Here is a 72,089-nt window from a genome sequence, read left to right as displayed (position 1 = left end):
TCACATATGCAGAAGTTTCTGAATTGCTCATGATAAGACAGCGTGCAAAGAGCGTGAATCACGAAAAAGATCTAACAGTTTCTAAGAACAAAGCTCTTGAAATGTCCTTCATTGCTAAAAAATGTGAAGTCACAGAAGACAAGAAGATAGCTACTAAGGAAGCAAGAACTTGGTACCAAAATGTTACCCATGCATTAGGGTGGTGATCTGATCGTGAACAGTTTATTTTTTTGAGGAATATTTTGTACTGAGATATTCATGAGCATTTGTGTACATACTGTAAGACTTGTGCACAAAGAAATGGTGAAAAATAGATGATGTGATTTCCCAAGATTTACTCAGAGCTAAAATCACATATCTTGGTAGGACAAAAGCTTCTGTGTGTTGCCAACACCAAATGCTACCAATCATGTAGCTTTTTTCAAATAATATAAAAATTAAAGCTTTGATAAAAAGAACAGATTTTACTATGCGGCCAGTGACACCTCTGCCATTGTAATATCAATATGTTTCAAATAGCTGTTGCTCACTAAACAAATGAGAGGGGAATAATCTCTTGTCTGCTAGACTGCTTTCACCAAGGCACTGAGACTGCATTAAAATATTCCATACAAGCAAAAAATGTGCTAGAATCACACAGGTCCTTGGCTCAGTATCACTGTTTGCACTGATAATGCTTATGATAACCCTCTGAGATACCTCTCTGACCTATAAAGTAACAAAAAAGGAAAAATATTATTTACTTCCAGAGAACCAGTGAGCTTATGTACCACATAATACAGTAACATATAGTTCAGATAAGTTCACATTTGGTCTGGAAAATTGTGAAACACGGTATTTCAACACTATTCCTCTCCTGCCAAGGGAGCTTCAGAATCACAGAAGACAGTTTATTTTGAACATATGGAAAAGATGAGGAATGTCCTCCCAGAGATAACCATCTCTATAACCTGTAGTTGAAAGGATCTTCAGACCTTTTCCAACTATTAGACATTACTTTTGTATATTAGGTGAGCATTTCCCACTTGCACTTTTTTATGTTTGGGGGGAATGGAGGGACGTTTAAGTGACTGAATACTTCTTCCACGTCTCCTGCAAAACACACTTAATGTTTTTATGACAGGCTTAAAACTGGAACAATCTAATTTTGGACATACTATAGTTTATGGCACAAATCTAAAGGGTAAGTTGCAACAATCGATGGCAAATCATATTGTTCATAAATATAACTCTTTTCTGGTATCATAGCAAAGGAGGAAAAATGGGAAAGAATTTCATTCACAGTAGTGCTTCAGCTCTAAAATACCTGACTTTACACTCCACATTCACAAAATTGTTCTATCTTGATTTAGACTTGATTCTTTGGAAACAGTGCTGCTTTTTCAGGAAACTGCAGGCATTGATACAGGGGTAATATTTGACAAGAGGCTGGGTACAGATTATTTTTATGAGAAATACTTTGTATTGACACATTCAGGAGTATGTGTGTACATACTCTAAGAGCTGTGCATAAAGAAATGGTGCAATGTTGTATTTTCACTTACTATTTCTGTCAGTTTCTTAAAACTGGCACAGTTTATTACGCCCATTCCCACCTCAAATTCAGCAGTGGCAAGAATTTTTTTCCCTGTTAACAGACTAGGAGAGACTGCAGAAGCCTGTTGAATGCCTGCTTTTAACCTGAACTTCAGGTTAAAACTAATTATATTATTTAAAGATTTTTTTAAATAGAGTTAGTTGTTTAACTGATAACTAAGCTATATGGTAATGTTTAAAAATATGTAGCAACGTTCTAAATAACATATTGCAGCTTTATGATAACCACATTGAATCACTGGTGTGGTGAACCACCCTGGTGCTTATTTGCCTCAGCTACAAATATGGGTAGAGCTGCCTGGAGTTCTGTGGGGATTGTAAAAACCAACCTGCAAAGGCGAATAAGGGCAGATTTTCCACCTGGAGGCCAATGACGCTGTAACCTGACTGCTAGCAATGCCCAAATGAGGTGTCATAAAACTTGGCTGGCGACATTTGTGTGACCTGGTGCCAGAAATACACCCAGCACCAAGGTGCTCTGAAAGGTCTCCCCAGGGGCCATGCCCAGGTAGCACAATGGTACTGATGTCTTTCCAGTGAAACGTCCTGGTTAGACAGACCAGCTATGAGGAGCAGAGCACACGGCCACAAAGCACCCGGTGAAGTTAATATGCCCCTGTGTGCTCCATCGTGCCCGGTCTGGGTGTCTGTAAGATCCGGTCCTTGGCAGTGCATTGCCCCATGCCATGGTATTTCAGTTTCTTTTTGTTCACAAAAAGCTACAGATCCCTACACTGCTGTATAAATAATATGCATTTTAACTTGCCAAGGACAAATCAAGTGTTTTAATTTCGCACTCTAACTTAAGATAAGAAAATAAACATGAGCTGCTGGGGAGTTCAGTAAACTTGCTCGTGAACTGGAGGGGTGGAGTGGAGGAGGGGCAAGAGCACGTGAAAAACTTCCATTCAGTGGGAATTGGATAGAAAAACAAATAAAAAGTTACACTGCATATGAAAAATCTAGGAGACAATACTGAAAATATCCAGCTATCGCTGTACGAATGAGAAATACATCCTGACACACAAATTTGTATGTTCTATTACTAATCCAAAAAACTTATAGACTCTAACTGATTCAAACAAAAGAAGAAAACTTCCCTGCCTTTCGCTTCATCTTCTGCTTCTCTTAGTAGTTGTTTATATTAAGTCTGGTGCCGAGGAGAAATCTGGTTGACGATGCTGTGGCAGTGGTAGGTTTTTAGGAGGAACTGCAGATTGATACACTCTGACAGGGACTGTGATGCAAGAGCTCTGGCCAGGTCACCAAATATTAGAAAGACACTTATTGCATTGGCAACATTTTCTCTCTTTTTTTTGGCAATTAATGAGCACTTTAGAACTCTTCAAGAGAAAACTTTTTCTTTTCAATCTTGATTCTTCTCAATATTTCAAGGACACAGGAGTCATCTGGGGAGCTCTTCGGCAGCCATACCTCTACCACCCACTTCTGTGTCCCACAGGGCCATGGACTGCATCACCAACAAGTGAGCAAGCCAGACCTGAGGAAGCAGGATACTTAGAAACACGGAATCACAAAATGGTTTGGGTTGGGAGGGAACTTCAGAGATCGATCTAGTCCAACCCCTCTGTCATGGGCAGGGACATCTTTCACTAGATCAGGTTGCTCAGAGCCGCATCCAACTTGACTTTGAACACATCCAATGATGTGGTATCCACAACTTCTCTGGGCAATGTCTTCCAGTGTCTCACCACCCTCACTGTAAAAAATTTCTTCCTTATATCCAGTCTAAAGCTACTGTCTTTCAGTTTAAAACTGTTGCCCCTTGTCCTGTCACTACAGCCCCTGGTAAAGTGTTTCTCGATGTTTCTTCTAAGCCCCCTTTAAGTAACTCCATGTAATTCAGTGGACCCTGGGGACCAGGACATCAGCGGAGCAGGAGGATCAGCCACATTGACTTCCATCATGTCACTTCCGAAATGCATTGGGATCTCAGAGGTAGACCTGGTGTCCTGACATCTAGTACAGGTAAAATTTGACTGAACAACAAGCCTGTCTCACTGTGAGCAGGCCAAAACCAACGGATGGTTTGGATTGGATCTCTTTAGGACTGCCGTGTTCATTAACTGAGCAGGCATGCAGAGCCTCTGTTTTCCTATATATTTCAGGAACATGATCTCATGACCAAAAGACCGAGATTTCCAGAAGCAATGGCTAGAAGTGATGATCTGTTAACTAATAAATTCTGAGGGCAGTTAAAAGCATGAGGATGTAAATTCCTCTGGAAATGCCTTTTCATGACACTGCAGTATTGTCTGGTACAATCTGTGGGTCTCTGCAGTAGGAGTGCTGTTCAGGAAGCGGGAACCATTTTTAAAAGCATCCTCTGAACATTCCTGTTGTATAAGGTCCAGAAGAAAACTAGGGCATGAACTTTTAGGCTTTGTTTTCTTGGAGTAACCATCATGAGAAAAGCAACAGTTTTATTCATTAGGGCTGTGTTTGATTGTGTTATTGTGTCAAGATTCATTAGCTCTGATTCCAGGGGATGATGCATAACACACTAAGTTTTTACAACTGGAGCAGATCGGCTTGCAATTTGGGAAACAGATGCTCCAAAATATTTTCTCTAACCACACAAAAAAGGGCAAAAGTGGAAAGGAGTTCATCGCCTGTCTTGCTTTACAGATTTTCCAAGTATCTGTTAGCCGTCTCCAGATAAATTAATGCATTTAGAGGATGCAGAAGTGTCTCATTACAAAAAGAAGTAATCGCACGGCTACCTGCCTTGGCCCTTAGGTGTAAATCATACCTGGTAACTGGAGAAAGTGTTTTTCTCCCCATCTATGAAGCGACAGAGCAGAAGTGGTTCCCCAGTTTTTTATAGAACGGCACACACCCATTCTGCCTAACACTAATCCTAGTTTTGACATTGCATTCACCTGATATGAGCCCTCACCTAAGAGTATCACAGAAGCTGACTGATTTAAGTCACTTGAAAACATCCATAAGAGGTAGCTATGGACTATATAGCACAGGAGCACCCTCCTCCCAAAAAAACTTTGTCCCCCCTTTTTAAAATGCTTGGCGACACCATAGAGCAGCTAAAGACAAGAAGGTATGGCTAACATAACCAAGCAAAGCTGTAAAAGATAAACATGGCTGGCTGCATTTACTGCTCAGCAAGTTTCTTAGGAATAGACTGGTTTTGCCTGAGAAAATGCGGTCAGGACGTCCGATTTAAGGCTCACGCGAAAGGCAGCACCAGAGCACCATAGTCCCTCCTAATGATGTGCCGGACCAGTTACTTGTTCAGCACTGACTCAAAAAAAAAGTTAAAACCACCTCCTGAGTCATCAACCCCACATCCTGAAGCATTTAAGTGTATAAATCCTCTGAGGTTTCCCAGGAGCATTTTTTGCTCACTTTTCAGATATGAGGAGAAGGTGTTCTTACCTGAGGAACGGTGTGTCTGAGCCCAGTGGCAGGCAGCCAGCTGGCAAGGGGATGAAGATCAGCAGGAGCACAAGGACGTGGACCCATCCTGCAGCAGCATCCGCAGGGTATGACAGGCTCTGCCATGCGCCCAGCCTGGGCAGCAAACCTTCTTGCCTCAGTGGGAGCCCAGCGATGGATCAGCAGAGGCAGGTAGAGCAACTGAAAGCTCCTGGCCTACAGATGGGACTGCAGATCCTCGAAGGAGAACGTAAAGTTTCTTCACACTTCATTAAGTCCTATCAGAGCTGAAGGCAGCTGGCATGCTCTGAATTTGGGATATTTTGGAAGAGATGAAACCCAGCATGACCCTAGGGGAAAGGAGATCTGAGGACAGACATTTTGCTACGATGATGGCATGGATGTTGGCATCTTCTTCTCAGGTGGATTTGCTTTCCTTGTCCTTCCTCCCTGCTTCCTGCCTCTCTGGTCATCTCATCGCTGTTAGGATACCTGATGGCCAGAAAAGACCAAACACCTTTCCATTCACCTTGAAAAATAAATGTCTTTCTTTTTGTTTGGGTTTTTTTAGATTAAAAGGGTAGATGTCAGTGTCACATTTGCATCAAACCACCTCTCCCACTAAGGGAAAGTGTAGTAAATGGGAGTTTCATACAATGAATGTGACTTCATTTTTATCTTTCAGAAAGAGCTGGTGTTTTTTAGGTTTATATGGAAAATTTCTAATCAAATGGGAAAAAAGTTAAATAATTAAAGAAACATGCTCTGAACGCTCTCTAGCCCGGACCAGCAGTAAGAACTAAAGACCTGACATAAATGAAAACAAGCTCAGTTGTATAGGGGAGAGGAGAAAACTTGAAATGATCTCTCTAAAAACTTGAGCTACACATTCAACAAAGACCACTTGTTATATGGTCTGTAAAGTGTTTTTGGAAGATCTTTTATCTCCCAAGGGTCTCTACGGTTTCTGTAGTCAGAATCAAGTGCTATTTTAAGAAATAACTAACTATGAGGCAACTGTAAAACTGATGTAGTTCCCTGTTTAGTACACACACACAATTTTATTGAATTCTTAAAATATAAGATGAATCTATTTTCCCATGGGCCTCTTAGATGGTACCATATTATTATTATTATTATTATTATTATTATTATTATTATTATTATTATTATTATTATTATTATATGTATTTATAAAGGACTAGTTCCTAAGACCGAAACCCCTGCTATACCACCTCTGCTGCTGTACTAATCCTCTGTGTGCTTTACAGATGAGAGGATGAACCGGTTATGGGACAAACACTAAGGTAGCACGAAGGAGCCAGGAGGATACCCAAGAAATGTTGCAGTTTGTCTGTATCGTCTGTACATTTTGCCATCGTTTCTCCCACTGCAGAGCAATACCCTCACTGGCAATCAGAGACATTACTCAGGAGAGTTAGAGACTGAGAGTACATGAGCAGTTCCCTCTCTCTCAGCGATGCTACTTTGACAGCTCTCCCTCCCGTTCCAGTCTCGCTGCCAGAATTGTTTCTATGAGAAAACACTAATTCGGCCGACTGCATCCGTTCCACCGACACCTCCAGGAGAACCCACAGTGGGCGGCCAGCCCCACTGGCACGCAGCCTGCCTGCCTCTGTGCAGTCCCAGCACCAGCTCCTTGGCTGCACAGGGCTTTTAAACTTCCATTCCTCTGACAATTTTGCATTATTGAGCTAAAATTGAAAAAGCTCTGCACCATGTGGAAATAGAAAATTTTCAACAGGACAAAGGAATCTCTTTCCCTTGCACTTCTCTGCAAGTTTAACTTTAACTGCTGCATTTGGGGTATTTAGTTATTTAGAAGACTAAGACCTGAACTGGACAACAAGTATCAGGATGCCTAGCTACTTGGCAAACAACAGGAATTTCAACATTGTCACAGCAATAAACCAGCGATAATTCTCTAAATCACCAGTTGACTATTATGTGAAAACCACCATATCATAGATACACCACAAGCTGTGCATTAAAAAAAGGCATGCTGGTTATTCTAAAAGAAATTTGAGAATATTTCATCCATCTTCTGGTGTGTAGATGATTCCTTTGTGAATCTGTTTCCAAATTAGACTTACTAAATTGAAAATCGAGTTCCTTCCCCACTTACGCTCTGCGGATTCTTTTATATTTCTTAACCTCTTTGGCGGTTAGGTTTTAGTCTGAAACAGATCTCCCAACTGCCTCACTGAGACTAACTGAATTTATTATATAATCTCATCTCCCGTTCCAAAAAATTCAAGATCAATCTCAAAGAGCAGTCCTCTGAACTTGGCAGACGCTTGTGTGGGAAAGTCTTTAAACAAAAACAAATTTGTTTATGTACTGGGAGAAGGAGCTCCAAAAGAAGATAACGTGCGCCATGAGCCAACACTGCCCTCAGCAGCAGAGCTGGGGCGGCTCTCACAGTGCCGGCGTCGCTGTAGAGCTGCGGCCGCTCCACCAGCTGCCCCCGCCAGTGCCGTCGCCCCAGCTCCCGTCGGGAATCGGGGACCGCAGGGTGGTTCTTGCACTGGGGAAGATGCAGTCTGAGCATGAAATGGGCAGACAAGAACACCTGCATGGGGAAATGGGTTCACACAAAGTCACTTTGAATTTGTGGACTTTGGGGACATTTATTTAGGACCTTTTTTTTTTTTCTTTTTGATTCATTTAAGTACGTAGCACCATTGGCTTCCCGTGAAAGTTAACCACAAACCTTGGGAATTTTTTTAGTTGCAATGTAATCCCAGATCTGACAGGCTACACAGTCAAATTTTCTGGATGGAAAAAAAGCCGACACCTACTCAGGGTGCTGGCACAAGACGGATCCCCCAGTCAATTCCCACGTAAGCAGTGCTTAAGAACTTTCAAAATATGTCTGTATGATCCACTACACTGAATTAGATAGCCCTAGGAATTTAGGTTATAGGTATTTTCCCAAATATGTTCACTGTTACCTTTTTCGGAGAGATTAAAAAAGTATGCCCTTGCTCTAAGAGTGGAGTCAGCAGGCCTTGTTTCAGAGACTGAGCTGAAGCTGTGTGGGAAGCCAGCAACGGGAACGAAGGACAAGGACGATGCATTTGTACGTTGGTGGCATGCCTGGGGAAAGATGAGCGTGTCCTGTGCTAGCAGGTGAACCGTACGTGCTGAAGCCATAATCGCTGGGTGCCCACTGCTGAGTTGCAGCCCAGACCATCAACCATGCAGATCCCTAGTCAGTGAGGTAAAGAGTAGAGCTGCCCAAGGTAGTTTTGCTTACTTGGATCAGGGGAGCAGTGTAAGTAGGTAGTGAGGGGTTTGCTAGCCACGTAAGGGCTACTTTTGCTTCTTACGTGCAGGTGCCAAAATGCACTGCAGCTTCAGGGCTACGTAGCTCTCTCAGGTAGACACATGCCACAGCAGTCACTGTGATTGCGTTGTAGAGATATCCTCTGGCCAACAGGTTACGTTTCCTAGCTGACCAGCAACAGTAGAGGCATCCTTTCTGAATGATGCGAAGGTGAAAGCTTAGCACAAGTAAGAATTTTAAGAATCTAAACAAAAAAGGTCAAAACAGTAAAAATTTTTATCTCAGGAGACCACAGCTGAATATTTTCTAAAAAGCCATATCTTCTTTGATTACATTTGTCTCCAATCTTGATTGGTCTTTAGTCATGAGAGAAGCTGATCTCCTCAAAGTGCTGCACCATCTTGAAGCACGGGTTTGCCTGGCAAAAGACCTGTATGTGGCTGGCCCTTTGAGACACTGTCACTTGATGAGCCCATGTACATTTTGGTGAGAAAACATGGAAATTTAATGTGAGCAAAATATAGGTGGTCCCCCAATCTAGCTATCCATTAGCACAGAGGCCCTGGAACTTCAGAAGGAATTCAGTCCAACTGCAAAGACAGTTCCCTAAATATGAATCCATCAGAGACCAAAGTGGAGCCGATGAGCAGTGGAAGGTATGAAAGAAGAGGAAGCTCCACCACCATCTCCTTGCTTGGAAGAAAGCAGTGTCCAAGAAACTCCATTTTATCTGTTGTCCAGACAACCATAGCTAAGTTCAGGTGCTCTGAACATGATGTGGAGGAATGACACAGCTGGGCTGCCTTGACAGAAGCTTTCAAATTACCCAGTTTTCCAAGCCTCTCACCATCACTAGTCACACAGACACTCTCCAGACTGCCCCTGCATGAATGCTCCAGAACCATAATCTCACAAGAAACCAACACATGCATGTGCTAGGATCCGTTGGACAACATCACCTGAGGGTGGTACCTCTGCAAGGAAGGAGGTAGCTTAATGAATAGATGAATAAAACTGATGTGTGAGACTGCCACAGAAGAAAGGCCCAGTAACACCTTGTGCAGTCAGTTGACCAATGTACAGAACTGGCACCATCATGTGGAAACTAAGGGAGCGCATGGAAATCACAGTGCACCTTGAAGTCATTGCTCAGGCTATGCGTTTTGTGGGGAGCTGTGCCGGGGGATGTGGCAGGATGGAACCCTTACCCCAACATGCTGCCTTCCACCATGAAGGTTTGTGCTCCAGGCAGAATAAAATGGAGCCTAATTTCCCACTGAATACCAATGCTTACCTTCCCTTGGGTGCTAAACCCTCTGACCTGTGGGTTTCGGTGCGGTTCCACTCTCGGCAAACTTCATGGCTATGGGACCAGCATGGCTGGGGCCATGTTCAATGCCAAGTACAGAAGGAGAAAAAAAAGTTCCTTTCTTGCGGAGCGAGGGGAAACCCAGCAGAGGGATTATGAGGGTGTGAGTCACCATGTGCCTTCTGCATGACTTGGGACAGGGCGGCCTCTTGTTCCGGGGCTGGGGCAAAGTCACAGCTTTGCCTGTTATTATTGTTAGTCACAACCCCAGCTATACAAAGTCCAGCAGAAACCACACTTGCAAATGCCTCAACCTGAAATGTAAAATAAACACTGGGAAAATAGCTGCTACTTACTTTCTCTAAATATACCCTGAGGCCAGATCTGCTTCCACTGAAGTCAAGTCCAGTTTTGCAATCAGTGACAGGGGAAGTGAGATCCAGCCCTCTATTTGGAAAGATGTTAATAATCAAATTGCAGTTTTAATTTGTCACCAAGACAGGGGTGTGATAAGACATTTTGGTTGCTGCTATAAGTAGCTCTGAGGATTGTCAGAGGTTGTTGTAGGTGCTAAAGACTTTGTGACATCCTGGCACGGTGAGGAAGGGACTCTGCGACTCTGGCATATGTCCTTGCTGCAGGGAGGTGAAGAAATCCCTCTGGTCCCCCTCCGAACACTGAGGAGGGGCATAGCTGGGCCTGAGAAACTGCAAGAGGAGTGGGCATGGAAAAACAGGAAGGCTGGAAGCTATGGATCAGCCCCATATCAGTGATCTTATCAATATTTTAAGTGACTCATCTACGGCTTTTTCCCCTCTGAGGTTTTTAAGACATATTCACTTCCTTCATTACCATATAAAGATGGGGAATTTAAGCAGAAAAGGTGGAAAAGTGCTAAGTTAAGGCAGTTGGATAAACATGAATGTTTTTAGCTTTAGCAAACTACTGGGTCAAATCCTCCCACACTCATGAACTTCCCCAATGTCATGAACTTCATGGTGGTATATGCGAGATTGTGCTGGCAGAATGGATGATGCTTGCGCTAGATGGTCATTTCCAGAAAACTGTGTATGTGTAACAAGCACACTTCGAATGCACCATGTCATCCACTGTGTGTCTAGCATAGTTTTAATTGCTGTGGTGTCATGGGTAAAGGGACACTAGCATTTTGCGTTGTTGCTGGACCTCACCTAAGGACCAGGGCCATTCTGCACAGAGGAAGAGAAAAGTGGGAGAAAGGGACTGTTACATTTCCAGGTTTCGATTCAATAGGTGCTTGGGATAAACTCTGGGAGGCACCCAGAGCTGGAAGCATAGAGTCACTCCCAAGAACAGTTTAGACACAGCCTGTAATATCTTTTAGCACATTGCATATATTGAAAGTGAAGACTGGTCAGCTTTGTGATTGACTCCAGATAGAGTCAACTTAAGTTTAGCCAGACTTATTAGCTCTAACTCAGCCCTGGCTTTGCCAGATACAACCTGCCATTTGCACAATCTCTTAGGTATTTCTGCACTCTGCTCCAAGAGGGTGTATTAGCTAATGTGCAACCCAAGGTATGTTTGCAACACTGCAACCACAAGGATAAATTTTGCTGGAGCTGGGGCATACTTAGGTGTTGCCACACAGAGTTCTCTAAAGCTTTGTACTCAATCCTGGAACACTGTGCTTGAGCTCATGAGTGCAGATGGACCCCCCTGCACAGTGCCAGCAAAATGTCAGAGCCTCTGCAGCACAGTTAATCCACAACCTGGATAAACTGCTCATGGATAATTGAGAATTCACTGTACACCTATCTAGCACCTCTCTTTTATGGGAGGGTAAACATTTCTCTGTAAAAGTACTTGTAAACGTGGATTCTACCATTACAAACAGTCACTTTTTATATACATTTCCTTGTTGCTTGCTTGTTTTTTTTTTTAATTGTAACATGAATCATGCCTTTTACTGCATTCTACAGTACAAACTCCAAATGCTGTAGGAGCAGAAGCATTTAACCAGAAGAGCTGAGTTTGCAGTCCAGGGCTGGTCACACCCAGGCAAGTAAGCAGAGGGATACAAATCACAGCTCTTCAAAATTTAATCAAGGGAAAGCAACTCCAGTTAATTGAAGGCTTAATTTTCTGACATTGGGCACTGTCCTCCCAATTTCATGTGTCATTTAGCTGTCAGATATTCCTGTTGGGACCTGGACAGGTGTATGCGATGTCACATCCTGTGACTGTCCACTGAGAAACAATGGACTGTATATAGAAATATAAAATTAACAGCCTCAGAGCTAAAGGCTCTCCTCCTTTGTCTTTCCAGTAGCTTTGAACTAAACTCAGTGTTGGAACTGTTCCAGCATATCAGCGCTGGAAAAGAAAGCACACAAACCGTTTGAAACTTTCAGTGCTCGCCCGTAGAGCCAAAGGAGCCCCTGGGTTTCCATGGTCCAGCACTTCCAGAGTTGGTGATTTTGACTTCCCAGCAGTCTTCCCTTGTATCTACAGCAGCTGGGTTTTCTAATCACTGTCCATGGAAGGATCCAAAAGGGCCACTCAAACTACTTTCCAAGTTCAGAAAAGGTGAGGGGATTCAGCCCAGTATGGCTGGGTGACCAAACCTCTCACAAGACAAGGCACTAGGTCACAGCAACAGAGTTGTAGCCCCTCTTGCCCTCTCTCTTGCAGTTGTAGGACTCTAGCAATTTCTGTAAGGACCAGGAATTTCCAAGATGAGGTGACTTCTCTGATGAGCATTTTATGATATATTTTGTAGTCAGTAACAAGCTGGCTGAGGATTATTTGCCCATAGCCCAAGTATACACCCCTTATGACTGAAAAAGAGACACTATGGATCCTGGCTAATGGCTTGAACCGAGAACAAAGCACCAGTTACATGTCATAAAAGCAAAGTCAAAGGTAAAGTAAAATTTCAATAAAGTTCTGAAGACATCCATGATTGTATCCCTTGATATAGCTGTGAAAGGAGGCTAAAAACGGGAAGGGGGGGAGCAAGAGGTGATTTTATGCAATCAACAGCAATTAAGTGGTTATCCTCAATCTCCGCAATTTTATGCTTTTTTTTCCTGTAAAGATTTGCTAATATACCCCTTGCTTCTTGCAGTGAGGACAAGGTAAGGGGAGAGGACGTAAGCCAACCCTTCTTGAGTACAAATTGTTACAAAAAGCTCAGAAACCGATCGGCAGTGGTGACAGCCGAGGGCATGCCACCACCTGTTTGCAGCAAGACGGTGGTTTTAATTCCTTCTGTTTACTCTCACCGCTGTTCCCATCCCCATAGAAAAAATAAAATAAATGCCTTTGTTATTTACAGTCTGCACTGAGGGCAGTCATCAAGGTTGATTGTGGGTTTACGGTTGCCAGCCAGCCTCCCTGCTCCAGCAGGTGCCAGGCACCCTGAATTACTCCCATCATGTCCTGCTTGGTGGGGCAGTGAGCAAGCTGGAATTCTGCTTATTTCGTCTGGGAGGCAACTGCCTCCCCCTCTCCACAAGGAACATCCCACGTATAATAAAGGTTTATAGTCAACCAGAGCAAGACTTCAAACTCATTCCTTCCAGATTCATTCATGACAAGGGTGGGGATGCTAGACTGCTCAGCAATGTTTAACTCAACAAATACTAAAATCTCCAGAGCAATGGCCCTTAATCACCCCTTCTTTCTTTAGATACAGAATCAAAGAGCCAGCAAGCATGTTCTGTCAGCTTATGGTTACCAGAACTGAAACTGGATGCTAGGTATTGAGTAAAACCCGTGCTAAGAAATAAATGCTATATGTTTAAAATAAGTACTCTGGCCACCTAACAAACTTGGAACACTGAGCGGCAGGCCTATCACAACAAAGTTCAAATACTGCTCTGTGATATATAAAGAGGACTGTAGCCTAAAAGACATAGGAAGTGCTTGCCAGGAATAGTATGTTGAGTTTTGGGTGTTACACTTCAAGAAAAATATGGAACAATTCTGGAGAGTGCAGGAGCAAGAATGGTCAGAGATCCTGAAAACATGGATCGGTGAAGGAAAGCTGTGTGAACTGAGGGGGAAAAAGACCAGGGAGGAGAGAAGAATGGGCAACAATCTTCAAATACATACTTAAAAAAGAAGCTGCAAAGGGGAAGGGAATATTACATTATTATATACAAGTAATGGGTTTAAATTTTCATCAAGAAGATTCAAACCAGACATGAGGTAGGATAGTGACAATGCGAATAGACTACTGGGAGAGTCTGTAAGGTCTCAGCCGTTAAAGATCTCCAAAGTTAGACAAGATCTGTCAGTAAACTTCACAACTCTGCAAAAGAGCAGCAGTGTACCATCAACCAAGTTTTCAAGTGACAACCTTAGTTTTCAATCAAAATAAAATAGCACACGGTAGAGCTACTACAAGATCCTGGAGGAGGGGATGGCACAGACAGCAGGAAAGTAACAACTGGTAGCAGATTCTCTCAAGTGCTCCCACCTTAACAGAAAGCAAGGCAGCCTTTACCCAAAAAGTTGATTTTTAATTAGTTGTATACCATATAGTACTTCAACCGTGAGAATAGCCTCACATGTCGCACCCCACAAGGTGAGGAGTCATCCAGAGACATGTTAAGGACAATGTTGTTTTAATACATCAAATTCAAGCATGTATATCTTGCAGATCTGAACCATTAAGCCACACTAAGAGCCATTATTGCCTATTACTGGCTATGGGTAAAAAGGAATATTTTATTTCTTCAAACCAAACACCAGGTAAGACTATCTTATTGCATCTGAGCAAGATCACGGACTCTCCATTGCAGAGGACCATTTCCCATGTCCTTCAAAGAGGACTTGCATCCCTTAATGTCAGTGCAAATAGTCAGACAAACCTTTGTGCTATCCTAGATCACACAGCTGGCATCTGCGGTATAATTAATTTCTTCGAGTGTGACTTTGGAGATCACAAGCTGCAGCAGAACAGGTAAGAGAGAAGTGAAAAATCTGTGTTAATGTTGTCTAGATGGAAAAGGACCATACAAAAGTGAAACAAAACTTTTCATAAACATTTTCTGAATTTCCCACTTTTGACTACTCCCAGAAATAGTAGAGAGCAAGAAGTGGCACAGATCCCTCTGGTATGTACTCTCCAGGCTTTTGTAAGCTGGAAAGTCCCACCAGGCAAACAGGGATTCAAACAACCCACATTAAAGGAAATTGGGGGGAGGGGTATTGTCTTTTATTATTTTATACGTTTCTACTGGAAAACTGATTCAGAGCCTCTGAAAATAAATTTTCAGGGGAATTGTTGACAATTTTGGTTTTGTATCCCAGAAATAACTGCCCTCAGTGTTTTCCTCTTCCTGAAATGGACATTTCTTTTCTCCTGAAACATTTCTGTATATTTGATTAAAAAAATCATGAATAACATCATGGTTTGGGCTAGCACACTGCAAGGCCCCAGCATATTTTCCTTCTTGATACTAATTAATTATTGTCCTGCTTTTGGCTGGTATAGAGTTAATTTTCTTCCTAGTAGCTGGTATAGTGCTGTGTTTTGGATTTAGTATGAGAATAATGTTGATAACACACTGATGTTTTAGTTGTTGCTAAGTAGTGCTTATACTACAAGGACTGCTCAGCTTCTTATGCTCTACTGACCGAGAAAGCTGGAGATGCATAAGAAGTTGGGAGGAGGTACAGCCAGGACAGCTGACCCAGACTGGCCAAAGGGATATTCCATACCATATGACGTCATGCTCAGTATATAAACTGGGGGAAAGCTGTCCTGCGGGCCGTTGCGCAGGGACTGGCTGGGCATCAATCAGCGGGTGGTGAGCAGTTGCATCGTGTATCACTTGCTTTGTATATTATTTTACCACCATCATCACAATCAGTAGTAGTAGTAGTAGTAGTAGTAGTAGTAGTAGTAGTAGTAGTAGTAGTAGTAGTAGTAGTAGTAATATTTTGGGTTATTTTATTTCAGGTATTAAACTGTTCATAGCTCAACCCATGAGTTTTTTCACTTTTACTCTTCCAGTTCTCTCCCCCATCCCACTGGGGGACGGAGTGAGCGAGTGGCTGCGTGGTGGTCTGTTGCTGGCTGGGGTTAAACTACAACAATGATACACATTAGACATAACTGAAAAACACCAACTTAATTTTACTAATAATTCTGAAGTTTTAAAATTTGGGCTTCTGGCATGGAATACAAGGAGGGCCTTGAAGATGTGCCAAGAGACAGTCACCTATCCCAAAATTGCCAAGAGTCAAGGGAACTGGATTGGGATGTGAGAGAGACTCATATTCCAAAACCTCACCTGCACCAGGTTTCTTGAGGTCTTGAACCTGTTTCTCTCAACTCCTAGGAGAGGGCCCTAAGGAGGACTTGACAAAAAAGTGCTTGAAATGGACACGTCTCAAAATACTTTGGGCTGTCTCAATCAAGGCTTTTTTTCAGTGGGGAAGGACATCATTAGAAAATGAACTTCATTCCAGTGGGAATCTCTTCGCTACAAAAAAGCAAGCAAACCAAATTGTCATGGAGAATTCATGAAATGGGAAAACATCACTCAACACCTATTGGAAAACCACTGAAACCATTTCCTTAGCATAAGCTGGACTTGCATCAAGCTCTCCAGTGTGTTCATGAAGGGCCACATAAGAAGAGGTCAGGCAGGAATTAAAACTTTGCTGACAGAGTTGGGGAGCTTTGTACCAGGAGCAGTAGGGTGTGATACCAGGTCTCTAAATGACGAATGTGCTCAATGCCACACAGGCTTGCAAGATGAAAGACTGTCTTAGGTACTTTCTCATTTATAAGCTTTCAATTGCTTTTAGTTTTACATTGCATTTTAAAACTGCAGTTTACAACTAATGGAAAGGAAAAAAAGTTAATTTCTTCGGAAATTGGCAGCTGTGAAAGAAGAAGAAAGCATTGCCCACCCCACCTTGTGTTGCTTCGTACCTGGCTCTGGGAAGAGCCTGTCTCATTCCAAAGGAAAGAGTCAGCAAGCACAGAGTTACCCAGCAGAATTACTCAGGCTGAGCCTGGGAGAGCAGTGCTGCCTGGCATGGACCTCTAAAGTGAGAAATGCTGCTGCGTGTTATTTGTTTCAAGACAGCCCCGGATTTTGTTCATTTTCATTTGCAGAGCATCGGGAAGCATTTCTGCCAAACTAACCAGCAGCTATCACCCAATGTTGAGGGATACCTCTAGACTCCTTTGAATATGGCACCCTCCAGACTGGTTTGTCAGATCCCATAAATCTAAAAGAAATTTTAAAAAAAAAAGGGAAAATAAAATAATGCCCTGCTGAACTTTTCTGTTTTGCTGTTCTTGTAACATATATGAAACAGATCTGACAGGAGAGTTTCCTTCAGCTCATATCTCAGCAGTAAGTAGGGGTATGAGCTTTTTTCTTTCTTTTTTTCAACAACCTTTACTAAAAATAACTCCTTTAAGACTGTGGAAGGAGATTTCCAGCCGTGTAAGTTCAGATGTGCCTGCGTTCATTCAGAAGGTTGATCTGGATTTAATATGCGCAGCCCTGTCAATACCGTGTTAAGCCCTCTGGCACCAGAGGGTCTCTCTATATTGTATCCCAACCCCAAGCATCAAGAGGGACGTAATCCATCACATCAGCTCTTGAACCAAAACTGCTGCAATTATATGCTCTCAAAATGGGCCCATTAACCTATCAAAAAGCATTTGAGAAGGGGTGTAATGTTGTCAGTTATTGTTCACGGGGGAGGAGTGAAGATAATTCTTATCTTGCAAACAGATTCATGCAAAGCCAATCACAGTTTGTGTTGCTCTAATTGATTTAGCCCATTTGCTATTCTATGAAAATTCCAGGGTAGGGTGTTCACACACACACAAAGGGTAATGCCATTTCCCAAGAGTGGATTAGAGGGAGAGCCTGTGCCTGGCCCACCACAGGAGCTCAGAATCGAGTCAGCCACAATGAGCAAAACATGTTCTGAAGGAGGACAAGAAGCACCAAAGGAGATGGAAAAAGTGGCAAAGGCAGTGCTGTCTGTTATGAACAGCAACGGATGTGCTAATGTCAGTATTCACATCTCACTAAGGTGCTTCCATGCATCAACAGCTGGTTATAGGTACCTTGAGCTAAGTTGCTCCTGTGGCACATTTTGTTTCCGCTAAGCCAGGCTGGAGATTCCAATAGCCTCCAACAACCTAGTCATCCTCTTCACAAAAAGGATGACTCCCTGGCACTGAGAACAGCTCTCCATTGGGAAATAATTGCTACGAGACTAGTGGTTTCCTAAGCTTCACTGAAACAAAGGGCTCCAAATCAGATAACCCTGGTTTCAAAAAGTTCAGAAACTTTCCTGTGCTGTTTATAAAGTGGGAAGTACACCCTGTGAGCCCCCACTTTGGTGGAGATCTGGAAGAAGAGATAACTGTGATGGTGACACTCCTTATGCTCCCTGAGTAGTCAAGACAGGGAGCGTCCATATAACATAAATCCCCAAGATGATGAGATAGGGAACCTTAGGAGAAAAGCCCTCCTTAATCAGGGACAACAGTCCTCCTAAATTAGCCATCCAAATGAAGGGCCTGCAGTTAAGCAATGTGCATATCAGTCATCTGCAACTTCCCACGTAAGCCAGGGCTCTCTGAAGTTTTGCCGGTGCTGGCTCCGGGACAATCAGAGCATTGATGGACCTGGGTCACCCTTCCCCAGGAGGCACAGAAGAAGATCTGTCCTGCGCAACACCAAGGGATGGCGCAGTCATTTCCATGTTCCCTACACAGCAGAGAGACCCTGGGAGAGCTCTGCTCCTCACCAACACCACCCCTCAGCTGTACCCAGACCCTCATCAGCTCTGTGTCCCACAGAGAAAACCTGAGCTCCACTGGGTCATTTTGGACAGCCCAGAGGACCATCTTGGAAATGGAGATGACACATTCAAGTCTCTGTGGCTTTCTCTCCATTGGCACACCATTCTGCACAGCCTCTGCAAAACCAGGTGATAACCCAGCCTCTGCCATGACCAGCTACCAGAAGATAGTGCAGGACACAGCCTACACTCTCAAAAATAAGGTCCTGTCCCTTCTTATGAGTCCCCCCAAACCAAATCTCCTGGTGACTCATTTTTTTTCATTGCTGAAAATACTCACCACTGGATTCATTCTGTTCTGATGACTTACATACTTCAGAGAGGATGCTGCTCCAAAAATAATAGGACAGATTCCTCCTCTAATATTTGCAGTCTTGCAAACCATTTCATCAGTTTAAACAATGGAGCAAAAATGTGTTCATCTTGTACTTCCCCCCAAAGCAGCTTGTACTGATCACTGCTGGAGGCCTCCTGGGCTGCTGGAGGGCAGATCAGACCTACTGGGGCAAGACTTCTCTCCATCCCTGTATCAACACATCCTTCCTTGCCCACATTGCAGCCATGGAGGACTGCATTTTATTCTTTTTTTTTTTTTAATCCTAGAAAAAAAAAATAATGCCTTCCCTAAGACATTTCTATTTGCTGTGGAAAAGGGTTAGAAATATACACATTTGGAAGACGAAAGCTGGGAATCTCTTTAAATTCATAGTTCCCTCAGATGAGTGGGGCCGGTGGCTGCAGACTGCATGGAGCCTAAAGGCCAGCTCTGTACAAAAGGGCAGAGGCAGTTCCTGTAACGCGCTCCATAACAGCATGACACATCGCAGGGCTTTTGGACAAAGGGATGTATTTTTAATGTGAAATTGTTTCTTAGCTGTATATTTCTTTGTCCTCTGCCCATGGGAATAATGATATCAGGCCAAAAATGAGAGAGTCCTTTAAATTTCTCCATGCAAATACGTTTGCTGTTAGTATTTCTTCCTGACTAGACAGGCTGACAGGTTAAGGCAATACTAAAACCTTCACAGTAATGAAGAAAGGTACCTGAAATCCAAACGTTTTTAAAAACACACACAAATACACACTGTATTGAGAAACGTCCTTTCCAAAATGGGATGGGGCGGGGGGGAGTTGCAGGTAAAATATACTTCGGTAATTCCTCCCTGTCCTATAAACTGAATTGATAAGATTTAAGCTAACATTTCATCTTGACATTACTAATACATGTCTGTGAGCATTCAGTTTACACTTTCAATACGGTCTGTCAGATTAGATCTGTATACCTGCTGCCGAATAACAAGGGTACTATTGATTTTTCGTTATTTTCAAGTATTTGTTTTCTTCAGTTGAGCACATTCTATTTATTTTGGCACAGGTAACAGAGAAACCAAGGCAAGAGACTTAACCTCTTTTCAGAAAGATTTAAGCCTTGACAGGCATTAGAGCTTTGTCAAGCTGTTTGTTCCCATAGAGGTCTCTAACAGACTATTGTCCTGCTTATTATTCACTGTTAGGTCCCTTAATTTTATATCTAACTCTTCAGTGCAGAGTACCCGCAGAAGTGGTGTGCAGGGTATGCAGTGACAGTTTTCTTCCAGAAAGCCTTGCAAACTACCTGAAATGTGGATGGTGGTGTGACCCTGCGGCTCAGTTCTGAGGCTTGGTCAGGTACCCAACCAGGCATCCTCCATCCAAAGTGTCATCCTGCTTTCTACTGCAAAGGCACCTACAGTAAAGTGCAGAAGCAATTTATAAAATTATTTATATTCAGTAGTTTACCTGTGCCTGTTGCTGGGTGAATTAAAAAAAAAAATGATCCCAAACCTGTTTGCTGTTTTCTGATAAAACCCAGGATTTGACAATTAAATATTCTTCCAGCAGCAAGCGCCGGCAGGCGATGGGGTTGCTTTTCCGTCGGACGGGAGCAGGCAGGCTGTGTCCGTGCCAGGCTGTTTGGGGCTCGCAGCGCCTGGGGGCAGTGGGGACCACCCGAAGGCTACAGCAGCCTGGTGCCCTGCGTCCTGCTGCATGAAACAATTTAATAGTAATATTGCCCGTGGGTATGGCTTTAGACACGACTGGTGACCCCGTGCGTATTGTATATTGTATATTCAGAATTAGGTGGAGACTGAGAACATTACACACACACATATATATATATTGAAAAGTCTTAACCACGGTGCCTCTTTTCTCCCTCCTCGTGCATACGTGCAGTGACGTGCTCCTATACTGGCACCTAGTGGGGAGAGCACAGGAGATGGGCAGCTGGAGGGCAGGCTGCACCGACAGACATGCTCACACCACGAAATACACCTGGGACATTTATGGTTTTTTCCTGGCTCTTCGAAAGCCCTTCTGGATTAGCACGGTTTTAGCAGCTTCGTGCTTGCTGCTGCTCTCCCAGCCTTCTGCCTCTGTCGGGCAGGAGCTCCTTGCTGAGGCTCATATCGCTCCTGCCGGAAAGCTTTGGCCACGCCAAGCCCTCTGCTCCCTGCTCATGCACCCATCCTCTGGCACCGCAGCCACTGTACGAGCTGGGATCCCTACCTGTGATCCCCTCCTTCTGCGTTTTCCTGCTGGATCCCCCCGCAGCAACCCATCCGCGTTTCCTCCTCCGGGTCCCCCTGCCTTGACCTGGGCCTGACAGGTCTCTCAGGAAAAGCAGGCGACCACTGGTGTTGCTTCCTGCCTTGTAGCTCGTGTTCCCACTTTGGCCTCGGAGGAAAGAGCTGCCTCTTACCCGGCGAAGGACTTCCTCCACCAATTCCCATTGCCCTCAGGAATCTCATGTCCCACAATTGTCCTGTTTTAGCTGAAACAGCAAAAGGCTCAACCTACCACTTCTCCCAAGGTCCACCCTGTGTCATTGCAGCATCTGAAAGGAAACACTGAAAAGACGTGACGTTCTTGCCAAAAAGCATTTATCTTCTTCTTACCATCTATACAAAAAGGACAACTCTCCCAAGGAGCCTCCAAGGTTGGTCTGAAATACTGCAATCCAGATTAGACCTCCTGGGCATCCCAGTGATACCAGTATAATCTCACTGATCACAGTCAAATAAATTACTGCTTCAGTTTGTTTCTCTTGCTGTACTCCCCCAGCTTACACGGCAGCAGTTAAGGCAAGTATTTTCAAGCTCAGATCCTTCCAGCAAGGAACTGGATGATGTTGAGGTAAATTGCCAGTCCTACAGGAGAACTGGTCACTGGGCTGTTTTGCTACTTGTGCATGGCCTTGCACACTACAGTTTTGCTTCTACGTTCAACAAGGGACAACAGAAACACCTGCCAGATCCCTAGGGCTACTTCTTGCCCCACCAAGGCTTTCCTAAACTTCTCCCACTCAAACTACGAGTCTAGTGAGAGGATGTGGTTTTTCCTTCGGCTTAGCCATTCATTTTCCGTTGTGGATGAAGTCTTTGCTTCCATCTTGAAGCAAACTTATTGTTGGTGACGTTGTTAAATAGCCCTCCATACCATATGGCCTGTAACCATAATTTACAACCCATTTCTAGCTGCACCGTGATTCAGCTGACTTTTCTATTACGCAGTTGATGTGAACGCTAAACCTATTCAAGGCTAGCAGCATTTCTGTGATTCATTCAACTCGAGGAAACACTGGAAATTTATTAGGATGTTTTTACAGTCCCGGAAATTGCTATGGGACTCTGTCACCAACAACAGAAGAGAAATGGTTCACAGTTTTATTGCGCTTTTTCATATGCATTAGGTAATGTAGGCCTTTGTCATTTAGTCACTTTTTAAGTCAAACTCTGTCCTGGTCTGAGACTCTGTGAGACTTCCTGATCTTGCAATTTTATCACAAGCTTCATTAATATTTGGTGCTTTCCTTAAAGCTCCATATCTTGGAGTCACTTGAATTGGCTACCCAACTTCATGAAGAAACTAAAAAATAACTGTCACTTGCAGCTACAAAACATTAACTATAAAGCTGCTCACACGCCAGATGGCAAAAAAAAGGTAGATCTTGTGTTTAAGTTTCAGGATTTTTTTACGCCACTGGTTTTGGCTTATGATTTCTGAATCTCTGAGTGCTGTTGGAGATGGTTATCTGGAAGAAAGGGGAGGGGGACAAGAAGCCATTTACAGCTCTTTGTCCCTGTGTTTGCAATAGCCTGGAGCCAACTTAGCACACCGGCTGAAACCAAGTACTGGTCACCAAGTTTGGCCCGTTTTTTTTCCTCCAGCCTCAATCCTTGCCAGCCTACAGAGACGGGAGTCAGCAGAGCCCATTGCTCTGCCCTCACCGCAGTGCCTAACACAGGGCTCCTCTCCCCAGGCGGTTGCCAGAGCAGCCATAGCCAAGTGACAAGTCTTGGAATTAAGGTAGACATTTTTTTCGTAATTTGGAAGAGAAGTGCCTGAATGATTTATGCAGATGGCTGCACCCAAGCCACAGGGAGTACTGTGGCCCCAGGGCAGTACCTGGCACTCGACCATGCGGGCTTTCGCCCTTATCTCTGTTTCTGCCCGGACAGCACTGTGCTGGGTGTCAATCACACTGGCGCCAAAGACCCTCCGGCTCCTGACACCCAGGGACAGATGTCGGGAGCTGTGAGCAGTGGCCGCACTGCAGGTGACAAGGCACAGCAGGAGGGCTCATGCTTTGCCCTCGCTGAAGCCCCAGCTCTACTCCCCCAAATGTCCCAGTGAGGAGGATATCCTTGTACCTAGCCAGCAAAAGAGGAGGGGATCCCATCACCACCTTTCACTTCCTCACCCCCACCAGGAGCTGGCGCACACCAGGTACCTGTGCCAAGGGCACGCAGCGGGTAAGCAGGCTGCGCTTTCCTTGCACGTGCACGGTGAGCGCAGCATCCCACCGCACCATGAATTTGCTCTGTGTACAGTGGGGTTCACCACCTGCAAGCGGCTGGTGAGGAGAACACGAAGCAGCCTTAGCAGCACGGTGGGGAATTGCATCATTTGCAGTCAACCAGGTACTCAGGAGAAAGGTGCAAACCACACGTCGGTTCTGGGAAGGGCAACCCTTCTGGTGAACCCCTCTGCTTCGTTCTGAAATATTCATAGCAGTAATAGGAGCGCCAGTAGTGGTTCTGTTAAAGCAAAAAAATTCTTCTAGAGCAGTGCATAGCAGGACACAGCCTTGTCCCAAAGCACCTGCTGTAATTTAATGCAAGATAGAACAAATTGGTGTTACACGCAAAGGGAGGGAGCGGCAAAGATAACAGGATCACACTTTGGATAGTTATGTCTTGAGCTTCATGGCTGTGAATCCTTCAGGCTGGGATTTTCAAATGGCCTTAGGTAGTTGGACTTGCAAAAGGATGGACTAAAAAGAAAAGGTATTACCCTGTTTTTCCCTTACCATTTGTACAATATCCATAACCTTCTGAACCCTTTACTCACATCCATAAGTGCTTACTCCAACAGGGAATCATGTTATGTCCTGCAAAAAGAAGCCTGCTTGTTCTTAAGGCATGTGGTTTAGTTTCAAAATAGTATAAAATCTTCTTAGTTGCTGATAGAGAAGAGGCCACAGTCAAACAAAAAGACTGATGGTTTGGAGCTCAAAGAAAAAACTGGCCCTTAGGGATACCAAACATAACTGTTCACACAGCATTCAGTTATGAAGACTTTATTATGTACCAATTTAAGTTTATACATACCAAATGTTCTTGAGTCAGCAACACAAGCAGGACTGCCTTGTTCCAGTAGATCTTTTTTCCACCCCTATGATGGATTTTTTAAAGTAAAGAATCATCAATAACCTTGACAGGATTCCCTCAGTGGACGGACATCCCAGCACTCCATGAGTTGTCTCTCCCGAGAAGCATTTCCACCGGCTTGAGGGAAATCATAAACTGCTTAGGAGGAATGAGATTCACAAAGCTCTCCCGGCCGGCGGCATCACTGCTTGTGAGCAGATCCTGGAGAACAGCTAGCGATGCAAGAGCCCAGCAAGGAAAGTCATCAGCAGAGAACCTTGCCCAGCTGTGAACTGATGGGAAAGAGAGGAGGAATCAGGAGGTAAAGGGGAAGAGTGGGGAAGTTAAAACTCCTCATGCCCTCTAAACACTGGCTTTGGTACAGTACTAAGTACACCTCATGTAATTTACATTTCTTATGATATAACAATACTCGTATCCAAAGATTATGGAGGCAGTCACTGAAAAAGTTTAAGGAAATTTCAAAAAAAGGACCAACCTGCAGCCCCGAAAAGGTTTTGCTGGGGGGCTGTACCAGTTAAGGGCGGTTAATATCTCTTACCAATACTGCTACGCGGCGTTAGCGATTGTACCCCACCATCCACAGTGGCATACACCAAAGGTTGGCCAAGGGCTTGACAAAGGGGTACAACACAAGAACTGATCTAGACTGGGGCAGCCACAATTTTTAAGACCGCCTCTCTGATTTTGGAAGTAGAGAGGGTTCAGTTATATATATATATATATATATGTATACACATATATGTATAAATAGTCTAGAATTGTTTTGTGGCTGGGAAGACGATTGTGTTCATGCCAACGAGCCCTCAGCCAAGAGGAGTCCAGCAGAGAAAAGTCTCAAAAGAAGAGAGGAGCTGTGCCTCTGTGCAGACTAAAATTACAGTGGAAATGGGCAGCCCTGAACCACGAAGCCCGACCCGAAATGTATAACAGTCTTTTTAGTAGCAGTCCCTTCCAGCTGCCTCCACACTTTGCCCCTCAGAGGTCCCCACTGTTCCCTTTGGGTAAGTGTCCGTGCCCACCTCTCTCCACAGCTAATCCCTCCTCTCACATACACAGCATCAGCTCACTGATAAGATAATCTAACCAACGGTTTGTATTAGGAGGCAGCTTAGTCATCTTTTTTAAAGCAAACCACTGAGTTAGGCACATAACTAACATGCAAACAAGCAGCCTGCTTTTCAAGAACTACTAAGCACCACATATATGTCCTGTATATATCCTATATATATATATATATATATCCTATATATATATATATATATATATGCATACACCCCATACACCCCATCCTGTTTCATTTCAGGGGAGCTGTAGTTTGCTCCTCACTTTTGCAAATCAGGCCCTTGAGTACCTAACAATATGTTTGGGAAACTAACTTCAGGTGCTTTTTTGGGGGTTCTTTTGTTTTAATCTTGGCCGTAAATTCTATGACTTATGAGTCAAAACCCCATCTGCTCTAAATTTGCACTTGATTTCATGCACAAATAGGGTTCACACATATAAGTCCTGTCATTTGTGTGCTCCCAGAGGCAGTGCATAAATTACCTACGCACAAAACAAGAGGTCGGTCAGCTTTACCTTGTGCGCTGCCGAGTAAGTGCACATCAAAGGGCATGCTGTGTTCCTGGAATGAGAATGAGGAGTCCTGGTACGGGTCACCCCCTCCACGCAGAAATGCTGCTTTTCTTGGGCACAAAGAAAACCTCTAGCAACTTAAAAAAAAAAAATCTGCCAGAATTAATCAGCCAGTGGAAGGTTCAGAAGGAGTTGGGGTTTGGGCGAGCACTAACAACTAACACAGCAGATTTCACAAAGCTCTTTGAAACCTGGTTTTGATCTTAGAACAGACAGTAGTAGGTCTTCAATAGAAGTTACACCCATTTTATAACACGGTTGTGAGAAGTAGTATTAAATAACGTTGAAATAGTTCTATGTGATCAGTATAAATGGAGGTAAGACAGATTCAAAACCACTCAGAAAGAGACTATCAAACTCTGCAGAAATCACAGGGTTAACTCACATCAGCCAACATGAAGTTAAATACAGAGTGCTCCTGTAAAAGTGTTAGCTGCAAAAGCGTGTTCAGCAGCACAGTGTTTCATGTGACTCCTTTAGTCCCTCTTCTAGGCCAATTTTTGGTGGAAGACAAGTGCTTCAAAAAAGTAGGCATCTCTGACTGCTTTATACTCCAGTCGTAATCTGTACAAAAAGCAGGATCTTAGTGAGAAGCGAGGGAGGAAAGACACTGACTCTGAGTGGATCTTTCCCAGATAAATAAATTAAAAACATAGTAACACACAATGACTACCACAGCTTGTAAATTAAGGGAGTAACTGGTGCATAGTGAGGCACTGATGTATAGCCTGGAGGAGGAACAACTTCATCTGAACTACAAACAATTAATTTAAAAAAAAAAAGTACTTTGAAGAAAAAAATTGTCTCCAGACCAGCTTGTGAATAAAGCATACCAAAAAGCAACCCTGATACTCCATTAGCAACACAAAAATGGAACTGTCCCCCAAGTCTAGCGTAAAAATTAATTGCCTTTTCTTTAAAATATAGCAGCTTTGACATTGAGATGCTAGAGCGTTAACTGCTGTAGCGTGGCTTGGACAAGTGTGGCTCGGGACGGCACACTGCTCTGCACCAAAAAATAGAGTGCCCTGCACAGGCACCTGAAATTGCTGCAAACGCAGCTGAGGTCACGCCTGCTCCGAGCCCTCCTGGCCACCAGCTGGGGTCTCCGTGGGTTGTGTCTGCAAACTGAGACATCTCAGCTTTGCCAGAGCCACCTAGCTGTCCCTGAGCGGTGACAGCCTGTGAGGTACACGTGTGCACCGAGGTCCTGTCGTCTGAACACTTGGGCCATGGGAAGAGGGAAAGAATTTTCTTTGTCTTAATTTTGTCTGTCTTTCTGCTCCTGAGGCTGAAGCCGAACCCGTCACCATTAAGCCAGTCTAGCGGGAGCCCTCTGGTGACCCCATGGAAATGCGCGTCACGGCTTCAGCGAGCAACAGCTCACACTAAGAAAGTGTGGAGACAACAGAGCTACAGCTCAGTCAGAATAAAGGGGGGAAAATCAGTCCAACACCTCTTCCTCCAGACTGGCCACAGCAATTTGGGTTAAAGCAACGGTGAGGTTCCTGGAGTGGTCATGGGAGGCTAGGCACAACGCTGGAGGCCTCCAAGAAGATCTCGGTTTCTGGATGTCTTTTCTGGAAGTAATTTTTTATCTCCCCTACTTCACACGTGTTCCTTTCTTCCAAAATCTTGGGGTTTTTTGTTGCTTTTTTTTTTTCCCTTTTTCACAAGGACAACAAGCAGTTCCATTTGCAGTTTCCTGTTACATTTTATATTTGTTACTTCTAAAAGATAGGTCTAAACTGTACTTCAAGTCTTACTCAAGATCTGGATAAAGCTTCAACTGCTTTCAAAAAGTAGGGTTTGGCCTAAACTTACTCCACATTAAGAGTCTGTCTGGTGATTATTTAACCTTAAGACTCTTGTTTCCTTTTGGATGGGCAAGATTTTGTGAGAGCTGCTTTAACATCCAAGCAGGTACACACGTGAAAGCCCATTAAGGCAAACAAATTTTACAGGAGCAAGTTCTAAGAACGTGTGTCCAGGCAGGCTTATTAGATGGCCAAGAGATGCACACAAGTCCATACAAGCGCAGGATGCAGCTGGGTAGTAGAGCCACAACCTAAATCTCAGTCTTACACTCAAAAATCAGAGTATAATAGGCAGAACTTGGTGACATGTCTTCCGGAGTTCAGTTAAGAAAAACCTGTGACAAAGAATGCTTCAGTGAAGACATGCCTTAAGACTTTTTTTTCTCTGCTTTTTCAGTTGAAATACCAATAGCAAATAATTTTGTTAGTCACTTCCCTGACTTTATATATACACTGTTAACTTATGCTGTCTCTGTGCTGGGAGTTTCATGTACAAAACTGATTGACTCCTCAATAATTAAGAAAACATGCAGTACCAGCATTAGCTTGTAACTTCTAAAATCTTGGCAGAACTTGCATTCAACCTCTCAGCTTCCACTCAACTTTCTTGTCTTGTTTTTAAGTTTGTTTCTTTTAAGCACAACTAAAGGAATCCACTCTCCCTCCCTCCTCCCCTCCTCAAAACCAGACTTTTGCATCAATCAGTCTCACTGGCACCTTCACCACCAGGCTTCATATATTTCTGTGCTGTGACTGCAGACATGTTCTTTAAAACAAAAACTTTTTAAAAACCTAAATTTAACAGCATCTGAAGGTTAAATACTGTGCAAAGCGAGAGAAGAGAAGACAGTGACAGGAGAGCACTCAGTCACTGTAGTTTCTCATCCCAATGAAAGCATCCTTTGAGAGTGTGCCTAGGTGTTGTCTAGCTTATGTGATACAGTGCAGTGCCCATCAGCACTTCTGTTTGGAAGCTCACTTCTTAGAAATCACCAGCAGGCTCATTACTCATAAATCAGAAGGCGGCTTTCAACCAGGCCTGGGAATCTGGAGACGCTGCATGAAGAGGGAGTTCTGTCTGCTCTGTGGGTTTCAGACCGAAGGGGGGGTTGGCTTGGCTTCCAATCCTTGTGCATTCAATCAAGTGAATTGCACAACCATGCTGCTTTGCTCTATTTAATGTAATGTTTCCTGAAATGTCATTAGTGAGTAGTACAAGTTATGGTTGTTGGCGGGGGGTGGGGGGAGGTCCACATTCTAATAATGTAAAACAAGCTCTCTGAGGGAGAAGGGAAGACAGGAAGGTGTTCTCTCTACTGGATCAATTTAAAAATGCCTGTGTATTCAAAATGCACTTTTTGTCCTACAACACCAGGTGTGAGGTAGCTCCTTGCATGTAGATCAGGTCCCCACTCATTTTAGGAGTCTATTCCACGTAAAATATCTTCTCACTGCCACCTGATTTTGCAAATCTTGACCTTAGAATTTGCAGCTAGGTGTTATTCTTTAATGATATTTAGATAAGTCTCACCTAAACTGAAACACACCCAAGATAAGAAAACTTGCAGAGAGAAGTCTTGTCCTCAGAGGCTCTGGAGATGTCTCATCCTGACTGCTCTGGGAGGACACAGGTTGAACAAAAGAGATTGCTTGAGGTCCGTCTTTCAGTATGATTTCAAAATCGGGAATTTCTGCATGGAGAAGACATCATTAGTAAATCCCTTCACAGGATCAGGACTTTAGACTCTAAAGCTGCCTTTCCAAAGAGAAAGGTCAAGGTAAATATATATTGGTCCATTTTGGAAATGTATGTGTAGGCACAAAAGATATGGTCTTGAAGGCAATCAGTCCCCACGTCAGCTTAATGTGTGGCTTCTGTATTTCAGCCATCCAAAAAAAGTGCAACAGCCTGCTGAGGCCAATGGGAGTTTTCCGCTGACATCAGTGCACTTTAGTGCAGGGCATTCACCTAAGGACCCAGAGGTAAGAAGCTTTCTTGCCCTTCCCTTATCTGCTGAAGAAGGCAAGGCCAATTTCAGTGCTAGTGTGAACTGAGATCTATGTAGTTAAGCAGCATCAGTAATCATATAATTGACTCCCACCTGGGAGGACTATTATTTGAAATGCACCAGTGATGTCTCCAACCTCTCTCATTATGGAAATGCTGAATAAGCAGAAAGTAGTAAGTTGGGTAATAGCATATTCCAGAAAAAAAAAACACTATTATTCATTCAAATCCATTAACTGTGTTAAGAAAGGAGAAGGTGATTCATTCCAACCCTTGTCTACTTCAGTACAAAGCAGCTGGTTTTTAATCATCAGGGATGGTTCTGTCATTGAAATAGAGACTGCTAGCTGGATTATCATAAAAACCTGTCAATTAATTAACTGAGCTCCTTATAGCCAAAAATAATAGCACTTAAATGCAGCTTGTCCTATCTCTGTTGAGAACGGACAACTGTCTGCTCTTCTAACTATGAAGAACTAGAACCTCAAGGACAAAGAATGTAATATATTGACTGATATCTGTGCATTTTGGAAGGTTCGCTGGCTGTTCTTTATATTCTTCATGTATCCAGTTTCTCTGCCTTTCAGTCTGTACTTCTACCTCACCCAGACTTTGATTAGGTAAGCTGCATTATTAAGGCCACCTCCAGCGGCAGTTACTGTCAGCAAACAGCAGTTAAAGTAAACCCACTTCTACTTAAGAATAGCATAAAAGCCACTATAGTAAAATAATGTAAATTATTTACTAGTCAGTCAAAATGGAAAATAATTAGGTCCCACAATATTATTCTGAGTGTTCAAGTCATCTCCCAAAGATCCAAAATACTCTCCTTAGCAAAGTGTGTATCAATAGTTTATTTCATGTTATTTTTAATACAGAAATTATAGAAGAGGTACCTTGTGGCCAGCTCAGTTCTTTCTAATTATCAACCAGACATAGAGTTGTATAGTAGGTAGTGTGAATGTGCCTACATCTTCCTACCATTTGCCAGGTGAAGCTGGGTATTTGACAACTCAACAACTGCACCTCTAGGTTAATTTTAAGTCTATGTGGCCAGTAATCTACCATGTTTCAAAGCCACCTACCTACAAAAGCAGGGGTATTAGTAATTATTCTTCTGTAAATTCTACAGAATTGGAACTACAACTTCTTTCATATTTGTTTATTTAAAAATAAATGCTTTGACTCTGACTCAGTTTCTGAGAACTAATATTGATACTACAGGCAAAAGTCAAATGTTATTTTAGTTGGCAGTATTTCTAGAAGTCTGAAAAGAGTCAAAGATTTGTTTTCTTCCTTGGGTACCTTCTCTGTGTATCAGTTTTCCTTGGTAGGTCTTCATTTATTATTTCATGTGACTTCTTTGTTACTGAAATTTCCTCTGGATCTGTACCTGGGTGAGAATAAACATCACTCCCTACAGCAAATTTCATTCATGTGTACAAGACATATTCAAACAGTGAACTCAAAGGTTTTTGTCTCCATTACAGTTGCTGAGAGTTCTCAGACACATTACCTGGATCAAAAAGAGGTCTGTACTGGATTTTTTTATTTTTAGAGGCAAAAGGTTAAAACAATTTGGATGCCAGATGAAGGCAATGATTGCCGTCCAGGTTTTCTGGTTTGTCTGTACAAGAACTGTCTGCAACGTGTTAATGAAAGACAATGCCAGCGTAAGACAGAGTAAATCTTGCTTAGTCAGTGCCTTCCTCACCAGGGTATGTTTTCTAGCAAAATAGAGTGCATGCTGCCTTCAGCTTGCTTTAAAAGCATAGTCCTGGTCAAGTCTGGGCTGGAGATTTCTTCAATCACAGTGTGTTATTTGCAGCTAAGTGATGTTCTGCTTCAATTTCAGCCAGCTGATTAATATAACGTGTTTATACCCCTCCCCTCTTGTTTGTTGGGTCAAACAGACCTGCCGAAGAATATGGGAAAATGGTTTCTTCAGGGACTGAGTAATACTATAGAAACTAAAATGTGTATATGAGAGAGAGAGAGAGAGGGATAAAACATTCTCTTCTATTTCTTGTTGAGCTGGTGGTAGGACTGGAGGAGTTTCCTCCAGGGATTTTATTTAAACCGTGATACAAAAGGTATTCTGAAAAGACGTGGGGACCCTCTGACAGCATTCAGTTGTGTTATTGACTGCTGCCACAAATTTGCTCCTGGTTTGAACCCCCAGACCCAAGGGTAGCTTGAATGAAGAAGCTGAGCTTTGGGTCATGCTAGCAATTGGGGAAGGATTTGGGGTGAAGGGAGCTTCAGCTGACATGAAGTCTTCTCCAAAAGGAATAAGCAGGTTACTTCTGTGCTGCCCCGCGGTCAAGCCTGCAGCATCAGAAAACATTTTGCAGTATGGACACAGTGGAACCGAGCTCTCAGGCTGGGAAGAGGTTTGCAGGTACGTCCTTCATGTTGGACCTTGCACAGATCTTGAGGAGGGGCAGAAATACAGTTTTACCCCTAGCAGATGCAACAGAAATGCAAAACCAAAAGCAAGCTTAGTTGTGAGTTTGTGGATTGTCCTTCCACTGTAGGTGATGAGGCGAGGTTCATTGGATCTCCAGCACCATGAGGACTTAAGGCAATGTCTTTACTAGTCAGTAAAACAGGCCCACAACCATTGTTTGACACGGGCTTTCACTCAAAGTGTCTTTGCTCCTCAAGCTCACATCACATTTCAGGAAAGCGTGGCCTTGCCCATGCCACCTCTAATGGGAACAGTCTTGGCCTATGTCCCTGAAGGAGGCCTGCACGTTGTCTGCACAGTTGTCATGGCCAAAACTGCACAGGGACCATGGTACCGGCTGGATGCTGCAGGCTGGGATGTGCCAGTGCCACACTTCTGCCCAGACTCTGTTTGGTTTACTAATACAGACGTAACCTAACAGACACCACGCAGGATGACTGATGTACAAGATGCATGAGGAAAGTGGCCCAAAATAAGCAGTTTAGTCTCATTTCCAAGAGTTCACATGCTCTGTACATAGCATGTGTCCCTTCCACATAAATCTTGAATCTGTTGACCAGCAAGGCTAGAGATGACTAACACCTTCAGTTCACAGAAGCTTCGTGGCAAGGAGGAGAGCAAGGAGGGGCAATGCGAACAGCCAAATTAGGGCTCCCACTGAGACGAGACTGTGATCTCAGTCTTGTTAGAAGCCAGAGGTTCTGCCCAGTAAAAATGTGTTACACCTGTTCTACTGTTTCAGCTCAAACCCAGGCTTTCACCCAACCAGTGAAATCATCCCAGGATGAAACTGAGGAGAAACTATGCTTGCTTAAACCCAGTTCTTGTGCAAATATGTATTCGTCTCTCATGTGCACTCCAACTCAACCTTCAATTTGCAGCAAGACAACACAAAACCTCTCCGCTGTTGTGGAAGTGGACACCCCTTGAGGTGGTGAGTATCTGAAGGACTGTGATACGGAAGGTCTTGAGGTGCTTGTTTCCAAGATACAGGTTTCCCAATGAATTACCAAGGTTAAAAAAATGCAGTACAGCTTCACAGATGGGCAGGATTAAGTTTACAGGCAGGGGATGTGGAAAAGTCCCAAAATTGTATTTACTGCAGAAGATCAATTTCTATTGTGAAATGGATTTTTTTCTGAAAACAGTTTGGCTTGAAGAAATCAACCACAGGAAAGACTATATTGTAGCCATTTCTTTCCTTCAGACTTTAGAAGCTTGTGACTCTGCATGAAAAGCAGCAACAAACTGGATGTTTCCTGCATTTGGTTTTAGATGGGATTGTACTACCTATTGCAGCTGGTTGTTAAAGTTTATTATAGTGTTAGGTTGGCAAAGTATTAAAGTTACCATTAAAAATTTCCAGGTGCATACTGCATAACTTCTTTTCATGGTATTTAGGGTTGTCCTGCCCTCACAATCTGAGGAGCCAGTTATTTTGCCCTTGGTCCTTCCAACCACTTCGGAATTAGCTGCGAGATGAGGAAAATCCATACATTGGAGATGCTGTAATGAGTAAAAGACAATTGCATTTTGTGTGACATGGATGGGAGATTGTTCCTGACTGAGCACAGAGTTACGAATAGGTCAAGAGAGAAAACCTTGAAGGTCATGGTACTGTGGTGTTATGCTTTGGGACGATCAGTTTAGGAGTTGGGAAAGGACCAGAAGGAGAAGGATAATGGGCAAGTCCAGTAGGTTTTGCAGGATCATCTGACACAGGAGGTCAGGCTGAGGGTAAGGCAGACACCCCAGATGGAGAGAGGTTTTAACATGCTCAAATTCAGTGTTTTTTGAAAGCACCGAGGGAAAGAAGTTTTCTAAAGAAAATACTTGAGCTGTGGTAACTGAGAGGGGTTTGCCTAAGTCTGCATAAGTTTATATAAAGCTTAATTACATTGTCTGTTCCGAGCAAATGTCTTCAGTGGGTGGAAAACTGCACTAGCGAGGGCTCACGGGAATGTGGGAAACAGCTCGGTGTCCTTGAGATGCCACTTGGGGATCTCAGAGCAATGGAAAGTTTATTTTTGTTCAGCAGGCCGGACTATTTTCAGGCAGCAAGGTTTGTATACTATACACATACGTTATTGGCGTGCAAGACAGCACAACCTGTATCACTAGCAGATTTCTGTTCTTCTAACGGCATGGACAAAGAGCTGAGGAAAGAGGTTTTACAGGTACAGGTATTTATTAGCATTTTGACAACTATTTCATAGAGTTGCAGCACCCAGCAAAGTCAGCTGATGAAGTGCTAATGAAAACAAAGTAGAGTAACTGGAAGGTGTTTCTTTCTGTGTGATGCCAGGGGATTGCAGGACATTTTGTGGCATCATTTTTGAAAGAAAGACACAGAATTCATTTTCTAGAAGGATACTGGGCAGCTGCTCAGCAAGGACATACGGGGAACTCAATATAATAAGCTGAGAGTGGGTAACCCAGTCTCCCTGGTCCCCGCATAGTTTAAGTCCAATAAGTAAAGGAGAGCAACTTGTGTTTAGATTAGATATTAGGAAAAATTTCTTCACTGAGAGAGTGGTCAAGCATTGGAAGAGGCTGCCCAGGGAGGTGGTGGAGTTACCATTGACTGGAATTGTTCAAAAAATGTGTAGACGTGGCACTTGGGGACATGGGTTAGTGGGCACGGTGGTGTTGGGTTAACAGTTGGACTTGATGATCTTAGAGGTCTTTTCCGACCTTAATGATTCTGTGATTCTTAGCACTAACAGAAACTGAGATTATTCCTTGATGAGTAGTACAGTGACATTTCTGGACTCACCCAGGGTGAGTAAAGGGGTTTCAAACCTGTCACTAATTCCTCTCTTGTTCTCCCCATCCTTTCTGTGGCATTTTTATAATTTTTCAGTGATCCCTTACCTATGGCTCATTCAAATCATTATTTCACCAAGTCTTTTTAATCAGGGAGGAAGGAGGGTGGGATAAGAGAAACTTGAAGCGAGTTGTCCTTCTGAACACAGACTGCAAAACATTAGCCTCCATTTTCACCAAGAGACAAGAGGAAATACCAGGGAAAAGCAGCTAAAGGTCACAGAATGGCACATTTTTCGTGTAGTTTACCAGAAGTATGTGAAAACAGCTGTACAGAGAACAGATAAATTATGTTTTAACTTTGGATTGAGCTCAGAATTTTGAACAAAAAAATCTACCTACCCTATTTATAGCTAGTTCTGTCACAATATTGTATGTTATTGCAAATTTATTAGCTGGCAATGGTTTTTAACAAATCAGTGTGAAAGGCATCCTTGTAATAAAGAAGTTATAATGAGACACAAAACAGGATTTTCCCTTGAGTTCCTTGTCCTTTTTTCCTTGGGACTCTTTATCTCCTGTTCTATTAGGAAATGTCTAAGTTTATATGCCCATATGCTGAGAGAATGAAATACCAGTGTGCCAATGGAAAGTTTTTGTTCATGTGGACAATGTTACAGTGCTGGTGGCCTCTGCAGAAGATAGGGACATATTTTTTGACATACAATTACTCAGCCACCATCAGAGCATGAAACAATAAAGAATTATCATATATTATGTACAGCAAAGCAGCTTTTAGCCAGACATGGACTTAATCACATGAAAATTTAGCTTAGAAGCAGTTCTGCATTCATTCACATGCCAGTAATATTTGAGAAAAAACAAAATGCTACTAAAAAGCATTTTACTTGTAAAAACAGTGCATTTGGAATAAAAAGGACTTGCAAACTTATACACATGCAAATCTGGGTAGTCCCCTTTGTGACTAAGAATTTTCATTAATATGAAAAGATTTAATAAACATAATCATATGCAGAAAGAAATCACCTTGCCCTTCAGTGAAAATATTTAAAGAATGTAAGGCCATGAACAGGCTCACCAGTGAGTGATAACCCTTAATTCTAGTTATTTTGTGAAGTCTTAAAAATCCTACTCTGAGAATGGGCTCAGAAAAATGCTCATATTTGAATCCAAAGTCAAATTTAATTTCAAATATTTTCCCAGCTATGTGCTGCATTTCATTTCTAATAATACTACCTTCTTTTTTCTCCTTTTCTGAATACTATGAAAAATGAGTATTAAATTTGAACACGCTGCTGGTAAACAAGTGGCATGGATTGTCAGCAAAAATTCATGGTTCAAAAGCCATGCTTTCCTTTCTGGTTTTTGTGTCCCTTCTGCCAACGTAACTTACATAATTATCGACATTGATTGCATGCAGTTTCACTATCAAATATGGACCATTCATTTTTTGCAAATTACCTATTAAGCAGGCAATTTCATGAAGCAGTTCAACAAATAATTGATAGAAAATAATTGATAAAAAAAAATTACTCCACCTTTTCACAGAAATTTTCTAGTAGGGAGATGTCAATGTTAATAAATGAGTTTTCGCAAATGATTTGCTCAGATACATGGGGAGATTTCAGATTATTAAAACTGAGTACTATGATTCCCATATTTTAGGTTTCTTATTGCCTTTTTCTGCTTTGATTACCAAGATGACAGAGCTCTCAACTGCAAAAGATATAATGGCTGATGGAGCCCAACAGGACACAGTCTTTTTGTACAAGATGTAAAAGACACCAAGCCCCTCGCAGCAGAATCTTGACCGGTTCCCAGTCACTTCAGGGAAAAGGAACTGACTCCATCATAGCAATATCAGTACGTTTATTTTATTTCATTTCATCCATTACAGACTGGCAAGTCAACAAAGTCTCATCTGTGTATAGAATTGGATCCGTTTAACCAGAAAATTATTGCACGCATCAAAGAATGGCAAGTAACTGTAAAGTGCATTACATTTCAAAGTAATAATTATATACCTTAAACCCAGATCTCCACCAGTGCAGCTACACTGATGACAAGAGTTGCTTCAGATTTACAGCTGTGTGGGATCAGAACCAGACCTGGGCTGGTTTAATTCTGCAGTGCCATACAGTCCTGAGGTGGGTATGCGTGAGCAAGGGACGAGTTAGACATCTAAGGGGGCCAGGTCAGCTCCTTGGGAAGGTAAGGACCATGAACATTTTCAACTGCAGTGGTGAAAGGGTTAATGTTTCCATGCCCATGTACTATCAACAATTTTATTAACTTGTTTTCATTCCTTCTTTTTGTTTTCATTCCCTTCTAATGCTGTTGTTCATTTTCAGATTCCATTTTTAATATTTTTAATTCAGTTTTAATATCCTCCACAGGAATTTAAAAACAATCTACTCTTTAAAACTTAATTGTAGCATTCGTTATTCCATAAAAAACACATTTTACATTTTCAGATCCAATTCCGTGAAGTAATTGGATAATAAATGAATAATGAGAACAACAAGACCCTTATTAACTTTTTAGTCATTAAACTGACTTAACATTTGAGAAAGAACAATAACTTTTCCAATAACATTCCAGAACAGTGACCATAATTATAATGTATAAATGTATAAAATGATGCTGTCTTTCTCGGATGGTAGGATGGAAATTTGTAATTATTTACATTTTCCCCGAGCAGCATAAATTGCCAGCGTTTCTCTCCAAGAGGGGACTGTGCCCCCTCCCACTGTCGGGCACACAACCAACCCAAGCACCACTGAGGGTGATCACTCAGCAGCACTCGCCGCCAGTCAGTCCCCCGCACTGAACCTCCTTCTCCCGAGCAAGCACCACCCAGCGCTCTGGGTGCCCACTCGGGGTTCGGTCCCGGACACAGCTGCTAAATTCAAATCCCCCACCCATTTCCGCGCCTGGAGGAAGACCCCATGAAAGCTCAGGAGATGCCACCAGCTCAGCTGTCAGCGGCGCTCCAGCAGCATCCCCCGACCAAGCGCAAGGGCCAGCCTTTCCCCAGTTTCCCTGGTGTCAGCCCAGGGGAAGAGGAGATGCTGGACGTGCTGCAGGGAACCTGCCGCCTCCACCTCTCTCCTCCTGACGAAGATCCCCTGCGCAGGCGCTCAACCTGAGCCGGGGTGAGAGCCGCAGCATGGCGGGGCTCTCGGTGCCGAGGGGAGCCTGGGCGGACGATGCTGCGGGACACCCGCGCTCCTTCCCAAGCATAGATTTAAGCAGAACGACCCCGCACCCTTGTGACCTCCCACTCCGATTAATGCAGCTTATTATGACGGGCCTGGTCCTGGCCGGGGCCGGGAGAGCCTTGTCCGGAGCAGAACAGAGCAGGCCTGCCCGGGAGCGGCTGACGCCGCTTCACGTACCCACAGAACTGTCCACAGGTGAGACCTGGGAACATACTGGTGCGTGATTAAGTCCAGCCCTTAATATTGTCCAAAGTACCACTTTGGATGGCACCTCACATCGCTTTGCAACTTATTCAGGCTTGTCAATCCATCATCCCGACCACCTAATGCTCTCTCCTAACGTTCGAAAAATCCAGGTGAAACCTGGATCGGTTGCCCACGGGCTTTCCTATTCAACCTTAGGTGCAGCAGGTCGAAAACCAAGAGACAAAAAAAGGACAGGTGAGAACAATCTCGGGCCAGGACTATTGTGTTCTGCCCAGCTCGGCTGCCCCAGCCACAACACTTGGAGGAAGTGCCACACAAACAGAGGAAGCAGGATTCGGGCTGAGAAGGATTTAGTAACGGCATTACTACACTCTCAGCACTGATGCCTGCAAAAGATAAAACCTGGGAAAAGACCTCGGGTTCCTACTCTTTATTGTTGGTGCCTGGGATTTAACTTGTATGTCTGAACTATGTACATATTTCACTGATTTAGGTGGGGCACCATGCACGTATTTATACGGGCCGAGACAGTGACAGGACTGCTGATGTTTACAGTAACAGGTTAGAGAGACTTTGCCAAAGCATTCTTAGTTTTTAAAATGATTGGTCCGACCCAGCCCCCTTCCCCCTCTCCATTGTTATTTTGTCTGCTGGATTTACGGAAGAAGGAAATGGTAAATTACAAGAAAAAAATAGCATTTATCTTGCCAGGACGTGTTGCTTTGAACTTGGATGATATTAACATATCAATCAGATGCAGTGATATGTTAAACAAGGTTGCCCCTGGTTTATGGTTCACCAAAGCTGGGAGTTGAACCGTGGCTTTGTCTGCATGGTGGGCAGGGAACTTACTTCCATCAGTCTAAATCCTTCGTGTGGACACGTAGCACTGACTCTGAGCACAGGGTGCATTTATCTCATCTGAGTTACATTGACCTAAAATGAAGTCCAGTTTACAATCTAGATCAGACTGAAAATTTGCCCAGATGAAGCTATTTCAACACAGTGACGACGGCTGAAGATCCTTGAAGCAGGAAAGCGCGGAACAGGGAACATAATTACAGACCACAAACACTCTGTTTAGAGTAGTCTTGTAAGAGGAAATATTTTCGGATGACATTTCCAGTTCCCAATCAAAGCTTGGCCAATTAGATGGAAAATGAATTTAGAAAGGAAACATTAATGAGATTTTGATGCAGATGCTAATTCCAAAACTTCATGAGGCTTCAAAGATTTGCTTGCTCCACTCCGCCATTTCCTGATTATGGAATATTCATTATTTCACAATAACTCTTCAGGCTGGGGACAGCTTAAACTACATTGCTTCCTTTGGGGACCACTAGGAACATGTGATTTAAGTGTTAAATGACAGTACTGAACTGCATAGTAATTTGAACTGGACTGAACTGGATTTACCATACAAAGAAGCATGCCATGCACCAACCTACTGGCTACAAGGAAGTAAAAACAGAAGAAAGAAAAAGAGTAAAAAGAGTCATTCCCACAGGTAGTAGCTTGGAAAGAAGTCTTACCCTTTTCCTTTTTGCCTCTTTTAGTAAATAGCACAGGTATAAAAATGAAGAAATATATACAAAAAATATTTAATCATCTCACTTGTTTCTGTTTTCAAAATGATACTTTTCCTCCCATATGTAAGTAAACAGTGAAAACAGATCTCACTAAGTAAGTAATATAATAACCAAATAAATAATTTAGTAAAAAATAACAATGCCCCAAAAGTAAATTAATCCTCCGGGCTTTAAACAAATATAGACAATTTAACTCAAAAGTGTAATTTTTTTCTCAAGGAATTGAAAGCTGAAAGTTATAGTAAAATCTTGATGTAAACATAACCATAGCATCTACTATAAACAAGTTACAGACACATTATTGTTTGGAAAATTAAATCAGTCCTTGGAAAAGTACTTGTACTTACTATTTTTAAACATAGCGAAACTCTACAGTTAATCGGCAGGCAGACTTCACAAATACATTTTTTAATACTCAGACTTACTATCTACATTTTACACAATTAACTTTTACATCTACAGGTATTATATGGAAATAGAAAGGGAACTACAGTTAAAAAATAAATATGCTCCAAGTTCAAAGCCCAGGACCACAACACACTAATAATTCTCTGGAGGTGAAGAGAGAGGAAAACTCCAAACATTCTGATTTAAGAAAACAAGTAGCTACAGAAAATGAAGTCCAGTTTCCTGTGGCTTTGTGTCTTGTGGTCGAATTATCCTGTCTAATAAAATGCGAACTCTGATTGAAACTTTTCCTGTGGTTGAGGCATCTATCAGGTCCTTTTCTCTCCCATGCAGATTTTCTGATGTCCAGTAGTAATGTTCTGCTCATAATGAAGTCTTTCCCTCAGCAGAAAAATGTCAGGCCCCCAACTCTGCTTGGTTACTAATTTTCACTAAACACAGAAGAAATTAGCGTCAAATTTCCTTCATCAAATAGACTGAGATTAGTCAACAAATTCAAAAGTTATAGAGGACTGAAAGACAGGCACACAGGCAGCACGATGATCATATGCATTTCTGTATGAAAGCGGGTTAAGAGTGCAAGTATCTTGCGCGCGCACTTGGTTTTGTCTCAGACCAAGTTTCCCTTCATACGCCAGTTTGCGTATAGATGTATAGACAAGGTGCGTGTTCTTCTTGTGAGTAAGAAAACTGTAGCAATAGTGGGGGAAAGGGATCCAGCACAGGCAGGTTGAGTGTAGAGGAAGTAAAAGAGGAGAGTAAAAGATACGTGAAACTGCTACTCAGTGCAGGTAATCCTGGTAACGAGGGTAAGCAGACGTTTTTTATAAGATACGCTGATGTGCTTTACTGGAAGGAGGAAACTAATGCGCTGAGAGGAGTAGAGGAGTAGTGGGTTGTTGGTTTATGCACGATATGAAAAGCTTTTGTTTTCCCTATATGAACACTGAGGCCTATCTCTGAGCCAACCATCATTGCACCAAGTTTCTAGCCTCCTACCCACTGAATATCCTGGGATAATTTACATGATCTAGTTGAAGATGTCCCTGGTCATTGCAGAGGGGTTGGACTAGATGGCCTTTAAAGGTCCCTTCCAACCCAAAGATTCTATGAATCTATGATCAGATTCTATGATTCTATGATCAGCAAAAATAAGGGCTCGAATAAATAAATCTTCACACTCTTCAGGGGTTCTCCTGTGCTTTATGTGAACTCTCTTTAAGTGGAGAACAAGGTTTCTAGGGCAATGCCAAAAAGGATAAAGGAAGACAGATCTTCTGCTTCAGCCTTTACTTATGTCTATATTCTAGTAGGCAGTCATCACTTCAGCATTTTTGTCTTGGAAAAAAATCTTTTCTTGCTCAGCTTTTGCCTGAAATGTAGTTACATCCACTATCAAGAGCCTGCAAAAATAGAAATGGCTACATTTGCTTCTAAAAGTGCTTTAATAAAACATCTCTACAGCAGGAGTAAAGGCTGTACCTTGCCGGCAGCTCCTCTGCTGTTGCAGGGCAGCAGTGGCACTGCCCCTCCTCCGCTCCTCTCTGCCCGATCACCCCAAGGGTGAACATGAATTTACTGTTTAGTGTGGATGAGACCTCAAAGACCTTCCAGGACAAGACAAGGCAACACCAGGGTCTTATTTGCCTACTCAAACAATAATTTAGTGTATGCTTTAACAATTAATCTGATTAATTTAAAGATGTATTTCATCTTGTGAGACAAACTTTTACAATGGGGAAGGATTAGTAAACCTGTAAGAATATCTCTTTGCCACAAGAGTTTCCACAATTAACTGAGTCTAACAGATTTTGGCTATGTTCCCCAGAAAAAGCACTAGAGGTCATGAATATTGCAACTATGGTTTACCTCAGCCAGAAAAAACAATTATCCTTTACATCCCTCTCTGCATTGTTTCCTAGGAAGGCCATTTCTTCTTGGACTGTTGGCTCGTGGCATCTGGCTGGGAGATAGGGATATATTTAAAAGTCCTTAAGATGAATCATTGTCAGAATTAGCTTACACAGGGATGCAGAAGTAGCCCAGCAGAAACAAAAAGCTCCAGTCATCAGCTCAACTCTGCTGACAACAATTTTCCATTCAGATTTCTTTGAGAAGAAGGAATCGACAAGTTTGAAACCCACGGTCCCAAAGTTGGACTCTCTTCCTGAGTATGAGAAGCATTTACATTTAGGCATGCAAAACCTCTCTCCAAGGAATATCAGGTGGAACTTGGATCTCCATTAAGGAACCTCTAAAGAACGTCTGTTATGGCAGTTGGTCCTTTCTGAGATAACCACGTCTTCTGGCATCCCCAACAGGGAAGATGAAATGGGTTCTTTTAAATATCACCTACTTAAACCTACTTGGTTTTAAGTAGGTTTCACTGGCCCAGAAAGGTCATGAATAAAAATTAAACCTTTCATATAGTTCTTGTTGAGGTTTTGAAACCAGTTGTTGGAAATGAGCACCTGAAGGGCTCTGCTTTTCATGTGCTGTCTACAAAGAACCAGCAAGTACCAGTGCCAACCTCCACAGGCTTTGATGGCTCTCATCTGACTAGAAGCCCCTAACTCTTTTCCCCTGCTTGATCCACCAGGACTACCCAAACCATGAGAGGAATCAGTCAGCACAAATTTTCCATGTAATTTACTGGAGATTTTAATTACCAGCCAAATCAAACAGCAGAGGGCTCAGGCAACACACAATCCACTTGGGAATTCACCACCTGCCTGGCTCAAAAAGCATAAAGTGAAACCACACTGTTTTATAGGTTTCAAAAAGAGAAGGAAGATGAAAAACAGTAAGCATTTGATTGCTTTTGCTTCTAGCATATATTAATTTCTCTTGGAGCTATTTTTTAACAGAACTACTATAGCAAACTGCAATCTTTCAGTGGCTCAGACTGTAGCTTTGGGTCCATCCTCTGCATTTTCCCAGAGATCAGACTGACAGAAACTTGATTTGTTCCGAGAATACAGCCCATCCTATACATTTAAGGACCCTGTGAGAAAAAATCATGTAAATGTCATGGACACAGAAGGAAGAAACAAATTAATGTAACATAGACAACTTATTTCTGATATTTTGTTACTCTGCAAGCTAAATAATGTCGTTTTTACATGCAATTCCATTAAAGAAAAAAAATGAGGAAAAGAGTACTGGAAAACTTCATGAGTAGTCATCAGGTCCCAAAAACTTAGATCCACGGCACAGCCTACGATTGTCCTAGTCTGCCTGAGCCTTTGGTGACACAGTAGAAGACTATTGTCTATGCCCAGCCACAGGAGGGAGATGAGACAGATCTTTAGTGAGTACATTTCAAAGCTATTTGTTAGACAGCAAATGAAAGATGAAAGTTGGGAAAGCACAGTTCAATCACAGAAGAAAAATGTCTTTTCTTTTTAGAAAACTCCGCTGTTCTTGTTCTCCCTGGCTTCTCTCTCCATCCCCACATCTGTTCCCACTTACTCTTTCCCCATTTTCTCACTGGGAAGATTCAGACAATCTTTACTGCAGGCACAAGTATCCGTTCCAAGTGTCTTCGAGGGAATACATTCTTAGTCATCCTTGTACTCTACTGGGTGTCCTTGCCTTACTTGCAAGTCTGGGTCCACATCTGTCCCAGGCCTCGACTCAGCAAAATACTTAAGTGAAGACCTCACTGTATATAAGTGCTTAAACCCTCAAATCTCCAGCATGCATTTAATTTTGAGAACTCATTCCACTGAAGCTTGCAGAATTGCAGTGTTTGTCACTGTGTTCTCCTAAAATGGGGCCCAAGACCGGCATATGGCACTTACTTTTGACACCGACAGCCAAAAAGTGCATATTAATTTTACAGAAAATAGAATTTTTTTTTTTTTTTAAAATACAGTGGCAAGAAAGACTGTTATTTTCCCTGCACTTTTTCAAGGTGACCTAATTAGGAATTTTCATCATTTTGTTATACACTCAAAACTCAGAGCAAGATATTACTCAAGCTGGCTCGTGAGACTCCTGCTGGGTCTCTGTGTGTCCCTTGAACCAGTGAGAACCAGTGAGCCCCTGGGGCACTCATGTTGGACAGAAAAACCTCTTCCTCACTCCTTCACTGACCTTCCCCAGGGGAAGGCTCATTACCCTCAAACCTATAGGTGGCTCAGGTGTCCTTTACAGCCAAAGCACACCACAACCACTCCAATGGAGAGGAAAAAAATGCCCGAAAACACAATAACGCCTGCATTTGCCTATTGCTTGTGAGTAAATGATCGTGATCCATGGGAGGAAAAGAGAACTGGCATGGATGGGGGAAAAACATCATAAGACCAATAGGTTGCTATGCAAAATAATGACTTAATAGGCAATGCCTGTAAGCATTTGTTGTCTTAACTAATTGCAATTAACCTGTTTCAAATACTAGGAAGATCTTCATTCAGTTAGAAGTGGCAAGTGTTCAGTGTTCAATGAAGCAGCTAAATGTAGAAAATCATTGCTCAGAAAACCATAGCTCTGCAAGAGAAGAACATTGCTGTTAGCTCTCCTTTTTCAGGAGAAAAGGAGCTGACATAACAGGACAGGACATTTCCCACTCAGAAAACATGCATGCTCAGGCAAGCTGGAGGACTGTGTAAAGCAGGCAGCTGCGGAGAGATGAGTAAGTCCCATCCATTCAGAGATAAAACAACATTTTTTTTGTTTTGTTTTTTACATAGGATAGTCTAATGTGGAAACTGCCAATCCTTCTCCTCTCACTACTTCTTTGATGTTCATTTGCTTTAAATGTTTTTCCCTGTGATGAACAACAGAGATTGCCAGTAAGTATTTGCAAGCTCAGCAGCAAACAGAGGGAACGGAGGATTTGTTGCTTAAAATGAGCCCTTGAAAATGACTGTCTACAGCCATTCCCTTCTGTTTGCTTCACTGTTATGGGATAAAGGGACACAAACAAAGTATGATGGCAATAGCTATAATAATAACAACTCATTAATGTTTGCAAAGCTTCTATTGGAGGCTTGTAAGTGTGCAATGTATCACTCTGAAAGGGATACTGAAGAAGACATATTTATTTTCTCACAGCCGGCCTCTTTTTACTTATACTTTTTACTTGCAATTATTTTTTATAATAATTTTCAACACTGTCAAAATTACCACAAGAAGAGCCAAAAGTGCACCTAAACCTGTACCCTGCCCATGAGGGTGGGATGCTTTGGGAGGAGTGCGAGAACCGAGTCAGAATATTACAAGACAGTGTTATTTCCTCCCCATCTCAAACCACTGCATATGTTGCACATGATGAATACAGGCAGCATAACCTGCTCCTTCAGAAGTCAGCCATCCTGGGGGCCCTCCTTGAGTGAGATGTTCCTTGCCCAAAGGAAGAAGGCGGGTGGTGGCACTAGATGGCACTGGAAGCCCTGCGGTTTAGGCATTTTTACAGTTATTTTGTGCTGTAAGCGCCATCTGGTGGTATTATCGACTTTTTTCTTGAAAAGTCTGGTTACGTGACCCTGTCACTAGCAACCACACTTTCCACGTTTTTCAATAAGTAGATATCAAAACACAATGCCATCGAGTTTTTCTAAACTGAAGACTATTTCCCCTCCTTTCTCATTATACTTTTGGAAAGGAGTTAAATATGCAGTGTACTTGCCAATTCTGATTTTTGGCCAAAAACATTTAATCAGAGAAAGTTTGGCTTGCAGAAAGGTATGCATGTGCTGCCAAATGCAATCCCGCTGCTGGATGTAAGAGCATTTCAACGTCCTTTCCTCCATAGCTCTTTGGCTTCACCTCGTTTGTGATTCCCCCTGAAAACTCAATAAAATAGGCAAGACAAACCAGAGACTGTCATGGGAGGCGAAAGCACAAAGAAGCTCAAATGAACGAAATCACACATCCATATAGTCTTCCAACCCCAACCCTGCCCTCCCAAAAAAAGAGAAACAGCAAAGGGATGGTCCTTTGCAATATTCCCCAAAGTCAGGAAAGTATCTAATCATCCTCCAAGATGCTGCACGAGAATGCTGACCACCTAGCAAGGGTTTTCTTCCATGCAAGTTTGTTGCAAACCTACTCATCCCTGACTCCATTCTTAGCTTGCTTGGCCTGAAATGTTTTAGTAACAAATAACATGTTCTTTTACACCCGTAGAATATTCCCCCTAAGTAGAAAAGTGTATTATTTGTGTATGAAAAACCACAGATTCCACTTTGCCATTTCCTGGACAGCATTCATTGCTGGGTTGAAGCACCGCGTAACAGGTGTATGCTGAGCTTCCCAAAAGCAGGCATCTGCTTCATATTTTGAAAGACTTTTGCACTCCTGTGAAGGCTGGGGAGTGTCATTTCAGTCTTGTTCATGTTGAGGCTGACAGCAAAAGTTCCCTTTCACTTCTTTAGGAACATACGGCAGATTTTGTCTTTTGCTTCTACCTTGCAAACTGATGCTGAAATAAGAAATTGCCAAAGCGGGTGACAAGGAAGAACACCTCTGGCCCGGGGAGCTGGTGGGTGACTGGTGCTGGGGCAACAGCTGACTAAACCACTCAAGGCTGTGGCTACAGACAGGGCAGGGGACTCCACTGGTCCACCTTGAAGGGCAGAAGGGATAATTTGTCCTTCCTGGGATTACCAACAGTGGCACTCCAAAGCCAAAGCTCAACTACCCTTGTGTAACCTGCCAACAATTCATTTACACTGTTATCATCCTATATCCCATTGCCTGGGGGCAAGGATGGAGGCGGGTGGCAGGTATACACCAGGACATAGGGTGGGCAGTTCTGCAAACTGCCAGACCAAGTAGACTAGCCAGGGGAATTCAGAAAGGAGTGCAAAATGGTTGACCTATTGTCCTGGTTTTGGCTGGGATGGAGTTAGTTTTCTTCCTGCTACCTGGTCTAGTGCTGTGTTTTGGATTTAGGATGAGAATAATATTGATAACACACTGCTGTTTTAGTTGTTGCTGAGCAATGCTTACACTAAGTCAAGGACTCCTCAGCTTCTCATACTGCCCTGACAGTGAGGATGCTGGGGGTGCACGAGAGGCTGGGAAGAGGCGCAGCCAGGAGAGTTGACCCAAACTGGCAAAGGGATATTCCATACCATGTGATGTTATGCTGAACACTAAAACTGGGGAGAGTTGCTCGGGGGACAGTGGTCGCTGCTCAGGGACTGGCTGGGCATCGGTCAGCGAGTGGTGAGCAATTGCATTGTGCATCACTTGTTTTATATATTCTTTTATCATTATTATTATTTTCCCTTCCTTTTCTGTCCTATTAAATTGTCTTTATCTCAGCCCACGAGTTTTACCTTTTTTTCCAATTCTCTCCCCCATCCCATTGGGGGGGAGTGAGCAAAAGGCTGCGTGGTGTTTAGCTGCCTGCCAGGTTAAACCACAACACCTACCTAAAAATTAATCCTCTTGCACACAAAACGAAGACAGAATTTGCATTAGAAATCCATACAGCTGTTTGGAAAGCGGAATGTTGCCCTCAGGGACAAATCCACTCCCTAACACCCAGCCTTAGCGTCTCACTCATGCCTGGCCAAGATCCTCCCCCTCATGAGGAAGAATCCTCCCCCCGAGGCGCCTAAGCAACAGTGGAGCAATCCCAAGGAGGCTGCTTTATTAAATTAAATGTCCTCGTGGGAGGATGCAATTCAGGGGTTTTTTTTTCCCTTCCCCCCCCCCCAATGAACCTCCCTTCCCAGCAAATAGGAAGGACTGCTGCTTTTGTGTGGCAGAATTCGAACTGAGCTTTTTTCTATTTTAAAGTTGAGCATGCATAAAAAGGAACAGCTTTCCAAAATCAGGTTGTGTCTTCCTTCAGATCTGATTACTCACTCCAAGTTCATCATTAGGATAGTGTAATGTGGATCCATGTTTTAAGCAGGACTCCCCGGTGAAAACAATGAGGAGTGTCCTCCCTAAATTAATACCACAACATGTCCCATAGAAAATAAATAAAAGATAAATCAAGTGAAGTCAGTTTCATTTAGGCCAAATGTGGGAGATTTGCCTTAAAGTAAAAACATAGGAATTTGGTCTTGTTCTGTTCTAAAAGAAATGAATTTAAGAAATATATCCTAAATAATCAAGACAGGCAAATGTTTTTTATGTAAGTAACCAGGACTACATCCCTGAAATACAGATGAGGATTCTTCACAGCTTTAATACCACTTTTTCTATACAAAACACTCAGCAGAAATTCTCAAATCTAATATTCTTCTTTACTTTTTATAGTCAGCATTTTTTTATTTTAGTCAGTGTAAGCCCCTTAACAACACACTCCTTTTGCCCGTACTATTATTTGTATGTTGATAATAGGACCACAAATATAAAGCATCTTCGTAGAAGCCACTTAGAAGGTCCGTAGGGTAAGTGCGTACTTTACTCGGTGGATCCACCAATTACTTAAATATTGTTCTGTTTATTGGACAGATGTAAATGGTATAGTACATTTATGGTCTGAAAATTACTCTAGAAATAGTAACATGGGGCTTGGTTATGCTTGGTTTATGATCACTTAGTGACTTAATAACAGACATTCTTGGTTTAAGTTTTCTTTAAAAGCTGTTTTTCTAACCTCATGTAGTACAAATTCTCTACAGGATATAAAGGCCAAGCTATTTGGCATACATCTCACTGCAAGATCAGTAAAGATGGCAGGATCTCAGCCTAAATTTCAGCAAAACTCCCATAAGAACAGAAGACATGCATGTAAGATTTAGTTTTATAGAAAAAAAATACAATAACTAACTTACGTGTTCATCTACAGGATAAAAGTGATATGGCCCAGAATTTCTTGATTCTTCTTACAAGGAAATGCAATCTCTGACTGTCTGAGGTTACACATGGTAAAAATATACTTCCATCAGAAAACTGACAGGTAAATGTTCCTGATTGTGGCACAGGGAGCAGATGTGTTGAGTAAGTTCCATTTTTACCCAATGGTTAATTCCACCTCTGCAAGACAGTCCCCATTCTAAGCTCATACTTTTCATAAAACAGCAAAGATAGTCAGGATGTCCGAAGGGCTTTCCAGCTTGCTTTTGTTCACTATTTCTTTGCAGCTCTTGAAGATGCCGAGCAAAATGGCAACACTTGTTCTGAGAAGAGACAGCGCATCAACACCAGACAGACCGTGTGAACTCGTCTTCCTACCAAACAGTACTCACTGTCTGTAGCATCCTGCAGTTACGTTGTTCAGACATTTTACTGTTAGCAACGGTTTGGGTTTGTTTTTGTCTAATTATCTTCAAGGCTTTCTGCATAAAGCAACTTCATATAGAGCAACTTCATGATCCACTGAGTTGGGAGAGGTGTGCAAGTAAAACTGGCACTGCACTATAGATTGGAAAAATTAAGGGAAATGTTAGAGGTCAGACCTCATCCACTCACACTGTACAGAGCTCTAATTCATGTAGGTAAGGCCACCGATGTAGACCGGGCTTTAAATGACTTGCTAAGAAGAAGATTAATATCAGAGAAGTAGATAGACAGAATTACAAAGTTCTTGACTCTCCAGCTTTGCTGAGACCCACAACCTCTTTCTCATTGCCCTCCTCCAAACATAGAAGGCACCTTAACTTTCTTTGTCATGCAGAAATTCTCACCTATATGAGACTCCAGTGACTTGCCTCACTGGCTTTTTAGGTTGTAAATACCTTTTCTTAAAAGAAGAAAAAGGCTAGATTTGTTAAAGACTTCACAACTCCACTCATGACTACCAGGCTGTTGCAATGTAATGACTCCAGGAGATAGGTCTACAGTCCTAGTGTTAAGGAATGCAATTTGAGCCTTTGCCGGCACAGACATGTCACTGATGCTACTAAAACAAAACTTGAGCTAAAATTTGTTTCAAGTCTTTACTTGCTTGCAATGGAAAGTTTGCTGGCAGCTGTTGTCATCATTAGCCTTGTGGCGATGTTTTTTTCTGAAGTGTCTTGTGTCTTATTGAAGCTTAACGCTTGTTAAGTTGGGAGGGGACTTTGGGTGATCTGCCAACAGCAGACAATAAAGTGTTCTTTTCTCCTGTTGTAACAGAGTCGTAAGTTTTGGTTTATGGATAATGGCAGCTACACACAGTAAATTAAAACACACACAAAAAAGAGGAAAACATGAGGGCTTTTCTCTAAGTAGTACATTTAGCCTATTACAGGCTCCCCTAGAGTTTTAAATGCAATGGCAAAAACACCCTAATTTTTCACCATTAACTATTTTATTTTCCTAGTAGGTTAACAGCATGCAATTTTTATAGCTACATCCCTCTCCAGGGACCTCAACTTCACAAGCTTTGAGCCAGACTCCTGCCACCCCACTTTGCCATGGCTCCCCAGACCAGTAGGGAAAGCTGGGATCTGGAGAGCACTCCCTCATCCCTGCCCGGCTCTCTGCGAAGGAGCTGAAATTCATCACCTGCTTGTACACTGTCCTCTGGTTTTGCCTACTCACTGTGGATTGCTGAGATGGATGGTGGTCTAGCTATTAAATATGGGTCAGACACATCATCTTTATCTTGCAAACTGACAGAGAGCTGTATCTCAAAGCGTACCAGGAAGCCCAGGAGAGAAGCACTGAAGCAAACTCTGCAGCCCGAAGCAGACCCAAGTACACCGGCCCCGTGCAGTGAAGCCTGCACACGTGGCTAAGGGGGCTCTCTCAGGGCCACGGGGCCCACCACAGGATATCTGGCAATTCGCTGGCATAAAACACCAGAACCACTTAAGTCCACCCGCTTCAGTACCGAGGTCCTCTAACGTGTTCTGCAAGCAGATTGCGAGGTACTGTATCCCCCGACACAGTCACACGGCAGCTTCAAGACTGTTAGGTTTGCGTTTAGGTTCATTGTCATACAACAGGTCCGGTGAAGGCTAATCAGACCAAGATAATTAAAAAGCAACCAGGCACCTTCAGCAGAAAGAAAAAGACTAGAAGTCCAAGCAAGGAGTAGCATGTTTTGCCCTTTGATTGTGGTTTTCCTTGTTTGCTCAAGTTGCTGAAGCCCTTGAAGTTACGTTAAGCAAGCATGGCCCGGGACTGGCATTGTTTTAGCAGCATGAGGAAATTAAACTGTAAAAGAAATTGGTAAGATTTGTGTGATTTAACACGGAGCTCTGTGGGTAGGTCCTGGGATGGAGACACAGGTCAAATGGGGGCTTCAGTTCCTTACAGTGACTCCAGCCCCTCAGGGTGACCTTGGGCCTGGCATTTCATCTCTCTCTGTCTTTTCTCTTCCTCCGTACGAGAGCCATGATGATGGCACACCAGTGCCTTACCCTTTTCTGCCTCACCTCCTGGAATGGAAACTCCTCAGGCAGTGCGCTGCTGGCAGCCGCCGGCCTGCGTGCAGCCCAGCACCGCGGGGCTGCCGGTGCGGTGCGGCTCGGCGCGGCGCAGCTCGGCACGGCTCCGGCGGCAGCAGGAAGGCGCAAGGCTCAGCAGGGCACGGCAAGGCGTGCTGCCCCGGCCGCGGTGCAGGTAGACGGGCAGCGGGCAAGAACCACTTTCTGCACGCTTAACTGTTTAAAGGAGGTAATTGCCATAAATAACTTAAACCTTATGGGTAATTCAGGAAAGCGGAATTAATTAACTGTCTTGGCACTCAGCCTTGATTCTGCTGCTAGCATGTATTATAAAACATATAAACATCATGAAAGTGTTGTTCTATTTGTCATGCTGTGTAACACATCAGGGAAAGTACTACGGAATAGGAAGCCAACGTCTTTCCTCACGCACGCTCTGCCTTAAGCAATCGTCTCCCCCGGCAGGGATCTGAGGCAACAGCATTCCCGCTATTAGCTGTCTTCCAGTTCCAGGGGGACAAGAAGCACAGAAATAAAATTCCACTTGTTGTGCATCTGCCTCTCCTAAGCAGCCAGCACAAGCAACTCGCTCGAATTAACCCTGGAGTCTCAGACCCAGCCAGAAGCCAGCTCAGCCTCCCTGAGGTCACTCACCTGGTCGTCTTTTGCCAGGTTCTCTGCGCTTGCACCTTTTACTAGCTTTCTTTCATGGTGCTTATACGTCTTTTGATCTTCCTGCATTATAAAATCAAATAACCTAATAAAAAAATAAGAAACAGAAAAGACGATTTAGCATTTGTAACAACGATCTCATTGGAAGTTCTCTCGAAGGCTTGGGGTCTGACCCTGCAGAGGCAAACTCCTCTGAGAGGAGGAGGAGGCTGCCAACAGAGACCTTCCTCCTATTTTGACCCAAACATTTCAATAAAAATGGACAGTTTCATCTTTTTTCCTCCTAGCATGAGGATGTTTTGAAAATGTATTTCACACAAGAACTTGTACTTAGGTATTGAGATGGCTAGCCTTCTTCATGGAGGTGCAGGGGTCCCAGCTGAGCTGAGTGATCCCTCAAAACACAGGTAAGGTAACGGCTGCTCAAAATTAGGCAACTGCCATATTCTCAGGGGCAAAACTTTATAAAAAGGCCAGCCTAAATGGCCATCCCGAGATAGATATTATGTCCTTTTGCTATTGAGATGTCTCTAAAGCTCAGGTTGCTTTCCTCTGGTGCTAGAGCCCTGTACGCAGCAGTAGCATATGGATTTCAGACACCAGTCACTGCTGAAAGACAATGAACAAAGGGCCACGCAAAACGGAGGAAAGAACTCAGAGCCAAATGCTCTCAGGTCACATGCCAGGTGAGATGACACTAGTTCAGGCTGTTCGCTTGTCCAGACGAGGCCCTACTGCCATCTGCCCACATATTTCTATCCTTCCGGTGGTGTTGTCACAGCAAGTTCTTCATTCTTTTGACAAAAAGCCACCTGAGCTATTGTATGTGTATTGATTTGGTTGATTTGCTGCCTGTGTAACTCAGAGCATCATTAATCTGATACAGAGAGCACTGCTTGAAAGGCTTTGACTAAGTACAATATCAAGTGTCACCCTGGGCTTTAAAGTACAAAAAGTACAGATAGCACAAACAAAAGGCCCATATTCACCCTGGTTTAACTCTTCCAACCTTCCTAACAATTGCCATAAGGTGATTAATCCAGAGTTGAGTCAGAGGAAAATCTGAACCAGAACAGAAATGGGAAAAAAGTTGCTTGGATAAAGATGTTTTCCTGATTTCTGAAGCATGCTGCTTGATTGATACTGCTGAAAATGCTGGTGACTGGAAACATTCACGTTACTGTTTTTCACAAGTCGGAATGGTCTGGTTTCTCTAAGGATTGCAATATGCTTAGCAAAGGTGCTAATCACTTCCTACACACAAAAAAGATTAATTTCCCTTTAGAAAATAAACATGCAGGTTCCTTCTGACCAGTGTTGGTGAGCTGCTTCACAGGCAGCTGGGTACCAGTATAAACACCCCTGGCAGTGGGTATATTTAGAGTAAGCAGCAGCAGGCATTTACTTTCACGAGAAGAAAACTTTCAAATTCAAATCCAAATTGTCTGTGTTCTTGTGCAAATTCCCTCCCCCTTCCTGCACCCCGACTCATACTTCAGTGTCAGCTGTCACCCCTGCTGTTCCCATGCCCTCCTTCCTACTCACACCCCAAATACTGCTACTGGTGTCAGCTGCTGCCTTCTCCAACCTTGGCCTTGACAACCCTTGTCACCAACTACAGCACACGGTGCTGCCGTACGGGCTGCAGCTCATCAGCCAAGTGCTTTGGAGCGTGCTCTGTGACGCCCTGTGGGATTTTAAGCGCTCTCTATGCTCCCTCTGTTCCTACAGCACATATATATTCATCCAGAAGAAGATGTGGACTATTTTCTTAGGCCAGCTGAAAAAGAGGGGACGCCAAGCCTCCAAGCAGCAGTGCAATAGGGCTGTCATAAGCCTGAAGCAAAACAAAATGTAGTACTGTGTCCGGCTTTCCTGCTCTTGATCAGTCCTGGTATTCCTTACTCCCAGGGGCTCAGTCTAACTTTTATGTCATGCCTATGGCAGATAGAAACTCCCACGGTTTTAATGAGGCTAAATATCATTTGAATTCTCAGTAATTCTGGTGTCCCTGAAAAGAAACTTTGCAAGGCAATTCAATGCAGTAACTTTTGTCCCACCGATAAACTTCTTTTTATGTTAAAAAGGGCATTTCAATCTAAATGACAGACGCTGGGCCAGATCCTGCCTAGTTTTTAAGCCAACAAGGTGTTGGGGAGCCAGGGCACACTTGAGATTTCACTTTCCTTCACAGCCCAGGAACGGGCCAAGCATGGTCTAGAAACTCCCAAAAAGGAGAGAGGGGAAACCAAAGTGACCGTTTTCAGTTTTTAAACGAATTCCAGTTGAAATCAACCCCACTGTGCCATGAAATTCACTGAGACCAGAATGTCTTTTTCTTGGTGCTATTCCTCTTGCCTAATATTGTAAATGGCTATGACTGATGCAAAAAAGAAGAAAAGTTATTTTCTAAAGAAAATCCACCTGGTATTACTGGTGACCCAGGTAGAGTACCTACGACAAAAAAACAACTTCTCTGTCACTGAATTATTGTTTCTCACCGACGTTAAGAAACCAACCTGGAGACTAGCCATTGATAAATGGTTTCTATTTCCTCAAAGGTAAGTTTCCTGTTTTATGCTGCAATTCAGACAATCGAGCCTATGTCGGATTGTCAGTAACGCATGACAATAGTTTCCTGTAACAAATAGGCCATGTTCCAGTACGCGCATTCCACTTGCATTAATCCTTGTACTGCTTTGTGTTTAAAATATAAGAGGCAGACATGATTGGAAAAAAACCAAAGACATCATCTGAGCAGTAAGTATGTATGTGCGCTGAATTCTTAGAAACCAGTATTGCTGACACTGGGCTGTCCCAGGGCTTTGTAGCACGTAGGGAAGATTGGATCTCGGCACCCTAAAAAAGAGGATAAAGTAACTCACATGTGCTGACAAAACTCAAGAGCTGAGTGTTTAACCCCCGCTGCTGCAGTGAAGAAACTGGAAGTAGCAGATTGCTGCTGCAAGGCTGGAAAATAATTTTATGCACTTCATTAGTCAAATATTTTGTACCTTAACATATAACAAGGAAGTCTGATTAAATAGCAGCCGAGCCTAGATCAATACCTCAGATGTGGTTTAACACTTTATACTTTTGTTTTGGTGCCTCTTAAAGCATAAATCAAATATGAGTCCCTGATATTTGCTCTTCGAACTAATCAAATTCCTGTATTCACTTGAATATGAGTCAGGAGTGAACTACACACATCAGTGTCAGAAAAAGTATATGACCAGAGGTACATACACACTGTTTGTTTACTATTCCATATATACTTTAAATTGCCTGGGGCGGGGGAAGGTCGTCTTAGATTTTTATTTAGCTCACACATTTTCATTTACTGAATTCTAAAGAGGTTTGTTAGACAGTGTTCTTTGCTGTCTTCTAGGTCCCTGTTTGCCACCATTTTACAGAGCGTACTGTCTGGTCCTGACTCTGCATGAGTCAGCCCAGTTAGAAGGTAGATGGAGAGTCTGCGTTTGGGCCAGCTAAGGAGAGTGATGATTATCCAGTAAGTTTTGGCTAGAAATAGATTGTCGGGGTGGGAGGTGTCCGTATAAATGTGGTTTTGTTAATTCTAGAGGGTGCATCAGAGTTATTTTCCTGAGTGTTGGGACAAAAAAAGAATGGCTTCACCAGCGTGTTCCGATTTTGCATTTCTAGAAGGTTACATAAGAAGGAAAAAACACACTGCCGATTTGCAAACACAAACACTCAAGGCCTCCACACTGTGCAAGTAGGTCCATTTTTATTACTCTGGATCAAATTCCAATTATTTTACTTTCAAAAAAGCATCTGTTAAAATCTGATTTATTTGCTAAAGAAGAAAATACTGGGAGAACTTGCACAAGGGATGGTAGGAAAGTCCCTTTTAGATACCTGAATTATATGGCGGATACCTGAATTACACAGCACACAATTCATTTACATACTTTATCTGTACAAGGACCAGTTTTAGAGGAGATAGTCTAGGTCAGGCTTGCCGACATTTCTGCCCAATTTGTGCTAACCATTGAAGAACACAAATGAATCTCACACACGGGATATGAGCAAGTTTGAACAGATTAACCTGGGTCTCAGCTATACAAGGTAACCACTGCCAAGCGGACTAGGGAATGCCATCGGAGTTCACTAGTTAGTCCACTTTGAAAGTTGGATACACTTACACTTATTACAAGCGTTCGTTCAGAAGGGACTAGGGCAAAGTAGCTAGAGTGTTGTAAATTCACACCTTAGTTTATTTCTCCTTAATCTTCCTATGTCAGACACACCAATTAAAGATGAGATTTTAAATTGATTGGACTGAGCAAATCCAAGAAGTTGTCTGATCACTGAAGTTCACATTCAGACTAGACTTCCTGGCTTAGCTTAGCCGATTAGGAATGGAAATCAATATAAGTGGCTGCAGATGAATTTGGTCTAGTTTAACTGAATCATTTAAAAAGTCCTTCTGCACTGAAATCCTGTAGTATCTCTTTTCTCAGACAACATGACTCAGAATCCTGAGGAGCGATCAGCTGGATTCTGATCTCGCCTCAGGTGGAGGCTCGGATGAAGGCTACCTGAGCCATCAGACCTCACACAACTGCCTTCTGTCAGGACCTTATGGAAGTACCAGAAAAAAAATGCTTTCCTAAAGGCAAATTCCCACTTCCTTTGGAATTCTCAGAAGCTCATAAGTACTTAGGGAAACAACAATGCTCACATTGTGTCTGTATTGTACTTCTTTTTTTGATCACTAGAGCATTGAAAATACTGTGGTGTTATGCTCAGCACAGTAACCACAGTGCAAAAAGAAACTTGACCGGCATCATGTAATGAAGAATCACTTCAAAGTTTAAATCTTTCCTGTGCAGGTGAAGAGTTTATGTTTTAGCTATACAGCTTTGCTGAGGGAGGAAAACAAATCTAACACAAAAGACATTGTTAAATCACAATTACCTTCTCTGTGTTTGTTTTTTTTTTTTTTTAGTTGATCCCATCTCTTCAGTGATAAACAAGTTGGGAATGAGGAAAATATATTGTGTCGTTTCTACAATTAGTCCTGTAATGTGCTTACATTGTAGCTGTGAGTCCATTATACAGTTTCCTCATGAAATTAAGGCCTGAGCAGCATCCATATCTTACTAAATAAGGTTTTGGTTACTGTGCCTGTGCCAGTTTCCCAAAAGTTTGATCCCTTTCATACACTGAAAAGGTCTAAACATGTGCCCCCTCAGACATGCTAGTACTGAAGGTGTTATTTTAAAATGAAACATAGGTTTTGTTTAAAAAATAATCCTGTGGGCCCATCAGTTTTGCCTGCCCTGCCAAGGTTTGCAAGTACTTCAGCTACCCTAATATAGGGCTTGTGGGGCTGTGCTATTATATTAATTTAATAATTTTAGTTTCAAAGTTCATTTTGCTAAAGTATAGAATTTTTTAACCAGATCATTTCACTGATGCCCTCCGCCAAGAAAACCTTTCTTTGGCACGACTGGGAGACAATGTCAAAACTTGGCTTCTGGGGAAATCAAGACGGGGAGCGACAGCCTCTTGCCATTCGTGAGCATCGGGGGTCCAGCTGCCTGTTTCCGAGGAAGGTGGGCAGAAGCTCTGCAGAGAGCTGCGCTGGGGGAAGGCACTACCACACCTTCTCCCATCTTCCACCACTCTTCCCCTCCCTCTGCCGGAAGCTACCTCCCCCTGGGATTGCCCAGAAGGTAGCTAACCTATATTTTAAACAGGATAAAGAAGAAATACTGGATGAGGCATAAAAACAAGCCCCTCTGTTCATTCCACTTCAATAATGCTGCCATACCGGTGTGAACCTTTTCCTTTTAAAGCCCTGAGAGAGCTGACAACAGGTTAAGCAATGAAGATACGACTCTCTTATAGTTGCTGAATGTAAACAACTGCCCATAGATGACAGAAGTTGAAGAAATGAGAGAGGAAGAGGAGATCAGATGAAACAAGTAGGCCAGATTCATCTTCCTGTAAGTTACATTAATTTTAACAGAAATTAATTTAGTTCAGTGTGATTAAGTCAAGACATAAATAACTTCTTCACACTTAAATGGGGACAGTGGATACCTGTTAGAGGTCACAACATTGAATTCAATATAAGAAACAATGACAAATAAGACCAAAAAAAGGCTCTCAAAAGTCAGAGGTCCTTTTCTCTTCATACAAAGAACAAACAAAAGGAATATGAGAAAAGAAGCAATTTATTTTTAATGATGGATATCCATAAGAAACACAGAACATTGTTAAGAAATCAGACATAAGAGCTTTACAAACACCAAGTTTCCCCGGGTTTTCTATAGATTACTCAATTGTTCTGAGAGTGACTGCTTTTGAAACAGCTTCAGATTCAGCATCCCTTCTCGTGCACTGTGTAATTTCAGTATGCTGTAGCTTGCAAAGTGGATTAAAACGCAGATTGGTTATTTTAGAGATAGACTGATGAAGCAAGACTGGTCTTATTCCATGTATTCTAGATATACGTCAGTAGCCCTTGACAAATTACCATCCTTTAGCCCTAGAAGCGCTGTCAGTAACGAAGCAAAAGAACTAAATATGATAAAGTGCATTTCACTTAAAATGTTCTTATGATTCCTCTCTTCTGACATGCAACACCGTACCTCAACACGTTTCAAGACAAAAGGACACATCCGACACATGGTGTTACCTGGCAGGCAAGAGGCATGATGGAAAAACCCTACAACGCAGCTGGGGAATCTGCCACTTAATGGGTTTATCTGAGCCCACAGCATTGCTACACACCGTGCTTCCCTGCTTACGGCAATGGGATGCGGCTAGACCTCTCCCACGGAGCCAAACTCACCAGAGGGAGATGGGGACGGGATTACAGCCGGCTAGCGATCTGCTGGATGACGCGCTGAACTGGCACAAGCATGCTTGTGCTTCAGCTCGCAGGCCGACGGTCAAAGCTGGAGGCTTGGTGGGTCTGTGTCTTGATTTGCTGCTCTTACCATGCAAGGCCTGGAAGGATTCTTGGGTTACAATAAAGCGTGGTCCTGTATTCTGTGTACTGACTAGCACCCCAGGGGGAACGGCTGCTCACGTTTATCTTTCCCCCTTGCTTCAAAAAGCAAGTAGCAACCTTAACAGCTCAAACCAGAAACAGATACTGGAACAGTAATTTTTTCAAAAGGTTGTTTGATTATTTTATCATGCAAGAAAGGTAGCATAAGAGGATTAAAAATCTGGCTTCAGTAAAGTCTTTAGCAAAGCGCTTTCTACCTTCAGAAGTTCAGAATTTTACCTGAAAGATACTAATTGCAAAAGTCTGCTTTTCTTTCGAAAAGTTGGAACCTACATTTACTGTCATCTAGCATTTTCCCAATACTCTCCTCTTCTTGCTGTTTCTAAGTACAAGAAACATGAGAGACCAACAAAGCTTTAGCTATTGGAAGAGAAAATGCTGCAACAAAAAACTGCTGAATGAAGTAACAGAACATAGGAGTGCTTGGGTTTCTTTTGATGTTCTGAATTCTGAAGATGCTTAATAACAAAGTGGCATTTTAGGTTTCTAACAAAAGATAATTTCTCACTAACATCAGATTTCAAACCAAAAATGTATTTGCTCACTAATGCTCAAAGAATCGGAAAGCAACAAATACATATTAATTTTTTTTTAATAGACCTAGTGAATAATCTTAGACAAATTTAGTGAGACTTTCTTCAGTAACAGCTTGATTTAAACTATTATCACATTTAGCATTATGAAACACAAAGAGAAATCTAACATGCTAAGAACGTTTCAGCAAGCCTCCTGCAATAGAAAACTGTAGCTCCTTAATAAAACTATCGGGTGTACTGGTAAAACAGCAGATAAATGAGTAGTAGATAATCTACTTGGATTTTCCAAGGTCTTTGACAAAGGACTACAGAAGAGGCTGTAAGTACATGCTAAATCACCATGAGGAGGTATGCTGGTTTGGCTGGGAGAGAGTTAATTTTCTTCATGGTAGCTAGTACGGGGCTATGTTTTGGATTTGTGCTGGAAACAGTGTTGATAACACAGGGATGTTTTCGTTATTGCTGAGCAGTGCTTACACAGAGTCAAAGCCTTTTCTGCTTCTCAGCCCACCCCACCAGTGAGTTGGCTGGGGGTGCACAAGAATTTGGGAGGTCCCTGTGAGGTCCCTGACATCCTATGCATCCATGTCTCCACAGAGGAATCCTGTTGCTTAATACAGTATCATCTGAAAAAGAAGACAAACAACACAAAAATATTTATTATTCAGACCCCCAAACAATTACAGCAATGCCACTTCTGGCTCCTGCTTTATAACTCTCTTTATAGCAAATACTCACACTTCTGTAAAGATTAATCTCCACAAAAAAAGGCAAAGTATTCCTAAATGTCTGTAAGAGGATAAGCTGCAATGCTTCATAATAATAATAATTCAAACCTGGTCAAATACAGACAGTAGACAAGAAGAAAATCCAGTGACAAAGGATGTTGATACTTTAGTCTGTTGCAGTCTTTTCTGAAATAAGTAATAACCAATCACTCTCTACGTAAGAGAGTGCTGGAAAGGACTATTTGTAAGGAGGACTTCTTTGAATTAGACAAAAATGGAGGTTCCAGCCTTTTGTGCAATCTCGTTCCAGAGTAATCATTCCAGTGTAATGGTCTGAGGTCCTTCAGCTACTTTCTTTTTGTATTTCCTTTCTTTCCCTCCTCCCTTCCAAGAGCTGAAGGGAATGCTGGAATTTCCTAGGAATTAATTCTTCTCTTACATTTCCTCACAACATTCCTGTAGCATTACAGCCCATAGTGAGATGTCGCTACACCCAAAAGTTCACCAAACTGATTTCCCTTCTTGAATTACCGAACCGGACCAACCATTAAAGACAGTCTTGAGAAGTGTGGAGAAAGAGGTAGACTGATACCAGGAAGAATACTATTTTAAGGCTTTTTCCTCTGAGAAAAACAGACAAGCTTTTATATCAGGCTTAGTCTTGTGAGAATAGCGATAGTTCTCTTGTCATTTTTTTTTATATCTTGCCAGTGCCCAGCCCGGCTGTCTCAGCTGAGGTAAATGAGAAATTGTTGTCATCGGCAAATTAGTTGCAACAAATTCTTGCTCAGAAAAGCATCAAAAAATGCTTTAGGTTGCATTCTTTGGCTCACTTGGAGGCATTTTTCTCTAGCTAGCCTCTAGGTCAGAAACTGACTGCTGCTGCCTCTCCTCCCTATCCAAGGTAGGACCTGGCCTATTTTTCAATATGCCCTTTATCACCCAGCAGCCTCCCTGTCCTTACGCTGCTACACAACCAGCCAAGAGGGGAGAGGTGTTACCTAACTCTGATGGGGGTGTGGGGGCATGTGTGTTATCTGAATTTGTTTGTGAAAGTACTGAGCAGCTTTTGATAGCTACGGGGAGGTATGTTGTAAACTCGCTGTAATGAATACTTGTAGACATGAATGTTTGTGCATACCTTCACTATAAGAACAAGTCGAAGCCCGCACCGTTTAGATTGTCTTACTTTTCAGAATTGCACCTCTCTGTGTCTCTTCTCCTGAAGAAGATTTTATGTGATCATTGTATAAATTGGAAGAGTTCACAGATAAGCATTATGTGACTTTTCTTGACTGAAGCTGGAGATGACAAACAACTTGTAATTTATTCTCAATTGGAAAAGCATTTAATAATAGGTCTGATTTGAAAGAGAATTCATTTGTAAGATACTTTTATTGCAAATTATATTTGAAATAAAAGAGGATTCAGCACTTCAGATAATTATACCGCCTTCTTTAGGAGGAAATCAATCTCTCTCACAGAGAACTCCAAGCAAATCTGATACTACAATATTTATTTCTGTGGTATATATATTTTTAGAACTGTCATGAGTTACAAGACTGAGAACATCAATCAAGTGATGTTTGCCCAAGAATGTATTGATGCATACAATGATTTCTTTGTCCTCTACCTTCTCTTTTTTACTATGAAAAATTAAATTTCTGTAACTTGTGGAAGTGAACATAAAAGCCTAATTTAAGGTCTCAACCCTGCCAGCAACCCTGTATTGAGAAGCCCCTACTGATGAGAAGCCCCTACCGAATCTGTAAGGTGTGTACATGACAGTTTTTGTTTGGGGGAACAAGAGGCTGGAGAGGAGAAAAGGTGTTCAAGCTCTTCTTTAAGCTATCAAGTCAAAGGAAGAGATAGTAAAGATCCCTTTTATCCCTATACTCTTCAGAATCCAGTAAACAGTTAAACGGCAAGCCCAGTGTCTTTTAAAGGCCCACCATCAGATTCAATACATGGCTCCAGGTTTAATCTGGAGAAAAGGTATCAAGAAAGCCAGCATTTAATCTACCCATTTAAAAATGGTCAAAATGTTCTCTCCTCAGCCCTTTTGTTGCCATGATGAGCTCAGAATGCAAGACATAAAATTTCAGACAGTATCTTTTATGAGACCAGCGGACCGAGCTGAGAAGAGTAGACCAGCTTTGAAGCACACCAGCCCTCCTTAAGTCTATTATGCAAACAGAACCTTTTCCACATTGTATAGTCTAACAGCTATTTTGGGTGCTAATTTACCTGTGTTAATCAGTTACACAGTCTATCCAATTATGCGACACTCATAAAAACAAACTGTAGGCAGACATAGTATATTCACATTGGACAGGGATTTACAGTTCACGATGTAGTGCTTGTGGAAAGGGCTTTGGAGTCTTTAAAAACTTCAATTTTTATATGTCACCAAGACTGTGCCATATCCAGAACCCAATGTCTCCATCACGTTTGGCACTGATGCCTAATTATTCAGTACAGCCTACTGAATCACCAAAACCACTTCCTGCAGTGGACTTTTTGTAAATCTCTTATCCAAGTACTGACCAAGCCCAGCCCTGCTTAACTGTATGAAATCATAGCCTAAGGTGGTGTGACTGCAAGCACAAACAGCATACATCTGTCATTTCAGCTCAGTTAGTAATCCAGTTGTCTTCAGAATTAAGTCTTCCTTTCAAGGTTGTCATGAGATGTAGTCTTATAGGAAGGGTTACTTTCCTGTAGTAAAATAATCTGAGTAGAGTATATTCAAATATCAGTATTTTTTCTTTTATGTGTTCTGGTCAATGATGAAAGATGTTGCATGCCCATATTGAACAATGCTGGCTGAATTTGATGGTAAGTTCCTGTTCTGACCACTAGCTGCCTAGTAACAATTATTAAAACGGGTAAGTAAGAAAAGAAGATCTAAAAAAGGACAAATTATACCACTGTGGGATCATTTTATGAACAAATACAGGTTTCTACAGTTATTCAGAGCCTTTGACAACATTCAGTAGAGCCAGTTTTTTCAAGCCTGAGTGTTGAAATTTAGGTGCCTAAATAAAAAATACAGGAACCTGCCTAAGCATAGGTTTCGCAGACTGACTGCATGTACCCATGATCACATTTCCAGAAGCGTTAAACTTCTACAACTCCTACTGATTTTGGTCAACATCTCTGACAATCACAGAAGAGGACCTGAAAATTATGGTCTATATTTGCACTTGAAAAAAAAAAAAAAAAAGCAGTAATTTTACACAGATGCAGGCTTCTTTTGGGGCATATCCTGATCTCTACCTACAGCTTGAATAACTGTGCTATATGCAGGACTGATGTGCAAGTATTCTTGCCCCCCAGCCATGAACAAGGAGCAGCACAGCTGCTGCAGCCCATGTGCTATTGTAGCAGGGCAGCTGCTGTATCCTTCGGAGAAGGGTGTTCCCTTACAAGCAGTTCCTCGTGGTTATGGAAGCATGTCCCATATACTCCATGTTCTCTGACCTGTTTCACCTTGAAATATCCTGTGCAGTAATTCAGGGTGAGCTTGCACTGACCTAGGGCTTCACCGAAGTCACGAGGTGAATATTCCATGTGCAAGCTCCCAGTGTCCTGTCTCCCACATGTCCCAAAGCTATGCTGAATCCTACACATATGGTAGGGCATACTTAAACACTTAGAGCAGGACTGGAAATACATCTGAATTAGAGCATAATTTGGGGTTTTTTTTAGCTGGTCACACTAAAGATTTGGTGTTATTTTATTATAATAAGTCTGCACGGTTCGTGTTATAAAAAAAAAGGTATTTTCTTTCCTGTTTCTCTTTGTACTTACGCCGGGCAAGACCTCTAGCCCAGTGCATCTGCATATAAAATGAAAGAAAATGTATAACAATGAGATCTTGCTACACTTAAGAAGGATGCATCACTCCCCCACCCCTCAGTAAATTATTTTGCTGGAGGCTACATCGTTCTCTCCGAGTAGTATGTTGGGAGTTGACAGAGGCGTGAATAATTCGCGGCGTATGAAGCCTCCCGAGCGCGCTGAGCTGCAGCATGTTGGGCCGGCCTTTGATGCAGACTGGTTGGGCAGGTTCCTGGGCGCCCCGGGAACCGGTCTGACGGGCCTGTTATGCCAACAAATTCTGGTATGATTCCATGCTCTCCAGAATGCAGAAACCTGCCCAGCCAGTTAAATGAAAGGCATATTAGGTTATCCATTGCACATTGTATATATCTTAGGTGCAGCAGATCTCCTCTCGGCATTCTCTAGTGTGGTCCACGGTGGCTTCCTCATCTTACTTACACTTCAGGTTTATAGCTGGAGGGGAAGTCAATAGTAAATATTTATCACCCCGATCAAGAACAGAACTTTTCACAATTCAAACAGAAGGGTGAGTTTTGCAAGTCTTTCTTTAAAATTAATTTAAGATAACCTTAAGCAAAAATTTCTCTTATGCTTGAAGTGGTATAATGGCTATCTCCTTGATGTGTCTGAGTACTGCCAGTCTCTGTGGTGCTTCTTGACCGGATTTTTGTGAGTGCAGCTTTTTGACACTTCTGTGTGCAGCTCAACATCATCTGCTCTGTCTGCAAGACTATTTACTGGAGAGACAGTTCAATGAACTAAGCACGGGAGTGAGAGATAGAAACTCCACTGCCAATGGCTTAGTATTTTGAGCAAGTCACTTTATTGGTCTTCTCTTTTATACAGTGTTTTTACAATACCTGTCTCGTAACAGCACTGTTGTGACAAGGCACAGTGCCGTTACAGTAAGATGTGTGGTTACTAATTCTTGCCAGAATAACTTTTTTAATTGTTCAATTTTATGGAGTGAGTTAATTAAACCTAGATTTACATATTCAGAATTGGCTTCATGGTAAGATAGGAAGCGTACTGGCCATTCTTACTGCTTTCTTTCTATATACTGATTAGAAATTTACCTGTTTAGAATGAGTAACAGTGGTGGCAATGGTAACAAAAAGCAGTCCTAATGATAAAGAGTAAGCAGACCTGAAAGTTGTACCTGCATCTGCAACTGAACCCATTTACAGTTTCTGTGTCAAATAAGAAAAATTAAACAGTGTGAAAACAAAAGCTGTGGAATCTGGTAACTGATTAACTACTGGAGCACAGAAGTACTTGCTGAGCTGAATAGAAAGGAATGAAGACAGGTTTTGTCATGCCTGTTAGGACAAAATAACTCTTTAACTTAAGTAAATGTGAATCTTCTTGCCATCTGTGTAACTACATTTTTGAAAACCCTCACATAGCTGCTTCCATTTCCCTAGAAATCTTAATTTTGTCTATTTTTAAGTGAAACAATTACTGTTTTCTGTCATGATGTAGGAAAAATAAATCAGAGTCCTCAGTGGACATAAGCCACTAGATACAAAAATATCTATACAGGATTATGTAAGACTTTATGGTAGTCACAAAACAGGAAGCTTCAATTATTGGAGGTGTTTACTGCCAGCTATTTTCAGGTTGATGCAAAAATGAACATTATTATTCTTTTGTAGAGTGCCAATAAAAAAGCCTCCTGAGCAGCTTAAAGACTCAATGAAGAGCAGATTGAAATGACCTCTCATTAGAAGCATTGTATCTGTGTGTAAACATTTTCTTCAAAGTGTGGGAAAACAGAAAAGAACACAGGGAAAGTTTTGTACTCTCACAGAAGCTAAAAATATTCATCAGGAAAAAACCTTTGCTTTTTATCATCTCTGTTGATTTTGCTATCAAATACAGAAGGAGAACTTGCTAAGGAATAAACCATTTTCAAAAGAAAAAATTGTATCTATCTGAACTGTCTGGTTTGCAAAGGGACTCTCTATAGAGCCTATAAAATGCTCCAAGAGAGATTTGATTTTTAAAGCTACAGGATTTTAGCATAGCATATTTTTAAAATTCAAACCAAATAAATCCGTTTTTCAAAATACTGCTTGCCATCCAATCTCTCTACAGTTTGTGTATTCTGTTTTATTTCCATTTTCCTCAGCTGCTTTTTTTTCAGGGGGTAGGAAGGGCAGGGGCCATTATTTGGGGATTTTTTTTCCCCCAAAAGTAAGTAAAATATTATTTCCTGTATGTTGTTTCTTTTTGGCTTGTTTTCCTGTCCTGAATTCTTGTCGTTCACTTCAGTAAAAGATAGGTGGCATGGTTTTGTACACCGACCTGTAAACTTTTACTTCAGCTTTCCAAGCCTGAAACAGCTTTCCAAGGCTGAGAGAAATATGCGTAACTACTCAGATTATTCGTGTTAACATCATGTGATGAGAAAGTGAGAAACATCAGTAGGAGCAAAATATTTCCACATGCAGCTAACACAAATAAGTGCTGCTGCTTAGAGTCTGAGGACCAGGAACACTGCACTGGGCTCCTGCAACAGCATCCCTCAGGTTGCTTTTTTTTCTCCATCAAGGTTCTCTAAAAGACCTGAGAGTTTCAGTTGAATAAATCCTGCCTGTTTCTGAGTACAGACGAGGAGCAGTGAAAGCACTTCAAAGAAGAGGGTTTCTTAAAGTGAACAATGTTACTGGCATCAGGGAATTTGATCTTGGCTCAGTTTCAAAAGTGGCTACGCAAGCAGCCTGAGAAGAATCAAATTCACCTGGTGGGGGTGACGGAGTGGCTCCTCCCTATTTTTCCAGGGAAAGCAACTACCTGTGCCAGACAGCAGTGGTGTGCTCTACGCACCCTCCCAGCTGTAAGAAATCATACCCTTCAGAAGCTCCTACACTCCCAGTTCAATTCCCGTTTAGGTAGCAGCTGAACTGTGCCACATGCTCCTATTTGTAGCACCTGAAGTCAGGCTCCTTTGATGTCCTTAGTGGCAACTGCAACATAAAGTTTGTTAAATGAACATGACTAGAGAGTTAAGCAATATATTTATCCCTCAGTGCAGATCTGCAAGTCAAGGAGGTTGTGAGCACGCTGGTCATGTATGTATATGTGCAATCTACCAAATCCCATGTGAATGAATAAGAACATCACTATTTTATATATGGATATATTAAATGTCTATATATATTTATACAGACAGGAAAAGAGTGATATATTTACCATTGTGTTTAAAGCAGTTAAAATATTTAAATTGGAGTTCCACAGTGTAATTCAAAGCTGGTTTTAATCTTTACATCTAAATTTAAGGCAATGGAAGCAAAAAACGTAAGCTTTCTGCTAATCTCTTTTAACCCTATTCTGTATGCATATGCAGAGAGGTAGGTCACCTTCTTCTACCTGAATGGTTAGAAACAGAAGCAGCCTCTGTACCACCCCCCAAAAAGGAGGGGGTGTGTGTGAAGTAAAAGCTATTTTTTATTTTATCTGTGCTGCAACATTGCAATACTCTTACAATAGAAATTCAGTCATTAGTTGATTTGCTGGTAAATAGTCCAGTCATCAAGAAGGAAGGCATTACCACTAAAGTGTAATTGAAAATCAACAGCTTCACATACTATCAGTAAGATTAAACATTTCAGACCAGCCAGGTCTAAAATGGGCTAGGATTAAATTAGATTCCCTTTTTGCAGAGTTGCTCACAGATAAGTATTCTGTCACATAGTTTAATGTGCCGTATTAAGGGTTATTTTGAAATCTGGACATGAGCCATGACACCATACAAAGTTTTGCATCTGTTCGAGCGCAACAAAGGTGAAGTATTTTTCCCACAGTTTTATTGTCTAGGTGTGTGGGTTTACTCTTACGAGGTGAATGAGATGCAGTTCCAGTCAGACTAGTCAGCTTAAGAGATCCAATACAGGTAAATATCAGACTCTTCAGTAGTTTTCTAGTATGTTTAATGAGCCAGGGATCTATTCAGTAGTTGGTAGCCAAGTATGTGATTACGGAATACCTAAAATCAAATAAATCTGGAAAGGAGATAAAGTTCAACTGCTGGTCTTAATCCGTTATCACTTATTGTTGAGTACATAACACTGTAGAAGTCAATGGATTTATATTGCTGTAAAGTTCAACATGAGAGAATGTGAGAATAAACTGCCTACACAGTTTATTGGGAAATAAAATGGATAACATAATAATTTTCCAGAGTGCTTCCTATATATAGAAAGAAAGGTCCAGCTTACAGTAAGATACCTGAACAATCAGCAAGAGGGCTATTTTATTGCTACTTTTCAGATATGTGTATATATTTAAGGCACCTCTTTCTCTTAACTCTGTGGAAATGATTCCTTTCCTACATCACAAACTTTTAGATACAGAATTTTCAAAAGTAGCATAAAAAGCTGCCAACAAGCATTATTTAAGAGTGGCGTGTCTATCACAACCTATTATGACTGTTTCCTTCACAAGATGTAGCTAATTTTAGTTCTACCATATGTACACTGATACGATAATGGATCAAAACTTATGACATACGTAATCTGCTGCTGAGCTACTGAACATTGGATTTATTTTATTTTAGTTGAAAAAGAAGTGGTTAAAGACTAGTGAGGAATGAACAGAAAAGTTAACTACAGGATTTTTCAAAATACTTCAAAATTCAAGGTACATGTTTGATGGTAAACCAAGAGTATTTTCAACAAAGGTGAACAACAGATTTAATGCCTGCTTAATCACGGGTTGTCTTGGACTCCTGTCTGATTGTATTTCAAAATACTTCAGAAATGTTGAAATAGTATTTCAGATCCAGTTTTATTTATGCTGTAGCTCCATATTTATCATACTTGCTGGAGATCTGAGTCATTCAAGTAATGTAACAAGAATAAGCCGGAACAGCTACTAATAGTTATTAAATACCTGAAGACCTAACTTTTTTCATACCTCTACTAATAATCTAGAAAGTATGTGTTTGCAGCACTGCCCCTTGCAAACTGATCACCATTGTGTCCTCTAATCATGACATCAAGGTGTCTCTGCAAGTGTTCCTATACATTTCAAACTGCTCCAGTGGAATCATGTGAAGGCAGAATAGTAACAGTGAAAAGCTCTGTTTTGTTTCTATTTCATTACTAAGAACTACAAATTAAAAATCAAGGAGTTTCTCATGGCAGACTGCAGGGTTGGCCCCAGTGAATGAATGAACATTGCTCTGCGATTTGGGAAAAAAAATTACATTGGCAAAAATCTCAAAATTGACACAAAATTTCTGCTGCCTTAAGCCATACTCATTACATGAGCCTATAGGTTTTCATACTCACATAAAGCATTAGAATATGCTCTATGCTGTTCTGTCGTATGCTAAAATTACAAACCTATGGAATCTGTTAAGATCAAGAAGTGGTGGGGGAGAAGCATTGCAAATACATCTTAAGATCAGTGCGTAAACCCCAGCAGTCAGCAGCCTACAATCTTGCAGAAAAGGTAGATTTACCAGCATAGCTTGAATACTGGCAAGGCCACTTCTGCCACTGAGGATCCTTACATCTACACCAGCAAGACTTTCTTTCAGGCAGGCTCCCCCTGTATGGGCAGCATTTGCAGGCTCTCACAAGCACCCTTGCTTTTCCATCATGTTTTGTGCCTGCCATGCTTAACCATGGCACCTGCCAAGGCCTGGCTCATCCCCCTGGCTTTCATCTGGCTGCTCTCTTTGGAAATCCCAAACGCCAGGCCAGACGCAGGCTGAGGAGGAGAGAGCTGGGACAACGGCTGTTGGGCTCGCCAGATGTTCGAAATGGCAAGGCCCGTGGCACCTGAGCGCCGGCCGGGGACAGAAGCGCCCACACCGCGGCCACGGCTCTAGCGGCTGGGCCACCAAACAGCCCCCATGGCGGCAGCCCCTCACTACCTTCCTCTCGCGAGAGCAATGCGGAAGCCTCGCGAGAACTGACCGGGCCCCGCCTCCGTCCGCAGGAAAAGCGCTCGGCCCCGGTTTTCCATTTTCCCGCCGTTTCGCGCGGAGCTGCTGGGAGCCAACCAGGTAACGGCGCGCGCTCTGTTCGCCGCCGCCGCCGCCGCCGCCGCCTGGTAACGGCCGCGAGCCTGCCGCTTCGCTCCGGTGCGGGTTCCGCCACAGCTCCGCGCCGCGAGAGGGGCCTTCCCCCCCCCCCTCCGGCCCCGAGTCCCCTTGGGCTCCTGCGAGGCAGGTTGCAAGCACCGGCCCTTCTTCCGCCGGGAGGCCCCGGGGCGGGCCGCGCTGCCGCTGGGGAGAAGGGGTGTGTGGGATATGGTCGACCCCTCCTTTGCCCTCCAGACTTCTGGGCGTGACGGCCTCCCGGCGGAAAGCTGGGTCGGCTGAGGCGCGAGTGCTCGCTCCCGCCTGGCAAACGCAGGCGCTGGTCATGGCAGCATTTCTCAGAGCACCCCGGCGTGACTTACGAGTGAGTTTTCAGTGTAGTGTTTGTGCAAAGGCACAGGAAAAGAAAAAATAAAAATCACCGCTGGGAGGTACAGCGGAGTTGAGTTTGTGGGAGCAGCTGGTGCTCAGGCTTTTTTGTTGGGGGTCAGGAAGCTTTGTGCTCTCCAGAATCACAGAGAGGCACAAGTGTGTTCCTGTCAGCGAAGTATAAATACAGCTAAGCGGCTTCAGTGCTTTATCGGCGCTAACTGCCAGTGCTGATGAAGGCGCGTGTAGGAAGGCAATCATTTATGAAGCTGTGTAAAGTCTTGCGATGCCAGAGGGAGTTGGTGCTTGGAAGGAGAGTGAAATAAAAATGTTTGGGCTGTTCAGTGAAAGGATTAGTCGCGAGGAAAGGAGCAAAGCCCCGTCTGAGAGGGCAGCCCTGCGCCCTCCCTGCATTCGGGGAGGGGCTGGCATCGTGCTTCCATCCCATCTCGGGCAGCTTCCCATTCTCTTCCCTGCCTGCAAGTGTCTGTACATCCAACAGGCGTTTTTTTGTTCCCCCTAAGGACTGGAAAATCCTTTCTTAGGACTGGAGACTTAAGCTAAGAAGCTGACATCACTGAATGCCTTTTACACCTGTGTAACTGCCCAGACCTGTCAAAGGCTCTGCTTGAATACTTGTTGGGAGCCCACTATTTGAAGACAGGTTGAACACCTGTAGAAAGCAATGTATCATTTTGGGATCTTGAAGCAGGTGAAGCTTGGGAAAACCCCTTGCTCTTTTTTTCCCCTGTTGGTATTCAGTTGATGTACAAATCATCTGCAGGAACTCTGAGCAAGTTTAGTGCATTTTTTTTTCTTACAGTCATCTTTTGGGGGGAAAAAAAGAACCAAACCAAAAACACTAGGGGCAGCCTTTACTAATTCTAGAGTCAGGTGCTATTTTCTTGAAAATTATTCATCTGGTGTACTCAAATCTGAGACAGTGAGAGCCAGTTTGTTGATTTCACTGCCCAGTGCCTGACAGAAAAAGATGTTTTCTGAGATATCTGTTGTTCAATATAGAAAAATAAGAGTTTAAAAGACATTCCTAATGTCACTAGGCAATCGGTTCCACAAAGAAGCATTGTAAGATGGTTTAATGTGACCGCACACAAAGTGGAGCGTTTCAGCTGCAAAGATGCAAGCAGATTACTGTGCAACTTCCGCTGAAGAATTGTAGGCATTGCTAATTTGAAAAGGTAATTTAATTTTCTATTAAGGACGTCTCTT

Source organism: Phaethon aethereus (assembly GCF_964289735.1).
Source record: "Phaethon aethereus genome assembly, chromosome: 2".
NCBI classification, from domain to species: Eukaryota; Metazoa; Chordata; class Aves; order Phaethontiformes; family Phaethontidae; genus Phaethon; species Phaethon aethereus.
This window is presented reverse-complemented; position numbering follows the sequence as displayed.